The sequence below is a fragment of the Benincasa hispida genome, chromosome 9, assembly GCF_009727055.1.
Source record: "Benincasa hispida cultivar B227 chromosome 9, ASM972705v1, whole genome shotgun sequence".
In the NCBI taxonomy this organism is placed as follows: domain Eukaryota; kingdom Viridiplantae; phylum Streptophyta; class Magnoliopsida; order Cucurbitales; family Cucurbitaceae; genus Benincasa; species Benincasa hispida.
The window spans coordinates 22,627,927-22,700,015 of record NC_052357.1 but is presented as its reverse complement, the minus strand read 5'-3'; the positions used below and the strand labels follow the sequence as shown (position 1 = coordinate 22,700,015).

The window sequence follows — 72,089 nt, the reverse complement described above, 5'->3', positions numbered from 1 at the left end:
CAAATTGTCCTTCTGTTATTGTTTTGTTCCTAATAAAACCTCGTAAGATTGAAGACAATTATCCACACGGTTGTGAAATTGAAGAGCACAATGGGAACACGGATATGAAGAAAATATAATATAATATAATAATAAACTAAAATTATAAAAATTAGATAATATGAAAATTTGAGTGGAGATTTGAAGTGGACTAACTCACCAATGTGTGTGTTTTTTCAAGATCCACCAAATACCACTATTTTTAGGTAAAGTGGTAAGTATAATGTGGTCTTACATGGACATTAAGCATGAATACTACAAGGCATATGGACAACATGAAGATTGACGCATGGTTTTTAGGACACTAAGGGCTTCTATTTTTATAATATCTATAATACTCTCCCTTAGATGCCCATATATATATGAAATATGCTTCGTTAAAACCTTACTAAGAAAAAATCCAATAGAAAAAATTCTAGTGAAGGAAAAAGAGTACATATTTCATATAATTTAATAATCCTAAAAGAATACAATATTATTTTCTTCCTTTCATGGAAACATCAGTTGAGTTCAAATCTCTGAATCGCCGCACTCCAATTTTGTGCATCAATTTTTCAAAGGTTGTAGTGGTAGGTAATCCATTTGTAAATAATTCGGTCAGGTTATCCTTCGAACAAATTTGTTGTATAGTGATGTCACAATTTTCTTTGAGATCATGAGTGTAGAAAAGTTATGGTAAAATATGTTTTGTTCTATCTCCTTTAATATAGCCTCCTTTGATTTGGGCTATACATGTTGTGTTGTCTTCGTATAAATCGTTGGAAGATTTTTACTAGAAGACAAGCCACAAGTTCCATGAATATGTTGAGTCATTGATCTTAACTATACACATTCTCGACTGATCTCATGAATTGCAAGAATTTTAGTATGTTTTGAGGAAGTGACCGTTATGGTCTGTTTCACTGATCGCCATGATATAGAAATTTCTCCATATGTAAATACATAACCTGTTTGAGATCTAGTTTTGTGTGTTTCAGATAAATATCTAGAATTTGCATAACCAACTTGATCAAATTTTTGATTTATTTGAATAAAACAAACTCATATCGATCGTTCCTTGGAGATAACGAAGTATATGCTTAATTTCATTCCAATGTCTTTTTGTTGGAGAAGAACTATATCTAGCTAATAAATTTACTGAAAATGCAATATTTGGTCTTGTATTATTAGCAAGATACATAAGTGCACCAATTGCACTAAGATATAGTACTTTAGGACCAAGAAGTCTTTGTTATTATCTCGAGGTCGAAATATATCTTTCTTCACATCTACTGAACAAACTTCCATTGGAATGTTCCATGGATGTGCTTTGTCCATATAAAAAATTTTCAAAAATTTTCCTATATAAGTTAACTAATGAATAAATATCTCATTTGCTAAATGCTCAATTTGCAAATCCAGACAAGATTTTATATTTTCGAGATCTTTCATCTCAAATTCTTTCTTAAGATAAGTTCTTTAGAAGTTCTAGTTATATTTAAGTCATCAACACATACAGTTATAATGGAAAATCCTTATTGTGAACTTTATATATATATATATAAACACACGGATATATTAAATTATTTTGATATCATTCTTTCAACAAATATTCACTGAGGTAATTGTACCATATTCGTCCTAATTGTTTCAATCCATATAGTGATCTCTGTAGCTTTATTGAACACAATTCCCAGGAATTTGATCTATATGTTTAGAAACCTTAAATCCTCTTGGGATTCTCATATAAATATCACTATCAAGAGATCCATGACTACATGCATAAGATGCATATTCAAACTTTCATACATAGTCTGACCAATTAAATATCTTAGTGTAATTGCATCCACCAGAGAATATGTCTCCTTATAATCAATATCAAATCTTTGTGAAAAACCTTATGCAATTAGTCTTGCTTTATATCTTGTGACCTCATTATTTTTATTTCTTTTTCTTACAAATACTCATTTATATCCCACAGATTTGACACCTTTTAGTGTTTGAACTACTGGTCCAAAAACCCAACGTTTTGAAAATGAGTCTAACTTTGCTCAATCTTCTTTCCACAGAAGCCAATCTTTTCTATATCGAAAATTTTCAACAAACTTTGGTTCATGATACTCATTTTCAGATAAAATATCAAGAGAAACATTATACGCAAAGATGTTGTCAATAACTACATTAGTTCGATTCCATCCTTTACTTGTCATGAAGATTTTACCTTTTTCACTAGTCATGCCAATGATTTCTTCATGGGTTTTTACATCCTCAACTAAGTTTTCTTTACTATTATTTATTTTTCATTTTTAAGGATTTTTATCTTTGGAACCCATGGTCTACCACGCTTTTGGCGTGTTCCAGATTCATGAGTGATAACTTGTTGTGTTGGGATATCAATTTTTTATGGGACAATTGCAGCTGGTATATGTGACTTAGTTACTTTCTTTGCATCTAAAAATGTATCTAGTAATTGATTTGCTATATTTTACAAATGAATTATTTTTTGTATTTCAAGTTCACATTGATCTGTACGAGGATCAAAATGAGACAATAACGATGTATTCCATGTAATTTATTTTTCAACTTCTTAATTCCTCCCCCATAATATTGGAAAATGAGACAATCAACAAATCTAGCAGTAAATACATCACCGTCAAAGGTTCAAGGTATTTAATAATCAATGGGGAATCATACCCAACATATATTCTTAACCTCCTTTGAAGACCATCTTAGTGCGTTGTGGTAGGACAATTGGAACATATATTGTACATCCAAAAATTCTCAGATGAGAAATATTTAGCTCATGGCCATAGGCTAATTATAATGGTGAGAACTTGTGATAAGCTACTGGTCTAATGTGTACAAGTGATGCCGCATGCAAAATAGCATGTCCTCATACAAATGTAGAAAGCTTAGCTCTCATAAGTAATGGTTTTGCAATTAATTGCAAAAGTTTTATAAATGATTATGCTAAATCGTTTTTTGTATGAACATGAGCTATAGGATGTTCAACACTTATCCCAATTAACATGTAATAATTATCAAAAACTTGGGATGTAAATTTACCAGTATTATCAAGACGGATGGTCTTAATTATATAATCAAGAAATTGTGCTCTTAACTTAATTATTTGAGCAAGATTTCAACTTGATAATAAGCACACATATGACCATCTACTGGATGCATCTATTAATATCATAAAATATCTAAATGGTCCACTTGATGGGTTAATAGATCCATATATATCACCATGAATTCGCTTTAAAAATGCAGGTGATTCAATTTCCACTTAGCTGATGATAGTCTAATTATTAATTTGCCTTGAAAGCAAGCATCATATAATAATTCATTAGATTGAAGAATTTTATGGCTTTTCAATGGATGTCCATTTAAATTCTCAATAATTCTTCTCATCATTATAGACCTTAGATGACCTGATCTATCATGCCAAATAGCAAATATATCTAGATTCATGAACTTCAGGTTCATTGTTGCATATGTTTCAATTATCCATATTTTAGTATAATACAATCCAAAAGATAAAGCATACAACTTTTCCAATATACATTTTTCATTTGAGACAGTAGAAATAATATATAGATATTCCAAATTATTCTTACTATCAATCTCAATATGATAACCATTGCAACATATATCTTTCAAACTTAGAAGATTTCTCTTTGATTGACTAGAGAACAATGCATTATTAATTGTAAAATTTTTCCCTCTAGGCAAAATAATATTTGTTTTTCCAACTTTCAATCAAGTTTGCAGAACTTAATATTGTATTTACTTTTGTTTTCAGCATTGTCAATTTGGAAAAGTATTTTTTATTTGTAAGTATTTTGTATGTAGTTGCTCTGTCTGCTAAACATAGATCTTCTTTGCTCATTTTTTAATCACCCAACATATGAAAATGATCTATGTTTCTTCATTAAAAGAAAAGAACCATAATAAGAAAAAAAACACTTGAAATATATAAAAGTTAACACTTACAAGACAAAAATGAAGATAGATAAAAGAAAACAACAACATTAAGTCTAGATATTCTTAAAGTCAAAAGAAACACTTGATGTTTCATTATCTGCGTCAATCTTCTCTTTAGGAGATTCAAACAAGTCTGCCACATCCAAATTTGTTATATGGGATGGGTCAAATATGTCATCCTGGTATTCAAAATTTTCTTTCACATTTTTTCCTTTTTCCTTCGGGAATCCTTAATGGAGATCACCTAAGTGTTTTGACGTACAACAGGTATGTGACCAATGTCTAATCATTCCGCATCAGAAGCATTTATTTTCAACAATCTTTGAACTCTTATCTTGTGGAGCTTTTCCTTTATGATCATCATTTTGTGTGGTTCTTTTGAAATTTGAATTATTAAAACGACCACCACGAAAATTATAATTATTTCTTGTTATAAGAACATATTCGAGACATGAAATGTAGAAAATATCTTCTTTAACATATCGATATCAATAATTTTCTCTCCGCATAACAATAATTTTGAACTGATCTTAAATAATGTGGAATTGTAATAACTTACTGATTTAAAATATTGTAGCCTTAAATGCATCTATTCATAACGAGTTTTAAGAAGAATAACTATTTTTTTTATGATCATACCTTTCTTTCAAATTTTTTCACAAGATACGGGGACCTTTTATTGTAAGATACTCCATTAAAATTATAGTTTTTACTTTGTCCTGACTAGATGTCATACTTCCTTCTTTAATTGTTTCTCCCAAGTACATAGCATCCAGGTGGATTTTGGCATTGAACACCCATGACAAATAATTATTGTCATTAATATCAATAATTGCGAATTCTAATTTCATAAGATTTTTCATGTTAACACTATCACAAAACATTGTATTTATATTAGAAAATTAATATGTACTAAATATACAAATTTTAATTTATTAATTATAATAAAGAGAAAAAAATCAACATACCTTCAGCGAGAAAAGCGACGGGAACTCGTGCTGATAACGTATTGTGAAATTGAGGAGCACAATGAAAATAAGGATATGGGGAAAATATAATATAATAGTAAACTAAAATTATAAAAATTGGATAATATGAAAATTTGAGTGGAATTTTGAAGTGGATTAACTCATCGATGTATGTGTTTTTTCAAGATCCACTAAATGTAGGTAGGATGTGATCTTACATGGACACCAAACATGAATAACTACAAGACAACATAAAGATTGACATATAACTTTTGGGACATTAAACATTAGACATCTATTTTTATAATATTTATAATACAAACAACCTTCTAAATATTTTAACAATGGTATTTTTTTTTAACTGAAATATAAGTTAAAAGAAAGAAAAGACATTTAAATGATAAATTTTTATTCAGGGGTTTATTTGAGGTTTCTATTTTGATTTTTTCCAAAATATATTGAAAAGTTTGAAACATATGGATTATTTGTTGAAATGTGCTTAGACAATTAGGCAACAAGACAACAAATGTAAAGTATCTTTCATAGTAACTATTTTGCGAATTAGTCCTCGAAGTTCAAAAGGCTTCAACTCTAGTCCAAAACATATAAAAAATTTATCTTTTACCCTATGCACATCTATTGAAAAAGGTAGCATGGTTTTGATTTAGATTCAGTGTGATTCTTATGATTTTAAAATTTTTAATTTAATTCCTATAATTTAGATAAATCTTTAAATGACACCATGGGACGCTAAGTTGAGATATGATGTCTGAAATTCATAAGTCATAGAGTTTATATATCTGTGTTTGGTAGGTAAGGATATTTAATACAGTTTTTTTTTAACTCTTCATAATCAACTTATATGATTACTTTTTGAAATTTTTTTATTCGATAATTCTACCCATTTTTATTTGAATATAATATGGACGATAATTTTTTTATTTTATTTTTTTAAAGTTTTTTCTTTTTCTTCTTTCTTTCTTTTTTGTAATGAACAACAATTAACTAATTATATTTCTTGGAGGAATATGGTTAAATAAGATGGAAAACAAAAAGAAATTAGAACTTTTGATTTCTAATTCTTCTTCACGAATTTTATCATCATCATCTTCTTCCTTTTTGTTGCTATATATTTTTCCTCTATCATGAAATTGTTTTGAATTGTATATACCTCATCATCTTAGCAGGCAATAGAATGTCATCACATTTTTTTAACAATTCTACTTTCAATCCCTCCAAATTTGAAGATCATTAGAGAATAAATTTCAAGTTTTCATTAATTCTAGCCAGAAGATGTTCTATAAAACAAATTTCCATTTTATAGTTTTTCTTATTTTTGTTATTTATTTATTTATTTAACTTTTTATTCCGCCATTCAACTACATACATTCTTTTCCAAATTCTTGATACTCATTTGATATGTGAATTCAATTAAATAAAAATATATTTTACAATTTTCTACATATTAATTAACGTAGACAAAATACCATTATTTATATAGTCAATAATCCTACAACATACTTTAACAGTCGTAGAGCGTATGAGATGAGCGTGCACAAAAATAGGATTGTCATTAGGGTTTATTTATATGTTCACAATAATATGGTCTATATATATATAGTCACTACCAACAATGAGCCAATTTTATGCATCTAAACAAATATTGTTCATTAAAATAATTTAAGTTGGTCAATCCTACCAAGTAATACACAAACAATACCTATTTGTAGACTGTGGTGGGATTGTTAAGAAGCAATCAATCTTACAATAGTCAGAGGTATCTGTTGAAGTTGATTATCGAATGTGATTTTCGCCAAAGTTTGTAGCCAGGGGTGATTGTCGGAGCCTGAAGTTAGTCGCACGAAAGTGGTATTGGAGTTAGTCGTTGGAGTTTGTCGTCGGACGTGGTTGTCAGAGTCCAAAGATAGTCATCGGAGTTGGTCATGCGGAAGTAGTCGTTGAAGTTGATCATCGAAGGTGATTTTCATCAGAGTTTGTAGTTAGAGGTGATTGTCGAAGCATGGAGTTGGTTGCACGAAGGTGGTCGTCAAAGCCCAAAGTTGGTTTTCGAAGTTGGGCGTGTGAAATTGGTTGTCGGAGTTGGTTCCTAGAGTGTGATAACGGTAGTCGCCGATAGTGGCTGATGAATGGAGCCATTAAAAATATTGGAAAGAGGGAGAGTTGGGGTGAGTTGGTAAAATATATTAACTCAACTCCGCCAACATTTAAAGTTTGTGGGTCAAATGTTGCGTTGATATATTTTACCAATTTAACTCATGTGAGTGAGCCAAACACCCCCTTACACTTCTTTTAAACTAAAATTTGTTAAACAATAAGACTACCAATCTCCCCTAGCTTTAACGATATATCTAGAGATTTAAACAAAAATTCAAGGACAACATTTATTTATTTATTTTTGAAGAAATTACAACATTTAACTTAAAAATCGACCTACTTATACCATTACACAAAAATCTTAAAATAAATAAAATTATTTTTTTTAATTAAGAAATGCACAATATTCAATTTTTGGCATTGCTATGCCTCGAAGCTCTGCTACGACCTTCGTTTAGTACAATATAACATTCTATTTTTTAGTACATTTGAAGATAGAGAAATTCGAACCACATATTTCGTGGTTTCTAGCGTGACATTCTACTTTGATAACATATAAATTTTTATCAAATTATTATTGAATGTACTCAAAATTTTAAGATTATAGTTACAATAAATTTAAATATTTTATCAAATACTCCAATTTAACATTCCTACCAACCCAATACAACTTAATTAACTAAAACAAATTAAATATATCATTGATCAAAAGTAAGATGTTCAAATTTTTACTCCAACATGTTGACAAAGTTAGAGGGAAAAAAACTTAATCATCCCTAATCACACCAAGTAAATTACAAATTATTCAAGGAATTTTGAAAGACAATTTACACCTTGCCTATTGTTTCACATGTTTTTCAATTGGATTTAAGACAAATATTTAATATACTTATTTATTTCATATAATTTCAGTTTTTAAAATCTAGGATATTATTATCCAAGGAACTTCAAAACTCATTTAATGTTCTACAAAAGTGTGAGATTTTTATGCCTGTGAGATGAACAGTAAAAATATAGTTTAATTAATTAGTAAATTAATATCAATTACTCATTATTATTAATTTTAATTAACTATTAAATATCTGTCTCTTATACACATCTAGATGTGTTATAATTATATTAATTAGACTTAATAAATTTCAACTAATATCTTTAAAATCAATATTTTAAGCTATCTTAACTATTAAATATAAATTATCATTATGATGATGATTATCAATATTCTAAGAGAAATTTTTACATATAGAAAAAAAGTCAAACTATTTACAGAAATAGAAAAAAACATAGACAGACACTGATAGACTTCTATCAATATCTATTAGTGATAAACTTGTATCAGTTTCTATCACTGATAGTATTAGTGATGAACTTCTGTCAATTTCTATCGTTGATAAACATTGATAGACTTCTATCAACCTCTATTAATGATAAACTTGTATCAGTTTCTATCACTGATAGTATCAATGATATAATGCTATTAGTTTCTATCAATGATAGAAACTGATTTAGTTCTATCAGCTTCTGTCAGTGATAGACTTATATAAGTTTCTTTCACTGATAGACATTGATAGACTGTTTGTGATAGACATTGATTACAATATCTATCATAACTACCTAAACGCAACAAAATTTTCAATAACAATGTCTAATGCATTATCATAAACTATCTAAAAGCAAAAAATAAATAAAAAAAAATACTACCAACAACTAGCAATAACAAAATGGTTATCTATTAATAGACCACTATGAATGTCTATCTTGACATATAGTAATAACAATGTCTATCACAAGTATCTAAAAACAACAAAATTTTCATGTTCAATATCAACGTCTAGTGGACCATCGCGCCCTCCTACTCATCGGAGCCTAGCTCTTGCCCCGACGACCGGGTATAGGTTGAGTGCTTCGACCCCATCCATTTTTTGGGCTAGTTGATTTGACAAGTGAGTTTTGCGCCAAGGAACTTGAAATGAATTTGCCTGCCCCTTGCCCCAACCTCGGCGTGTGAGGGGCGGAGCATTCTTGTTGTATTACTCAAAACAACTCTCGGCAACGGATATCTCGGCTCTCGCATCGATGAAGAGACAGTTGTTCGAGCGTGCACGGTGTTGCATGCTCAGCCTCGCTCGATGACTCTACGTCCTTGCTTGCCTTGTTGCATGGTAGGGGTGCAGATAGTCGAGCGTTGTTTGGGGCAAAAGATTCAAACAATCCTAACATTAAAACATAGAATTCATGTTTCACGGGTGTTACATTTCATGGCATGCACTAGTTGATGGCAACAAAATCATGAACAAAATCGTATCTATTGCTAGACAATTGATAATAATCTATCACTGTTTATCACTGATAGAGAGTGATAGAAAATTATCCTTGTTTATCACAAATAGGCAGAGATAGACAACTATCAGTGTTTATCTGTGATAGAAAATGATAGTGCTCTATCACTTGGTCTATCGCTTGGCCTTCCCTTGTATGTGATTATCATTCTAATTACTATTTTGGAACTAGCAACAAAACTACCTAAAACTATTATCACTTGGGTTATAATTTGGCCTTCCATTGCTATCATTGTTTTCACACCCTCTCCTGAGCTTACTTCTCGAACCCAAAAGAAGACATGAGGACGACAGATACCACACTTTTATAATACCTATTGCCCATCTTTTACCTATTTTGCTTACTAAACACACAACTAAGGAAAATATAACAACAACTCTTGGCTTAACTTATTTTATTACAATTAATATAATGTTTATACAACTCCAGACTCTTAATTACAGAAACTCATATTCACAAACTTAAGTTCAGAAATGTGGTTGTAATGTGGCAGACCTTAACCTTAGTAGCATACTGGAACTCTTTTCTTTCGCTACCTGGGGGAATTTTTTTTTGGAAACATGAGCTGGGAAGCCTAGTGAGTGACATTTTTTAAATAAACTTTTCAATTTACTTTCCAAAATCATAACTCAAACATACAAATAACTCAAAGCATAATTTTCCTTCTAAAAAGACATATAATTTTTTAAAAGCTTAGGGTTTAGAAATGATTACGTCATAAAACATATAAATCATAAAACCCTGAAAACCATGTTCTTATTTCAAGCAAATATCATTCATCCATCAATCTTTAGTTGAGGAGAGCCCTTTTACTCGATCACTTAGCGTCGAAAGTCCTTAGTTAGTGTAGAGTAATCCCAACACAACTAATGTCAATATATCAACGTGTATATGGTTAGTCATATACCCTGGATACTGTCATACCTTAGGTATCAGATGACCCATATACCTTCTCCTAGTCCTTCAGTATTGGGTTTCCTTAATAACATCATCATTATAAAACATTTCAATAACTCAGAAATTTCATCAAAAGCATTCTACTGAAACATCTAAATAGTAAAGTCATTTAGGAAATGCTCATGCAGGGAATGCTTATTAAAACAGCTCCATAATTCTCATAAATTATGTCTTCAATGCTAAGGAAAACTTATTGTGAAGTTCATAATAGACTCTTAAAGTTTGCATAAAACCTCTTAGCATTTTAGAAACAAGCTGAATACTCATTTGCGACCAAATTTCAATATGTATTTAAATACTTTAATGCTGGTAAAACTAATCACTCACAGTTCGCCAACAATGTTTCTCCTCTTTTCTTTGTTGGGATCATGTCCTAAATCTCTCTTGCATTCTCTAGTTTGTAAACATTGTATAAACAAATTGTTTTTAATAAAATAATTGTTATTTTATGAGCATACACTCAATCCAATAAACTAAGATCCTATGTTATTTTATGTAATTTAAACAGGTATGTAGAGACAAACAAGGGTTCATGTTTAAATGATAACCTAAACGGTCTATAGTAGATGGATAAGGTTGGGTACCTTATCCTAGTGATACTACGGATACAGCCCGTTTTGTAGATGTTACAAGTGTTGTAAAGTGCTACAAATAATCAGATCCTAGTCATTCATGTGGAGACATGTGAGTAAAGGTATCCTATACAAAGAGTTTGTATAAGACTGGGCCACGAAATGATTAGTACCATTATATAACATCGTTAATAATAGAGACTTACATTTCACCAGAATGATCATAGGTGACATGACCTGAATACTGAGTGAGTTGTGAACTATCCATGAAGGCGGTCTTTTGATTTGTATAGGTGAGGTTGGCTAGATCGTCGACTCAATATGCTTACCATTTTGGGGATTCGTCTAATTAGGGAGCTGGGTACAGAGCTACACAAGACGGAATTCACTCCTTCCCTAATATCGGTGTAAGTAGATAAATTGCTCCCTTAAAGGCTGATTCTGAGGCTTGAACAATGTGACCACACCCTCTCTTGGCTTGAGAGAGATTTGGTCATAGTTAGATTATGACTTATTGTTCATTAGAGGGATCGGTGGTACTTAAGGAGTTAGATAAAACTACAGGGACAAAACGGTAATTTTTGCCCAGCTATACTTACGAGCAATTTGTGAAGGGTCATCGCACTATTTGATTGGTTATATCCAATAGACACAAAAATATATTTGTAGTGCAAAGAGTGTAGCTGTCAGTCTTTAGTGGAGTGACCAACAATTAATGGATGTTGGTTAATATAATTAAAGATTTTAATTAACTATCAAAGTATCATTGGAGCTTCATTCTATAGGTTCGTGATGTCCTTTCTATAGCTCAACAGGGATTATTGGAAATTAATTTTGGATTAATTTGCATTGTTTAAATTAATTTAGAGAATTAATTATATATGATATAATTAATTAAATTAATTATATGTGATATAATTTTTATAATATATTTGGTACATTATAATATAAAGTTTATTTTGAGAGGAATTAAATATTTATATGTGATTCAAATATTAATGATGTGAATTTGATTCATATAATTAAATTTGGTATAAATGTGATTTATATTAAATGTCATAATTGAGAGAAATTAAAAAAAAAAAACTATAGGTAATATTGTATTTGATACAACATAAAAACTATAGGTTATGTATTATATTTGATATAACATATAGTTATATATACACATAATAAGTTAGTTATTATGTGTGTGTGTATTGAATTTAATTTTTTTATAATTAGATTAATTGAGGGAGTTATGAAAATAACTCACTCTTTAGTATTTCTCTCAACCACTCCTGCTTATTCTCATTCCCAAGAGAATACAAATGGTTCTCAAGTGGGGTGGTCATTTGGGTTGCCGTATTTTTGGAGATCGAGATCCAGAATGAAGGGTTCGTGATCCGGATCGAGGAAATTTGTGAAGACTATTTGGCTTTAAGGGTAAGTTTGTTTCCTACCCTAATTTATTCTTAATAGCATGTTGTAATTTTAAATATGTGTAATGCATGTTTTTCTTGTTCTACAAAATTGGAATTCCGTGAAAAACATGAAATCTGGGACGGTCCCTTTTCGCTGAACCTTCACTGGTTCCTTCAATTAGTATCAGAACCAGGTTTTGATCCCAAATTTTTATTGTTCCAGAATTAATTTTACAGAATTGGTGGGTAGCATTCTGTATATGTTCATGTGATGAATGGTTTAAAATTGTTGGATGTTTGCGGGATTGGATTTAGATTTATCGCTTTAGGCATATTTAATGCGATCAAGTTTGTATATTTAAAGTTTTGAGTCATTTGAGGTTGTTCCAATAAAATTTTGGAGAAAACAAGGAAAAAAACGATGGAGGTTTGACAGAATTTGCAACTTTACAATGGTTATTGTACAATAGCGTTGCAATGTTGTACCTTAGTGTTGAAACGCTGCAAATAGGTGGGCGGACAAAAATTTCCGTAGTGTTGCAATGCTATGACACAATGTTCCAATGCTCCGGGAGGAAAATTTCTTTCTGGTTCGCGGGCAATTCGTGGTTCATCCAGTTCGCTTGGTTTGAGCGGTTCATGGTCGATTCGGGTGCTGGTCGGTCCTGTTCATGTGGTTCAAGGTCCGGTTCACTTGTTTCAAATTGGTTTGACTATTAATTTGTAATAGTTAGTTATATTTTATTAAATAAATTAATATAAGTATTATATTAATTTAATTAATTGTGTATGAGTCCAATTTCGGTCCATATTGTTATTAAATTATGCATTTGATGTATGATTGATTTATATTAGTATATGTCATAATGTGTAGGAGTCCACTCCAATAATTATTATTAAATTATGCATTCTGATGTTTAATTTATTTATATTAATATATGTCATAATGTATGCTATATAGTAAAAATCCCACCATAGGTTATGCATTATTCATACATCGTTTATATTATAAATTATAGTTGCATGATTTAATTTTATAGCATGTTCATGTTGTAGGGATTGGTGTCATAAATCTCTTATAATTTCGTAGTTTGTAAGCTTTGTATAAACATATTGTTGTTAATAAAATAAGTGTTATTTTATAAGCATAAACTTAATCAAATAAACTAAGATCCTAGGTTATTTTATGTGATTCTTTGATAAAAAGAAATCACAAAAAATGGTATGTTGCTGCCATTTTGAAACGATTAAAGATCACCGAAGTAATGTCTAAACCCAATGATTCAAGGCAAGGATAAAGGATCCCGGAACAAGTAAAAATCTTTTTCAATTGTCTCAATAACCTTAAAACTAGATCAGAATGAAGAATCAAATAGATTCTAAAGGTAAAGGAGACAGGCAAAAATAAAGGGGTTAGAGACCGCTCAATAAATGAAATGCTTAAGCTTAAGGGTTGTTTTCCTTTGAGTAAGAGTTATCCAACTTAAGTTATGGGGATAAGAATGAATTTTTTTTTTTAATTTTTTGGAATTACTACAGCCCCAGGTGGCGAAGAGCCGACATCGAAGTGCCAAACCTTCCCGTCGATGTGAGCTCTTGGGGAAGATCAGCCTGTTATCCCTAGAGGTAACTTTTATCCGTTGAGCGACGGTCCTTCCACTCGGCACCATCGGATCACTAAGGCCGACTTTCGTCCCTGCTCGACGGGTGGGTCTTGCAGTCAAGGCCCTTCTGCCTTTGCACTCGAGGGCCAATCTTCATCTAGCCCGAGGAAACCTTTGCACGCCTCCGTACCTTTTGGGAGGCCTACGCCCCATAGAAACTGTCTACCTGAGACTGTCCCTTGGCCCGTAGGTCCTGACACAAGGTTAGAATTCTAGCTCTTCCAGAGTGTATCTCACTGATGGCTTGGGCCCCTCTGGAAGGGGGCCTTCTTCGCCTTCCACCTAAGCTGCGCAGGAAAAGCCCAAAACCAATCCCAGGGAACAGTTGAAGCTTCATAGGGTCTTTCTATCCAGGTGCAAGTAGTCCGCATCTTCACAGACATGTCTATTTCACCGAGCCTCTCTCCGAGACAGTGCCCAAATTGTTACGCCTTTCGTGCAGGTAGGAACTTACCCGACAAGGAATTTCGCTACCTTAGGATCGTTATAGTTTAAACAAGTATGTAGAGACATACAAGTGGATCTTGTTTGAATAATTGCCTAAATGGTTTGTAGTAAATGGATAAGGCTGGGTACCTTATCCTGGTAACACTACGGATACGACCTGCTTTATTGGTGATATAAATGTTGCAAGGTGCTACAAATGATCTGATCTTGATCACTTATGTGGAGACATATGAGTGGGGGTATCCTACACAAAGAGTTTGTATAAGACCGGACCACGAAATGATTAGTCTCGTTATATAACATCGTTAATTATAGAGACTTACATTTCACTGGGATGACCATAGGTGACATGACCTAAATCCCGAGTGAGTTGTGAACCTGCTCATGAAGGCGGTCATTTGATTTGTATGGGTGAGAATGACTAGATTGCCAACTTAATAAGCCTATCATTTTGGAGATTCGTCTAATTAGGGAGCTGAGAACACAACTACACAAAACGAAATTCACTCCTTCCTCGATGATGGGGCAAGTAGTTAAATTACTCCCTTAAGGGATGATTCTGAGGCTTGAACATAGTGGTTACACCCTCTCCTAGCCTGAGAGGGACTTGGTTATAGTTGGACTATGACTTATTGTTCATTAAAGGAATCAGTGGTATTTAAGGAGTTGAATGTAACTACAAGGGACAAAACGATAATTTTGGCCCACTGTATTTACGAGCAATTTGTGAGGGTCATCACACTGTTGATTGTTTATATCCAATGGACACGGAAATTTATCTGTAGTGCGAAGAGTGCAATTGTCGGTCTTTAGTGAAATGACCAGCAGTTAATGGATGTTTGATAATTTAATTAAAGAGTTTAATTAATTATCCAAGTACTGTTGGAGCTTCAATCTATAAATCCATAAGATCCCCTCTATAGTTCAACAGGGATTTAATTGAGAATTATTTTTTGTTTAATTTGAAGTATTTAAATTAATTGAGGGAATTAGTTATATATGATATAATTAATTAAATTAATTATATATGTGATATAATTAATATAACGTATTTGATACATTATAATATAAGGTAATATGTGAGGAATTTGAATATGATTCAAATTTTAATTATATGAATGAGATTCATACAATTAAATCTAATACAAATATGATTTATATTAAATACCATAAATAAGTTGAGAGGAATTAAATATTTGAGTATGATTCAACTATTAATTATATGAATGAGATTCATATAGTTGAATTTAATATAAATGTGATTTATATTAAATGTCGTGTATTATTGAAAGAAATTAAAACTATAGGTTATGTTGTATTTGATGCAATATAAAATTATAGACTATATGTTATATTTGATATAACATATAGTGTGTGTGTGTGTATATATATATATATANTTATATTTGATATAACATATAGTGTGTGTATGTGTATGTGTATGTATATGTATGTATATATATATTATTAATTTATTTTATTTTAATTAAAGGGGGGGAGTTATAACTCACTCCCTCCGATCTCTCATCCATTACGTGATGTGGGGAAGATGAATGACTCTCATTCATCTTCCTCATGCAACACTAAAAGAATAGTTCTATCTAGAAAAAAACTCACAGAGAAGAAAATTCCCTCTCTTCTTCCTCTCCATCTCCTTCCATCTTCCAAAACCCTAAGGCAGAGCCCACACCTCCTGCCATTCTCAAACCATAAGAAGAATACAGGAGTCTCCGTTTGGTGGTATCCTTTCTGGAAGAAGAGATCCGTTTGAGGGAATTCTTGAAGAATCGTTCTTCAAAGGTAAGATCTTTCTTCTCCCTTCTATCTGATTAGAAAAGCATGTTGTAGGTTAAATTTTAATGTATAATCCTTATTTTTTAATTATGTAATTCTTGTAAATTTTGTGAAAAATGAAAACTGGGACCGATCCTCGCATTCTGCTGTGGGATCCTTAGTTGGTTTTCCCTTTACATGCATCATATAATATAAATGCTATACTATATGCTTGCATGCATTAATAACACAATCATGTGTCATTTATATGATAAGTGTTATAATATATAATTGAATGTATGTATGGATGTATGTCGTTAATTATTTCTTTACTTTAATATATAAGTGTTATGTATGTTTAGTAATGAAATGGGAATTGCATGGTACATGACTTTATTTTAGATAATCTTATGGATGTTATAATTTTATTAAGTATGTCATTCGATGCAATGATTGGTTTTAATTTGTTTCATTTCTTTTATAACTTATAATTAAATTAAATTAGAAATTTAAATCAATAATTCAGAATTGCATGCAAACTTAAGTAAAATTATTTTTTAAAATAGTTTTAAAATATGATTCACATAGACCTAAGATAAATAATTTCTAATGAGATTAGAAATTAGTTTAATCTTTTTAATCAGTTTAATAGGATTAAATTGGTTTTAATAAAAGATTAAATTTGTAACAAACGTATCTATAAGGGGCATTTTATTTAAGGCTAGTTTTGTCTAGGCTGGGGTATTTAAGTTGACGAAAATGAAACATCCCTACTTGGGAACTGACCTAGAAAGGTGAATTAGATAAATTTACTACAAGCATGCAATTGTTGATTAAAGTTTGTTAAAGTGTTCAACGAATATTAATCAAAATTGTTTTACTATCTAAAGTAAGTATTATATTTGGGCAACCTTAAACAATCACTTAGTAAAAATAATTACTCGTATTTTTCCTAAGTTAAATAAACCCTAAGTTTTTTTTTTTTTAAATACTTAGTGGGAGGAAAAAGATGTATACGACACGTCAATTTTTCACTCATGTTTCTCCGTTCATATTTACACCGTGAGACTCATGCTTGGACTTAAGGCGCCTTGGGAGCGTCCCCTTTCGGATGGTGTTTGCATGGGTCAATATCAAGGTGAATGGAGAGTGTATTTATAGTAAGTGGGAGAGGGATGTGTGTCAACATATCCTACAGTCTCCTNTGTATTTATAGTAAGTGGGAGAGGGATGTGTGTCAACATATCCTACAGTCTCCTTCATTAATTTGCACCGTGAGATCTTCTTGCACGACCTCAAGGCGCCCTGGGAGCGTCCCCTTTCAAATGGTTTGTGCATTAAGTCAATATCAAGGCGAACTCAAAAAATGGATTGGATCACTTTAGTTTTTGCCTCAATCGGTTTTTCCTTTCGATTGACTCGTTGGGGCGGAGCTCTATGATCTAATATGAAAGGTCACACTTACAAGAAATTGTTAAGTTAGATAATGATTTCTTGACCAAATCAATGATGACTGATTGTTATATAAATAAGAGTTATTTTGGTGTAATAATTGATTGAGAATGTCTCAGTTCAATGAAGGGACAACAGTGAGAGTTGAGATTGCCTCGACGTAGTGGGTGTAAGTGGATCTATAAGCAAAAGAGAGGTATAGATGGAAAGGTGCAAACCTTTAAGACTAGGCTCATGTCAAAGGGTTATACCCAGGTTGAGGGAGTTGACTATGAGGAAACTTTCTTACCTGTTGTCATGCTAAAGTCTATTAGGATTCTCCTGTCCATAGCCACATTTTATGATTATGAAATATGGAAAATGGACATCAAGACTTCCTTTCTGAATGGTAATCTTGAGGATGCCATCTATATGACTAAACCAAAGGGGTTCGTAGTTCCAGATCAAGAGCAAAAAGTTTGCAAGCTTAATAGGTTCATTTATGGGCTGAAACAAGCATCTCGATCTTGGAACATTAGATTTGACACTACTGTCAAGTCATTTGACTTTGACCAGAACATTGATGAGCCTTGTGTTTACAAAAAGATCATTAACAGCTCAGTAGCTTTCCTGGTACTCTATGTGGATGATATCCTACTCATTGGGAAGGATGTAGGATATCTGACTGATATTAAGAGTTGGCTAGCTGCCCAATTCCAAATGAAATATTTGGGTGAGGCACAATATGTTCTCGGGATTCAGATCATTCGGGATCACAAGAACAAGCGGTTAGCCCTGTCTCAGGCATCGTACATCGATCAAATATTGATCAGGTACAGGATGCAGGATTCCAAGAGGGGTTTGTTACCTTTCAGGCATGGAATCGTTCTGTCTAAGGATCAATGCCCTAAGACACCTCAATAGATTGAAGAGATGAGACAGATTCCCTATGCTTCTGTTGTAGGAAGCTTGATGTATGCAATGTTGTGTACCAGACCTAACATTTGCTAGGCAATAGGGATTGTTAGTCGGTATCAGTCTAATCTAGGATTTGATCACTGGACGGCGATCAAGACGATCCTCAAGTATCTTCAGAGAACGAGGGATTACATGCTTGTGTATGGAGATAAGGATCTGATCCTTACAGGATACATGGACTCTGACTTTCAGACCGATCGAGATTTTCGTAAATTGACATCGGGGTCAGTGTTTACTCTGAATGGAGGGGCTGTAGTTTGGCGAAGTATCAAGCAAGAATGCATCGCGGACTCCACTATGGAAGCCGAATACGTAGCAACTTGTGAAATAGCTAAAGAGGCTGTTTGGCTGAGGAAGTTTCTTACAGATTTGGAAGTTGTTCCAAATATGAATTTGCCTATCAATCTTTATTGTGATAACAGCGGGGCTGTGGCAAATTCGAAGGAGCCCTGGAGTCATCGTCAGGGTAAACATATAGAACATAAATATCACTTGATCAGGGAGATTGTGCGTCGCGGTGATGTGATAGTCGAGTAGATCGCATCGGAGCACAACGTTGCTGATCCCTTTACAAAGGCCCTCACGGCTAAAGTGTTCGAGGGTCACCTGGAGAATCTGAGTCTGCAGGACATGTGGCATCTTGTTTAGGGCAAGTGGGAGATGATATTGGGGTATGCCCTAGTTTATTATATATTGTACATTAGTCTCCCGAGTCATTAGGACAAGTGGGAGATTATTGGGATTGGTGTCCTAATTCTCCTGGGGTCTCGTTGTTTTGTAAAGATACACATTGTTCAATGAATAAAATAAGTGTTATTTAATTATGACATTTACTCATATCCAATAAACAAAGCTCATTGGTTATCTTATGTGAACTTAAGCATGTATATGTGATATACAAGTGGATCATGCCTTAAGTGATAACCTAAATCGGTCTGTAGTATAAGGATTAAGGTGGGATACCTGATCCTTGTGACACTACGGATACGGCCTACTTTGTAGAGGTTTGCAAGTGTTGTAAACTACTACAGATGGTAGATCCTGACCATTCATGTGGAGACGTGGAGCAGAGGTGTCCTATACAAAGAGTTTGTATAAGACCTGAACCACGAGATGACTAGACTCTGTATATAACGTCATTGATACTAGAGACTTGCATCTCACCTAAATGGCAATAGGTGACACGATCTCAATCCTGAGTGTTTTGTGAACTCTTACCTTTGAGTGCGGTCCTTTGATTAGTATGGGTGAGAGTGACTAGATTGCCAACTCAATATGCCTACCTTTTTGCGGACTTGTCTGATCTGGGAGCTAGGAACTCAATCCACAATATGGAATTCACTTCTTTCCCGAAACAGGGATAAGTAGAAAGATTGCTTCCTTAAGGGCTAATTCCGGGGCTTGAACATAGTGGCCACAACTTCTCTTTGGAAGAGAAGATTCAGTCATAGTAGGACTATGACTTATGTTCATTAGAGGGATCAGTGGTACTTAAGGAGACAGATGTAACTACAGGGGCATAACGATTATTGGCCCAACTATATTTACGAGCCATCTGTGAAGGGTTGTCGTACTGCTGATTGGTTAAGATGGACACATAATATATCTGTAGTGAGGAGAGTTCAGCTGTCGGTCTTTAGTAGAGTGCCTGGCAGTTAAAGTGGTGGATCTCGTGACTAAAGAGTTTTTGCAGTTATTCACGTACCATTGGAGCTTCGAATCTACAGGTCCACGAAGTCCCCTTGGTAGCTTGGATTCTATTCAGGATCAGTTCTTGGTGTTGATTTGAAATGTTCAAATTGACAAGAGGTATTTTGATTATATATGATATAATCGGTATGATGTATAAGATACATTTAGTGCAAGATTGATGTAAATGAGATTTACATTAAGTACCATGGAATAGAAAAAGAACTATGGTTTATATGTTTCATGAGATGAAATATTAAAACTATAGGTTATTAATATAGTATGATAAGTTGGTTATCATTTATATTTATTATAATATTAATTATTAGATAATTAATATTTTTTCTTTTAAATAACCAAAGTAGTGGGTGGTTATTTGATCATGGTAATCATGAGTATAAAGGAAAGTGGTTTCCTATTTTTTTGAAAAAATAAGAAGTTTTTCACAAAAGTTTGAAAAGATTTTAGTTTTCTCTCCAGCGAAAAGAAACTCAGGGAAGTCATCAAGTAAATACAGATTTACTAAACGACAGCTGACCAAGCTAAACGAACGTGCAGGTGCGAGTTAAATGATCGTGCAGTGTTTACTAAATGATCGCATAGCTTTGCTAGACAATCGCTGGCCCAAGATAAACGATTGTGTAGAGTCTGTACGCGACAGACTGAGCTAAACGATCGCATAGCTTTTGCTAGACGATCACATAGTTTTATCTAAACGATTGGGCATTGACTTATACGATAGGTCTCCGACTTCTCCCACTTGCCCAGTCGTGTATGTGATCGTTGTTTCCTCCGTTCATCTGCCTCACATCAAGTTCGAACAGAGCCCACCCTCTGAATTCTCACACCGAGAATATCAAGGTCACCTTGTTGGTGGTGTCAGGCTCAACTCGACACCATCGAGGTTTTCTAGAGGTTGTTCGTGGTGTTGCAGAGGAGTTCGTGACCAAGGAGATCATTGAGGACGAGCGCGAAGTGTTTGTGCTGTGTTCATGCGGTGTTTGCGGTCGTGTAGATCGAGTGTTTGTGGTCGCTGTTGTTCGAGCGTCACGCATCGGAGCGTGGAAGTGCTTCTGCCTTGTTAGTACAGTTTTTTCCTCTGTACATTTGATGTTTATGCTGTAATTTCTCTGTATAGTTGCATAACCATTTGTGTTGAAGTCGACTGTAAATGTATTGTTGATTCATGATTGTAATTTGGAATAGTCTTGTTTCCGCTGCTCACGAAAATATTGCTTCCAATTTCGTTCAATTGGTGACCTTGACATCGTTTTGACTGAGGATTGTCCTCAAGTCTCAACTCCTGATGCAACAAAATGTTCGTAATTCATACAAAATGTGAACAAAACCTAATGACAAGACCCGAGTTTACATTTTGGTAAGCATACCTGATACCTTAGCCAAAAGTTTTGAGAGCATGGTCATTGCACATCAGATCACGCAATTAATGCAAGAATTGTTAGAGCAAAAGTTCTCACAATTCAAGCAAAATGGAGTTGATGACGATGAAACCAGTAATGTCAACTCCCTAAATAAATTACAGTCCATATTTAATGTCAAGGGATAAAAAAAAAGAAGAAGAAGCAAATGTTGTTAAATCTAGTAAAGTTAATCGACAAGAATTGTCCTCTGAGATGAAACTTGGAATTTATGATATGGGCTATGGAGTTGATCCCACTACTCTCCAAAAAAGGAAGAACTCCGAAGAAAATAAATCTGATTTCTTTGTCTTGGAGATGTGCTTAATAGAAAATGATGATTCTACCTGGATAGTTGATTCAGGAGCTACTAATCACATATGTTATTTCTATCAGACTTTTAATTCCTGGAGACAATTGGTAGCTAGAGAGATAACTCTTAAAGTCGATATTGGTGAAGTCGTTTCAGGTGTTGTTGTAGGTAGACTTAAGTTATTTTTGGACAATAAATGATATATGTTATTGATGACGTATATGTAGTTCCTAAAAGTAAGAGGAACTTAAATTATATTTCTTGTCTGATTAAACAAAAGTATTCACTATCCTTCTCTAAAATAAAGTGTTTATTTTTAATGATGAAATGGAACTAGGCTTTGGTTCAATGGAAAGTAACTTATATGTACTAAGGTCGTTAGTTAAAAAAGTTGTGTTAAATATTGAAATGTTCAAAACGGCAACAACTGTTAAAAGACCAAGAGTTTCTCCTAAAGAAAATGCCCATCTTTGGCATCTAAGGTTAGGTTACATTAATCTCAATAGGTTTGAGAGGTTGGTGAAGTGGACTTCTAAATGGTTTAGAAGAAAACTTTTTACCTGTATGTAAGTCATGTCGTGAAGGCAAAATGACAAAACGACCTTTTACTAGAAAAGGTTATAGAGCCAAAGAAACCTTGGAGCTTATACATTCAAATCTTTGCGGTCCAGTGAATATTTCATCTCTTTCATAGATGATTATTCTAGATATGGGTATCTATACCTAATGCAACATAAGTTTGAAGCACTTGAAAAGTTCAAGGAGTATAAGACTGAGGTTGAAAATTTGTTAGGTAAAAAGATAAAAACACCATGATCTGATCGTGGTGGAGAGTATATGGACTTAAGATTCTAGAACTATATGATAAAACATGAAATTACGCCCAAACTCTCAGCCCTTGGTACACCTCAATAGAATGGTATATCGAAAAGAAGAAACATAACCCTGTTGGATATGGTTCGGTCTATGATGAGTTATGCTTAACTTCCTGACTCATTTTGGGGATATGTAGTAGAGACTGTTGTTTATATTTTGAACATCGTTCCCTCGAAGAATTTTTCTGAAACATATTTTGAGTTATAAAGAGGTCGTAAAGGTAGTTTATGCCACTTCAGAATTTGGGGATGTCCAACCCATGTACTAATGATAAACCCCAAAAAGTTGTAATCTTGTTCAAAAGTATATGCCTATTTATAGCTACCCTAAGGAAATGAGAGGTGGGTACTTCTTTGATCAAAGCCAGAATAAAGTGTTTATATTGATAAACGCTACCTTCTTGGAAGAAGACCACATGAGGGATCATAAACCATGAAGCAAAATTGTTTTAAGTGAAATTTCTAATGAATCTACTGAGACTTCAATAAGGGTTGTTCAATGAGCTAATACATTAACAAGAGTTGTTGATATCAGTTTATCTAATCATTCACACCCATCTCAAGAGTTGAGATCGCCTTGACGTAGTAGAAGGGTTACGAACCCACCTGTATGCTACATGGGTTGGACAGAAGCCCAAGACATCATAGCTGATAATGGTGTTGAGGATCCATTGTCTTATAAACAAGCAAAGGAAGATGTTGACAAAGATGAATGGATTAAAGTGATGAATCAAGAAATTGAGTCTATGTACTTCAATTATGTCTGGGAGCTTGTAGATCAACCTGATGGGATAAAGCCTATAGGTGTAAATGGATCTACAAGAGAAAAAGAGGTGTAGATAGAAAGGTACAGACTTTTAAAGCTAGACTTATGGCAAAGGGTTATACCTAGGTTGAGGGAGTGGACTATGAAGTAACTTTCTTACCTGTTGTCATGTTAAAGTCTATTAGAATTCTCTTGTCTGTAGTCACATTATGACTATGAAATATGGTAAATGGACGTAAAGACTGCCTTTTTGAATGGTAATCTTGAAGAGACCATCTACATGAACCAAACAGAAGGATTCAATGAACAAGATCAAGAGTAAAAGGTTTGCAAGCTTAATCAGTCCATTTATGGACTGAAACAAGCATCTCGATCTTGGAATATAAGATTTTATGTTGTGAGCAAATCTTATGGCTTTGATCAGAATGTTAATGAGCCTCGTGTTTACAAGAAAATCATCAACAACTAAGTAGTTTTCCTTGTGCTGTATGTGGATGACATCATATTCATTGGAAATGATGTAGGTTTTCTGACTAATGTAAAGAAATGGTTGGCCACCCAATTCCAATATGAAATATTTGGAAGAGACGTAGTTTGTTCTAGGGATCCAGATCATCAGGGATCGTAAGAACAAAAGGTTAGCCTTGTCTCAAGCATTGTATATTGATAAGATGCTTGTCATATATTCAATGCACAATTCCAAGAAGGGTTTATTACCTTTCAGGCATGAAATTGTATTGTCTAAGGAACAGTGTCCTAAGACTCCTCAAAAGGTTAAGGCAATGAGACGAATTCTCTATACATCGGCTGTTGGTAACCTTATGTATGCAATGGTATGTACCAAACCTGACATTTGCTATGTAGTAGGGGTTGTCAGTCAATATCAATCCAATCTAGGATTGATCCTTACAGGATACACGGATCATGACCTTCAGACTGATTAAATTCTCGAAAATCCACATCAGGGTCAGTGTTTACTCTGAATTGAAGAGCTATAGTTTGGCGAAGCATCAAGCAAGGATGTGTCGCAAACTCCACTATGGAAGTTGAATATGTAGCTGTTTGTGAAGCTGCTAAAGAGGCTGTTTAGCTTAAGAAGTTCCTTAGATTTGGAAGTTGTTCCAAATATATCTACCTATCACACTTTATTGTGATAACAATGGTGTTATGGAAAATTCTAAGAAACCTAAGAGTCATATAAGAGGCAAACATATAGAGCGAAAATATAATTTGATTTGGGATTGTGCATCAAGGTGACGTGATTGTCATGAAGATTACTTCAGAGCACAACATTGTTGATCCGTTTACAAAGGCTCTCACGGCTAAAGTGTTCGAGAGTCATCTAGAAAGCCCGGGTCTACGAGACATGTGAATATGGTCTAGGGCAAGTGGGAGATGTTACTAGGGTTTAGTGTAGGCCCTAATTTATTGTATTTTGTACTTTATTTGTATTGTACATTTGACTCCCTAAGTTTTAGGATAAGTAGGAGATTATTGGGATTGGTGTCCTAAATCTCTCTTATATTCTCTTAGTTTGTAAATATTGTATAAATAAATTGTTATTAATAAAATAATTGTTATTTTATGAGCATACACTGAATCTAATAAACTAAGATTCTAGGTTATTTTTTGTAATTTAAACATATATGTAGAGACATATAAGCAGATTATGTTTAAATGATAACCTAAACGGTTTGTAGTAGATGGATAAGGTTGGGTACCTTATCTTGGTGACACTAGGGATACAATCTGCTTTGTAGATGGTACAAGTGTTGTAATGTGCTATAAATATCTGATCTTGATCATTCATGTAGAGACATGTGAGCGGGAGTATCCTATACAAAGAGTTTGTATAAGATCAGACTAGGAAATGATTAGTTTCATTATATAATGTCGTCAACAATAGAAACTTACATTTCATCAGGATGATCATAGGTGACATGACTTGAATCCTGAGTAAATTGTGAACTCCTGCCCATTAAGGCGATTTGTTGATTTGTATGGGTGAGAATGACCAGATCGCTGACTCAATATGCCTACCATTTTGGGAATTCGTCTGATTGAGGAGCTGGGAACACAGCTACACAAGACGAAATTCACTTCTTCGTTGATGTTAAGGTAAGTAGATAAATTACTCCCTTAGGGTTAATTCTGGGGTTTGAACAATATGGCCAGACCCTCTCTTGGCCCGAGAAGGATTTGATCATAGTTGGACTATGATTTATTGTTTATTAGAGGGATCAGTGGTACTTAAAGATTTAGATGTAACTATAAGGGCAAAACGATAATTTTGGCCCACTTGTACTTACGAGCAATTTGTGAAGGAACATCACATTGTTTGACTGGTTATATCCAATTGACATAGAAATATATCCGTAGTGCGAAGAATGCAGCTGTCGATCTTTAGTGGAGTGACCTAATGTTAATGGATGTTAGGTAATATAGTTAAAGAGTTTAATTAATTATCCAAGTACCATTGGAGCTTCATTCTATAGGTCAATGGGGTCCTCTCTGTAGCTCAACATAGATTATTAAGAATTAAATTTGGATTAATTTGCATTGTTCAATTTAATTGAGGGGATTAATTATACATGATATAATTAATTAAATTAATTATATGTGATAGAATTAATATAATGTATTTGATGCATTATAATATAAAGTTTATTTTGAGATGAATTAAATATTTGAATGTGATTCAAATATTAATCATGTGAATTGAATTTATATATTTAAATTTATTATACATTGTGATTTGATAAATGCTATAATTGAGGAGAAAAAAATATATATATATATATATAATTTATTTATTTTTAATTAAATTAATTGAGGGAGTTATGAACAACTCCTTCCCTAGTATCTCTCTCAACCAAACATGTAGGCAAATAATAGGTTTTTAGTTTTGACGAATTCTCTTCTTCCTCATCTTTCTGAGTGTCAAAGAACGTTCTATAATTCCAAGATCACACGGAAGAAGAAAATCACTCTCTACAAACTTCTCTCCCTCTTCCCAAAAAAATAAGCAGAGCCCACCTCTTCTGCTTATTCTCATTTCTAAGAGAATATAGAGGGTTCTCAAGTGTTGGTGGCTATTTGGGTTGCCATATTTTTGGAGATCGAGATCAAGAACAAAGAGTTCGTGATTCGGATCGAAGGAATTCGTGAAGACCATTTGGCTTCAAGGGTAAGTCTGTTTTCTTCACTAATTTATTCTTAATAGCATGCTGTAATTTTAAATATGTGTAATGCATGTTTTTCTTGTTTTGTAAAATTGGGGATTCTGTGAAAAACATGAAATTTGGGATGATCCCTTTCTGTAGCGAACCTTCATTGGTTCCTTCATTCTAAGCCTTCTCGTTTTCTATCTCCTTCTAAAATCCCAGACCTGCACTAGCCCAATTTTAACTTAGAAACTCATGTTTAGGGCTAAAATAACCTTAACATGCCTTATTGCCCTAAATTTAGCTTACCAACTTCAACGAACAAGAACTAGGCTTTTAAACACTTCTGGATAACAGTTGGGCACAAGGTAGGCTTTCCCTAGGCAGTTGGGAGCATGGTAGCACTTCAAGACACCTAGATTCTCTGATCAACACATATGCATCAAGTTGGGCTCATGGTCGTCAAGATCAATACATAGCCTCTATCCTTCAATGCATAGGCTACCCTCGAAAACCCTAATTCTCACCAACTCTTTCCTTTTAAGTATCCTTTGAGAGAATTTGAGTTGTGAAATGAGATGAAACCCTCTCGGGGTATTTATAGGCCTTCAAAAATGTCCTTATCACCTTCTCGATGCCTTCAACCCATGATACCTAGTTACATTGGAAACTTATGTGTCTACACCATGAAAAGCCTAATGCAACACCCTTGACACCTACTACTTGCATGGGAATCTTAAATGTCCTCACCATGTATAGGCCAATGCATAACTACCCTTGAGGTGACATTCCAACCTTTTGCATGTCTTCCCATGTGCCCACCTCATCCTTGGCTCGACTAAGATTTTTTTGGTTGAGTCATGTATCCCATTTTGTTATTAATCCGGCCTTGTTCCCTAAGTATGCTCGAGTCAATGCATAGAACCTTATGTTGGCACATGGTTGCCTCACCAGCAACCCTATATGCATCCAACAACACCTATTATGTTTCCATATGAGGGTTCCAACACATGGTTTCTTATGTTGGGCGCATGGTTGCTTCACCAACCTCCTTCGATGCGTCCAACATCTCTCACTATGCACCCACATAGTGTTTCCAATGCATGGTTCCCTAGGTTTGGATGTATGGTTCCCTTAGTATGCTACCAACTTGTCTCCCACTCATAGCATAACTTCCTTCTTTGGCTCATACCTTGGGTATGCATCCAACTTACACTTCCCCCAGGTATGCATCTAACGTATACTTTCCTCCCTAGGTATGTGTCCAACTAGGGCAATAGGGCTTCTTTGGTGTAACTCTTTTCCAAGGGGTTGTCTTATGTTTCCATCTTGTTCCGCATAGATCCAAAATGGAATCCACAAAGTCCCCTTATGCGTCCATTTTTAACCCTATGCGTCTAACCTTCCCCTACTTCCTTCTTTCTTGATTTCTATCTCCTTCTCAAAGTATAACTTTCTCCTTCAAGCTCAAGGCATAGTCATGTGTCCTCTTTGTCTCACTTTACCTTCAAGCATGCATCCTCATGGCCATCTATGTGTCCATTCCACCATCTATGTGCCCATCACTCCAATCTTTAGGGTTTCCTCAGTTATGCTATGAATTATACTTCCTTAACTATGCTATGACTTGGTCAACTATGCTATGACCCACTTCTTAACTACACTATGAGTTGAACTTAGCCAAGATTTTTCATTCTCTCTTATGCTATGAATCCAACTCTTATTCTAGCTTAATTTGGAAATTTAGCCAAATTTTTTACCCCAAACTGCTATGCCTCTAACCCTTAGAAATTTTCCTCCCTCTAAGGTATGGTTTAGGTACTTCATTACATTTTGTCCCTCCAAGGCTTTAATTTTGAGTTATTTTCTCTACTAAAGGAATCCTGTGAGGGTTCGGTGTTACAATTATCATTCTAATTAACATTTTTGAACTAGCAACAAAACTATAAATAGAGGAGAAGGAGGAGGAAGAGGAGGATTGCTATTTGTGTAAATATTCTTTCTTATTTTTCTATTTTTGAAAATTCCCATATTCTAATTAGTTTATAATAATTTAATTATTTTTATTATTTAATTTAAATTATTTAATCATGTTTAATAAATGTTTAATATAAAAGTATTCATTTTTTTTAATTTTATTTTTATCGATTAAATAATGTTAAACTAATTTGATAACTATGATAATTGGTCTATTGTATTTAATTAAATAATTATTTAATTGTAGTTTCTATATACAAAATTGGTAAAATGAACACACATATTTAACTCCTAGACGTTAATTATACTGCTGCATATTCAAACACACACATTAATTATCCCAAACATTTAAATCCAGACATTCAAATTTCAGAAAGAAATAAAAGAAACGAAATTTCAAAATCACACTAAGCAATACTCGAGTATATTGTAAGTTCACTCATCTTTTTGCAACCCAGTACAATCACAATAGAATTTTTAGTTTAAACAACTGGAGTACCATATTCCTTTTATACGCACTAGACATCTGCTTTCACAAATAATTATTTAACGTTAGTAGATTTCACACGATTTTTAAAAGCCCGTGACATAGCAAACAATAAAGAGAGGTAGTACATAGAGTTTGTAATGATTGCAAAACCAAGATATGCTTATTCTTATTGATTTTTTTTTTTAATTTTTTGAAAGAGTCCGTAACTGTTTGGTTAAAAAACATTATTGGTCCTTAAATTTTTATGAAAGCAAGAATTTAATCTATAAACTTAAGTTGGCAACAACTTAGTGTTTATCGTAAAAAATTCATAAAAATTAAGTGTCAAATTTTATTATCTAACAACTTAGTATTTATAGTTTATAAATAAATTTGATTTTTATTTAGTTTATTAATCTATACGTATAAGAAATTTTAATAAATCATATAGTTTATAAATAAATTCAATTCTTATTTAGTTTATTAATTTATACGTATAAGAAATTTCATTAAAACATATTAATATTTTTTACTATAGAGACTAAATCGTTATAAATTGTAAAATATACAAGACCAAACCATTACTTATTAAAATTGAGGACTAAAGTATATTTAAAAATATAGAAACTAAATAACTGGATTTAAAAGGAACTGTTTTCAAAGGTAGTCCTCTAAGTAGGAAAGGTTTGAACTGTAGTCCCTAATGAAACGAAAAATTTTACTTTAACCCCAAACAAACATGAGGAGCGGAAGAGGTCGACACGCAGAAATTCCGAGGGAGAAAATCAGAGTCATCCCCGTGAAAGCGACAGAACGAAAGGAAAACGATCGCATTTTGGAGCTATAATTGCCATCAGCGTTGTTGAATCATAGACAGAGCTTGGTCTAGTCAAATTTCCGATAAAAGAGAAATCGTGTTCTCGAATTCTGTGCTGAGTTTCTTTGCGTTTTTTTCAATTACTCTGTAGTTTTCGAATGAGATATCCGATCGTCGGCGGCGATCGGAGATGTTCTTCGGTTGTGGTACTGGAGACGGATTTGCTAGCAGGGGAGATTGGTGGTGAGACTGATGGTTCTGATGGTGTTTTGGACGGTTGGTCGAGTGAGTCAGTAGAAGAGATAGTGCTGTGTTGGTTGCTACAGTGGTACTTGTGGACAAAGCTTGTAAGGAGGTTTTGCGAGGCGTAATGAAGAAGGGGAAGGGTAGGAACCTCGGGATTTTGCCTAATTCTCTGAAAATTATCTCGTCGTGCTTGAAGACGGTGTCTACTAATGCCAGCACCGTTGCTTCCACTGTCCGCTCTGCCGGTGCCTCGGTTGCTGCTTCGATCTCCGCAGCTTCTTCCGAGGACGAGAAAGATCAGGTGTTCATTTTATGTTGCAACTTCTTACGGCTTTTTTCTTTTAGCGTATCGTTGAAGTCTTGCTTGCTATTGTCAGTGATTACCTGGCAATAAACTGGAACATGATTTCATGGTTTTCTGTGGATATGTTTATATATTTCCATGAATAGCATCTAAATAAATAGGAAACCGCCTGCTTGTTACAAATTTTGAATAAAACGTCGACACTTGTTGATTTCCTTTTGACCAGGAGTATGGAGGAGAGTCTAGTAGCAAATAAAGGGCCGATAAGCCGGAAAACGTCAAGGGGGTGGGTGGAGGCCTGAGAAAAATGGGAAATTATACTTTTTATCCACCCCTCAGGCTCTCACTAAAAATAGAGTGTTGGGTTCTTTTTTTTTTTTTGTGTGAAAAATTACATCTGTAACTATTACTCTCTCTTCCTTTGGTTAGAAACAACCATTTCATTGATGAAAGTGAAATCTTCTGTGAAATCTTCTACTTCTATTGAGATTACAAAAGGACACTATTTGTGGAAATAGAATAAGGGGGATAATTGTAGATTTCTGCAAAACAAAGAATTCCAAAGAGCAACAAAAATTGTATATCCCAAAAATTTCACTTCTAGGCTTACAAAATTCCTCATAGGGTGAGCTTCGAAGGATGACCTTATTTGAAGAGGATATCTCATAGGTGGTACAACTATTTTCACATGAGCTTTAGATGATTTTTTAGGAGGATAAAAAATGCTGTTACCCCAATAAAACGACGTTTCAAAATTTTCATTTTGTTCCGTTGTATAATTAGAAATAATTTTGAAAAATCTAAATCTATTTAAAAAAGCAGTTCACGAGTCATAATACTATTTAGCAATACGTCAGTAGCCTTCTTTTTGTGATGAACCTCAGAGGCAAGAAACAGTAACATCCTCTGCGGCTCTGCCAGAGAAGATCATGTGCCACCATAGCTGTTAAAAACGTCATGTTCTAATCAAATAACGGAAGTATTGAAAGACAAGTGTCTGGCATCTTGTACAAAGAGAGCACAGACAGTGGTTCTTCCACCTCCTTATCTTATATAAAGCAAGTTTAGGAACTGGAAGGCCAACTACCCACCACTCCACCTCGTCTGGTGCATTAGACAAAGAGATTCATTCCCACGTTCCATTAAAGTAAGTGGTTCTTCCACATCTTTATCAATTTAAGTTCTTACTAAAATCAAAGGCATGTGATTCAGGACTCTGACATCGCTGGACAGAGAAGTTTTCAAAACCTGCTAATCTGAAAAGGCAAGGAGAATTTGAAGCCACAGATATTTCATAATTCATGGATCAAACCAAAAGTTTACTCTAATTCAATCTTCGGCCTGAAAAGTAGTGTACAGGGCCTATGAGTGGAGGCTTTAAAATAAGTTTTGTGCCCCAATTGCAACTGTCCAGCATAAACTTGCTAGCAACTAAGAGGATGTCGGGAATTGTCCTGGCATGGAATGAAATATGATGTGAAGAAGTATGTTGAGCAGTGCGAGATATGCCAAAGGAATAAAACTGAAGCTCTGAACCCTGCCGGATTACTACATCCATTGCCGATTTCGGAGCAGATATGGGAGGATTTAACAATGGACTTCATTGAGGGATTGCCCAAATCTAAGGGATACAACTCCATTATGGTGGTGGTGGATCGCCTGAGTAAATACGCCCATTTTATCCAACTCAAACATCCCTTTTCTGCAAAACAAGTAGCTGAGATATTCACTCAGGAAGTAATAAGGCATCATGGAGTCCCTAAATCAATCATCACAGAGCGGGACAAGATCTTCCTTAATAATTTCTGGAAGGAACTTTTCTCCATGATGAGTACACTTTTGAAGAGGAGCACAACATTCCATCCACAGATGGATGGCCAAACGAAAAGAGTTAATAGGTGTCTTGAGACTTATTTACGTTGTTTTGTAATGAACAACCCTCAAAATGGAGCAAGTGGATCCCAGGGGCGGAACTATGGTACACCACCACCTTCCATACATCAATCAACACTACCCCTTATCAGGCAGTATTTGGAAGGAAGGAACCACCGTTATTATCCTATGGAGAGAAAAAAACTTCCAATGACTTGGTGGAAGAAAAATTAATGGCTCGTGATGCAGCATTGACAGCCTTGAAGGAACACTTGGAGATGGCCCCAAATCACATGAAAAAACAAGTCGATCTCCATCGAAGGGAATTACAGTTTGATATCGGCAATGAAGTCTTTTTGAAGTTAAGGCCCTATCGGCAGAAATCCTTGGCATGAAAAAGGTGTGAAAAGCTAGCTCCAAAATATTATGGGAGTCAAGATTGGATTGGTAACTTATCGACTCGACCTTCCACCAGAGGCAAACATACATAGCGTCTTTCATGTCCCTCAACTAAAGAAAAAGTTAGGACAAAACACTCAAGTTCAACACCATGCCCCGGCTTTAACTGAGGAATTCGAGTTACAACTGTCTCCCGAAGTGATCCTTGGGGTTCGTTGGAATGGGGAGTTAGCTTTGGAGGAATGGTTAGTCTTTGGCAAGGGTTGCCAGAGAGTGATGCTACTTGGGAACCAGTGCAAGCTATAATGGAACAATTTCCTGATTTCCACTTTGAGGACAAGGTGCACTCCGAGGCAGGCAGTATTGTTAGACCCCAAATCATCAGTACTTATAAAAGGAGTGAAAAGGGGATATTACCTAGGATAGTGGGTGAGGGAAAAGAATATATGGGTGAAAAAGAGGCATAATCAGGAAAGGGACTCATAACCGTTTAGGAAGGCAGAGGGGAGACCACCTAAATAGCAGGGCAGCAAAGGGCAGTGAGGATGGGTTTTTGGAATGTCCTGAAGGAGCTTCTGAAATGGGAGAGAACGCAGCCCTCTCGAATTGGCTGGTTATGTTTCTATTCTTGGTTATTTCCTTGTTGACTTCTTATTCTTGAGCATCATCTTTTATTGTATCTTCTTCTTTTTCCCCGAAGTAAATAAATAAACGTATCTGAGAGCATTGCTCTATTTCTTGGGAGATTGTCTTGTTGGGTATTTGTCTTCTTTCTATTTGCAGATTTGGATACCTAACAGTAACATATCTTGTCTCCCTAGTCCTTGCTTCTTCCTTTTGATGTACTGTGGTTCTCTCTCTTTTTTCTTTTTGGTTAATACCATCTTGGTCCCATGCTTTGAGATTTGTTCAATTTTAGTCCGTGTACTTTTAATTGTCCACTTTTAGTCTTTGTACTATCAATAAATCTTAAATTTAGTCCCTCAAAGTTGATTTTTATTGAAATTGGTTAAATAATAACAACAATTTCCATGTAAGAAAATACAATATGTGTATATGTTTTCAAAATTTATAGTAAAATTGCTAATATATAACAAAAAGTTTTATGAAAAAATCAATAATAAACTAGGATTGTGGACTAAATTTAAGATTTATTGAAAGTATAGGGACTAAAATTGGACAACTGAAAGTACAAGGACTATAATTGAACAACCTTCAAAGTAGAGGGAACAAAATGGTATATTAACCTTTTTAAAAAAAGATTTCTATATATAGACACCTCAAAATTCTTATTTTAAGCTATTTCTAGTAGTTTTTTCCCCCCTTGAAAAAAGCCTTTTTTCTAGTAGTTTCTGTTGCCTTGTAAATTATTTATGTATTTTGTTCTGACTTTGAGCAGGTAACTTGGGCTGGTTTTGACATTCTGGAAGTTGAACCATATGTCATAAGGCACGTTCTCTTACTTGGTTATCTGAATGGATTTCAAGTACTTGACGTGGAGGATGCTTCTAACTTCAAAGAACTAGTTTCAAAGCGTGGTGGCCCTGTTTCCTTCTTACAGATTCATCCTTCTCCAGCAAAGCCTGATACTCCTCCAGCAAAGACGGATGGTCATGATGTGCTCAGAAGATCACACCCTTTATTGTTGATTGTTGCAGGAGAAGAAAGCAAAGATGTAGCTGTGGGACAAAACCATAATCCTACGGGTGTCCACCCAGGAAGTTGTGCCAACTCTCACAATGCTGTTCAGTTTTACTCCCTTAAGTCTCAATCTTATGTGCATGTTTTGAGATTCAGATCTGCCGTTTGTATGGTTAGATGCAGTTCTCAGATAGTAGCTGTGGGCCTGGCTACACAAGTAAGGACCAAAATGAATGACAACTATGGATATAGAATTGATTTGATGGTAACATCTTCTTGAAGAGTATGTACTAACATAGGGAAAATGCACTTACAAATACAAGTTATGATGATCTGCATTTCTATTCAAGTATTGTTCAAATGATGCACTCCCCGGAACATTTTCTCCCCCTTGTGAAATGGTAATCTGAATTAGTTTTGTAGTTTGTAAGTATGATATGAATTATATATCAGTCAGTTGTAGGAACTATCTCATATAACTTCTTAGATTATAAATGCAATATTTCAGCATGTTGTCATGAGAGAAACTTTCTAACTGACTTGATGTTTGGTGGCAGATATATTGCTTCGATGCAATCACCCTTGAGGTTGTATTTAGTGTTTTGACCTCTCCAGTTCCTGAGATATCAGGACATGGAACCACTGGAATTAATGTTGGTTATGGTCCCATGGCTGTGGGTCCAAGGTGGCTAGCATATCCTGCTGTTGGCCCACTACCATCGACCACTGTTCCATTAAGTTCACAAAGCCCATGCCTCTCTCCAGGTGTTAATCCCTCATCATTGCCAGGCAGTGATAGGACAAAGGCTCATTTTGCAGTGAAGTCTGGTAAACAACTGGCGCTGGAATTTTCAATTTGGGTGGTATGGGATATAAACCATCGTCCAAGTACTGTCAAGATCTGAACCCTAACAAGTCTAATTTATTGTTTGAATCAAATTCAGGATGGAAAGCTGGAAGTCATTCAGGAATGGGAGCAGATTATCCTGGGATGGTTAGTGTTTACTTTTGTGAGTCCAATGCAACATTGTTACTTGAAATTCATGAATTATAGTTTTCCTTTCATTTCAGGAATGTGAACATCATGTTCTGCATCATTTAAAAGACTATTTTTTCAATTATTTATGTTTGCTTATGCTTGAACAGTGAATGCTATCTATGGTTTTGTTTGTGTTTGTAATGTTTGAGTTACCCATTTAGTACTTCTGACATTTCTTTTCAAGGTTGATTTGCATTGTAAAGAAATGGAGTTCATCTTCTTGCTACAAATTACTCCTTTAGTTTAATCTGTTCCATACAATAGAAATCCAAGAGGGGAAAGCATTTGAAATCAAATCATCATGATGTTCATCAAAGTTTCTCTTTATTTCTTAACATGGGGTGAGAACCTGGAAAATCGAACGTGTGAATTGTTGAATTTTATCTCTTTGATTGGTTGGACCAAAATGGTTATTGTAGGTTGCTGTTAAAGATTTTGTTACCCGGGCTATTATAACTCAGTTTAGAGCTCACACCAGCCCATTGTCTGCACTATGTTTTGATCCTAGTGGGACACTTCTAGTGACTGCATCAATATATGGGAATAACATCAATATCTTCCGAATCATACCGAATTCACGCAGTGGATCAAGTGGTCTAAGCTTTGACTGCAGCTCTTCTCATGTCCATCTTTACAAACTGCACCGTGGAATAACATCAGCTGTTAGTACTAATGTGGTTTTCTGATGGTAGTATACTTGGTCTTCATCTTCCTGTGTTTTCAAAGTTTCTTATCTTTTCTATTTTCCTGTCTACTTATCACAGATGATCCAGGATATTTGCTTTAGTAACTACAGTCAATGGGTGGCAATTGTTTCATCCAAGGGGACGTGTCATGTTTTTCTCTTATCCCCTTTTGGCGGTGAAGCTGGATTCAGAATCCTTAATTCTCAGGGTGGAGAACCCCGTCTGCTTCCAGTTCTAACTTTACCCTGGTGGTCCACGTCATCACTCATGATAAATCAGCAATCTTTTCCACCCCCACCACCTGTTACTCTTTCTGTCGTGAGCAGAATTAAATACAGTAGCTTTGGATGGCTAAATACTGTAAACAATTCAGCTGGTTCAGGAAAAGGTTTTGTGCCTTCTGGTGCTGTTGCTGCTATTTTTCATAATACGCTCTCTCACAATATTCAGCATGTAAACTCAAAGCCCAATTCCCTGGAGCATCTGTTGGTTTATACTCCTTCAGGTCATGTAGTTCAGCATGAACTTCTGCCTTCTTTTGGTGCTGAACCAAGTCTCCACAGTTCTAGAACCGAATCAAGTTCTTTTTTACATATGCAGGAAGATGATCTTAAATTAAAAGTTGAGCCTATTCAGTGGTGGGATGCGTGTAGAAGATCTGATTATTCAGAAAGAGGAGAGTGCATCTATGACTCCACCTTTGATGGGCAAGATGTAGCCAAAACCAAAACCAAAACCATTCAGAATGAAAGAATAGATACCGAGGAAACATATGATTTGGATTTCCAGGAAATGAATGATGGTTCTAGTGCAGAAAAGGTTCTTAGAGTCCAAGGTCAATATGGTATATCTCATGAGCAATCCCACTGGTTTCTATCGAATGCAGAAGTACAAATGAGCTCCGGAAGGCTACCAATTTGGCAGAACTCCAAGGTACTTCATTTGTGGAAGTATTATATCGATATGTTGACACATTAATAATTTGATTTGTTCTGTTGTAGATTTATGTTATGAGTTCTCCAAGAATCAATAGTATAGCTGGTGGAGAGTTTGAAATCGAAAAAGTCCCTGTTCAAGAAATTGAAGTTAGGGAGAAGGAACTGTTACCTTGTTTTGACCACTGCCTCAACCTCGATTCTGGCTGCAATGACAGGCGAGTACAAGTTCTTGGTTCTAATAATTTACAGAAAAAATTTTGTAGGGAAGTATTGATGTTTGGGAGGGGATCATTTGGGTACCATAAATCTTTGTAAAATATAGGTTTGGCAACATGGAATCTTGAGATGATTGAAACGCTTTACGATTTACTTTTCAAAAATGAATTTTTAAAAACTGTATATTTCAAATTTCATTTTCATCCCAGTTTTTACTTTTTGATGTTCTAATCAAGTTTGATAAAACAAATAAGTTCAAATTCTATTTTGGTTTATGGATTTGTTTTCTATTTCTATTTTGGTTTATGTGTAAGCTTTAAGCATTCTATCTTAGTTCTTCAATATGGCATAAAAAGTCATTATAGTCTTTGACATTGATTTTTTTTCATTAATGATTTATTGTTTAAGATGTCTATATATAAACAAGCATTTGAAGTCATGTGTTGGGTCAGGTGTTAACTTTTGAAACGGATTCAGATTTGTGGTAAGTAATTTTTGAAGTTAAGGATTAAAATAATTTTAAAATGTATAGTTTATGGTTTAAACCAAATATATGAAAGTTGATGATTTAAAACATTACTTACCTTAACTTCAAAAATTACTTACCTCCAGCCCCCTTTTGAAACGGATTCAGATTTGTGGTAAGTAATTTTTGAAGTCAAGGATTAAAATAATTTTAAAATGTATAGTTTATGGTTTAAACTCCATTATATGCTATTTGTGGGGCTTTTGGCGTGTGAGGAATAATGGAGTTTTTAGAGGGATTGAGTGTTGTGCGAGTGACATTTGGTCCCTTATTAGATTTAGTGCTTCATCGCAGGCATCAATGACAAAGCTTTTTTGTAATCATCCGTTAGGTCTTATTGTGCTTGATTGGAAACTCTTTTTTTGGTTGCTCTCCTCTTTTTGTGGGCGTTCCTTGTTGTTCACATTTATATTCTTTCATTTTTTTCTCGTATTTATGATTTTAAAAAACACACAATACACACATACTATGCGTACTATTGTTTGGAGGAATGTGGTCACGTTTATTTAGTATATATCATCATGTGACTTTGTTAAGAGGAATATGGATTTATGTGTGTATGTGTAGGAACTTGTAATTTTTCACCCAAAATTCTTTTTACAGGGGGCAACGAGATGAGCTCAAATAAGTGTTTATTGTGATTGGTTTATAACATTCAGCAGTTCCTATTTTATTCTAGCAATGGTACCATTCTTGGCTTTACTGGATGCTTTTACAACTTTTTACCTGTGTTAATTTGTAATCATGAGCCGTATTTAGCAACATACGCTCAAATATCTTTAGTTATCTGCTCTGGATTTACTGGCTTGACATTGTATGAGAACTGTAATAAAGAAACTTTCTTATTAGCAACCAAGAATTTTTCTTTTATCATGATCTGTGCAGGCGTGCGCAATTTTGGTACTATTATCGTTTCTTCATAGTGAACTTTTGTTAATGGAAGGTTTCTTTTTAGAAAATATATTATTGGCTGTGTGCTTGTTTTTGTGGATTCAGAGGCCTTCTTTTGGGAAGATGCATCAGTCCTACTTCTTCCGAGACGTACCAGTCTGAGGTCAAAGTCGCTGAAGAAATTGTTGTTATTTGTCACTCCAAACCGGCATCACTTAGCTCCACAGAGAGCTCAGATGGGGGTAAGAAATAAAAATCTTCTTTAACTTATTAATGGCTTTCGACTGTTTAAAATTGATAATGCTACCATTTGTTGGTTTGGTTTTCTTCCCCCCTTTTAGTTTATTGAAGGGTGTTAAAATGTTGATATAATTATATTTATCATAGTCTATGTAAACTTTTGGGTCAATCAATGATTTAATATGGTATTAGAGCAAGAGATCCTATGTCTTAAGAGTTTTTTGTACGGATGACCCATTCACAAGCGTCTTTATGATTAATGACCTGCTACTCACAAATGTACGAAATCTATCATTTTGCTTATGTCAAAGGGCACTACCACATTTTATAACATATCACGCTAGAGATGACTAGGCCAGCCCTAATGCGATAAAACTTTTCTGTTGTGTTTTTGGGTGAGGAAAATGAAGATCGCAATGGAGATGACCATCGCGTTAAGGCTATACATGGTCATCCCTAACGCAACAAAAAATGCCTAAAGTTTGGGTTTTCCCATTTTTCTCATAATTTGTTGTGTTTTCCCATGAATATTGGGTGAAATTTTTTTATCACAATGGAAATGGCCCTCGTGTTAGGCTACGATAAACATGATCATCCCTAACGTGATAGGTTATAAAATGCGTTAGTGCGCTTTGATGTTAGCAAAAGGTTATGATGAAAATAAAAGAAGAAGATGAAAAGAACACACGAATAATTTACGTAGAAAACCCTAGACCAGGGAGAAAAAACCACGATCTAGTTTTTATTATTCAAGTAATACAGAAATACAGAAAAACTGCTCAAATAAATAGACAAACAGAAAGCCCTAGGCCCATAAGAGAATTACAAATAAGCCCTTAGGGCAAACCAACCCTTTTTTGACACTCCCCCTCAAGTTGGGGCGTAAATATCAATCAAATCCAACTTGTTGATACAGTAATCAAAACTCTGTCTTAACAACCCCTTTGTAAGGACATCTGCAATCTGCTGATTAGAAGGGATATAGGGAATACATTGTCCAGTCTTTCTTTAATGAAATGTCTGTCAATCTCGACATGTTTGGTCCTATTGTACTGGACCAGATTGTTGGCAATACTTATTGCTGCTTTATTGTCACAGAACAATTTCATTGGAAGCTCACTGTCTTGTCGAAGATCTGTCAATACTTTCTTCAACCAGATTTCTTCATATATCCCCTAACTCATGGCCCTGTACTCGGCTTCTGCACTACTTCTAGCAACCACTCCCTGTTTTTTACTTCTCCAAGTGACCAGATTGCCCCAGACAAAAGTGCAATACCTAGACATAGACTTTCTATCAATAGTAGACCCAACCCAGTCCGAATCAGTATATGCTTCTATACCATGTTTACTAGACTTCCTGAACAGAAGACCTTTACCAGGAGTGCCCTTTAGATACCGTAGAATGCATTCGACGGCTGTCATATGTTCCTCATAGGGAACTTGCATGAACTGACTAACAACACTCACGGCATACGATATATCAGGTCTCGTGTGAGATAAATATATCAACTTCCCGACTAATTGCTGATATCTCTCTTTACTAACAGGGGCTCCATTATTAACATTACGCAGTTTGGCATCATACTCCGCAGAGGTGTCTACAGGTTTACACCCAGTCATTCATGTTTCTTTGAGGAGATCTAGAGTATACTTTCGTTGTGAGATAGAGATACCCTCTTTCGATCGAGCCACCTCCATCCCAAGGAAGTATCACAATTTTCTCAGATCTTTAATTTCAAATTCTTCAGCCATCTTTGTTTTAAGTCTCATAATTTCATCAGTATCATCACCGGTCAGAAAATGTCATCTACAACACAATAAGTACTAAGATCTTTCATGAACCAGACCTTTTTGTAAACAATGTATGGTCTGAGTGCCCCTAATCATACCCCTGTGCTTTAACAAATGTGGTGAATCTGTCAAATCAGGCTCTTGGAGACTGTTTCAACCCATACAGTGACTTCTTCAATCTACAAATCCGATGATTAAACTGGTTTTCGAAGCCGGTTGGAGGGCTCATATAGACTTCTTCTTCGAGTTCTCCATTAAGAAACGCATTCTTCACATCCAATTGGTGCAAAGGTCAATCTTTATTAACAACAACAGATAATAGCACCCGGATCGTATTGAGTTTGGCCACAGGAGAGAATGTCTCAGAGTAATCAATATCAAAGGTCTGGGTAAAGCCTTTGGCTACCAGTCTCGCCTTGTATCTGTCAATCGAGCCATCGGATTTGTACTTGACTGTAAAAACCCATTTACATCCAACCGTTATGTGCCCCTTAGGAAGAGCAACCTGTTCCCATGTCTCATTTTTCTTTAGAGTTATCATTTCTTCCATGATTGTAGCCTTCCACTAGGGAGTTTCCATGGCAACTTGTATATTACTTGGGACCATTACCGTATCTAGATTGGTAGTAAGAGCCTTGAACTTAGGAGATAGGTTACTATATGTCATGTAACTATGCATAGGGAACTTTGTACATAACGTAGTCCCTTTTCTCAAGGCAATTGGAAAATCGAGAGACGCATCACGGTTTTCCTCTTCTCCAAATTTCTTACTGCAGCTAGCCGTCTGATCTATGGATCTTTCTTTAGAAGGACTTCTCACACAATCACCTTCCTTCCACTGTTCTCGTTTGCTGGAGTTATTTCCTCAGTGTTGTCTTTTCCATCAGTTTCTTCATCCTCCTCAATTCCCTCTATTTTCTCATCATTTTCACCCATCTCTATATCTCTGTCCACTCTACAATTATTAGTCTCAACACAATCATTAGTATCACAAACAAGGGATATTCATACCTGGAACTGAGATCGAGACAGACTCATGAACTGGAGCCGGAGAAGTGACAGGCGACACTGTTTCCTTCCTGAGATTCTTCCTGTAGTAAGTTATCCAAGGGACTTGATTAGTGGGAAGAACAGGACTAGGGAGAACAGGGCTAGGATGTTCAGGTTCAGCCGGCACCTCTAGGGGAATGGAATATGTGGACCAGTTAGTCTCTTCACTAAAACTCTCCCCCTGAAGAGGATTAATGGGAAATAAAGGCTGATCCTCGAGAAAGGTGACATCCATAAACACAAAGTACTTCCGAGACGAGGGATGATAACACTTGTACCCACGTTGATGGAGAGGGTACCCAACAAAGACACATTTCTGGGCACGAGAAGTGAATTTTGTACGATCGGGACCATGGATATGGACAAAGATAACACATCCAAACACCCGCAGAGGTACGTCAGGAATTAATCGGGTGTTGGGATACGATTCTTTGAAACAGTCAAAGGGAGTATGAAAGGTTAAGACACGGGAAGGCATGCGGTTGATAAGGTGGGCTGCAGTGAGGATAGCATCGCCCCACAGATAGAAAGGAAGAGAGGTAGATATCATAAGGGAACGAGCGACCTCTACTAGATGCCTATTTTTTCTCTCGGCTACTCCGTTTTGCTGGGGAGTATAGGCACACGAGCTTTGATGGATAATTTCTTTAGAGACCAGAAAGTCCCTAAACGAGTTATTAACAAATTCACATCCATTGTCACTTCGTAAAATGACAATTTTTGTGTTGAACTGGGTTTCTACGGTCGCATAGAATTGTTGGAAAACAGAGGACACCCCAGACTCATCGGTCAAAAGAAAGACTCAGGTCAGTCTGGTGTGATCATCAATAAAGGTGACGAACCACCGTTTTCCTGTAGAGGTAGTGGTTGGTAAGGGACCTCAAACATCACTGTGGATAAGACTGAACGGTTTGGACGGTTGAGAGTGAAAAGAAACACGACTTTGTTTAGTCCGGATACACACATTGCACTGTAAGGATGATATATTAATATTATGAAATAAATGCGAAAAAAGATACTTCATATATTGAAAATTGGGATGTCCCAGATGGTAATGCCATAACATAAAATCGGTTTCAACAATAGAGAAATTCAAAGAAATAAAACTAGTCCTATAACCATCCTTAAAGGAAGTTTCATCAGTCAGGAAATAAAGCCCCTTATCATGCCGGGCAGTGCCAATCGTCGTCCCCGAGCTCAAATCCTGAAACAAAACAATATCGGGTGAGAAAACAGTCTGACAGTTCAGGTCCCTTGTAATTTTACTGACTGATAGTAAGTTATACGAAATTTTAGGAACATGCAACACATCACGCAATATTAGACCCTCAAATGGAGAAATATGTCCTTTCCCTGCGACAGGGGCAAAGGACCCATATGCGATTCTAATCTTTTCATTTTCGGCACTCGGGTGATATGATATAAAATGACCAGAAGACCCGGTCAGGTGATCTGTTGCTCTAGAATCCACAATCTAGGGTCGTGTTCCATTAATGCTAATAAATCCAAATGACTGAGTCATACCTGAGTGTGCAATTGCATTGACCCCAACAACACTTAAGTTAATTTGACCGTCAGCTTGAAGCGGAGTCGAGGTCTTGTCATTCGCCGAGTCGTTGACCAGAGCCAGTCCAGGATCAGTCTTGTCCTGTGACTGACGTCGTTTGTAATTTGGAGGTTTTCCATGTAGCTTCCAGCACTGGTCTTTCGTGTGCCATGGTTTTTTGCAATGCTCACAGACAGGTGGAGGTTTCTTGTCACCGTTAGATCCAGAGGACTTGGTGGCAAAAGCAGTAGCCTCAGTAGATGTAACTACTGAAATATTCATGGCACTAGACCTGTCTTCTTCGAGGCGTATTTCAAGAGCACACCTCCATCAGTGACGGTGTAGGACGTTGGCCCAAGAGCCTGTTGCGAACACCGTCAAACTTCGGATTTAACCTAGCCAGAAAATCATCCACTCGATCAGCTTCCTCCAATTTTGGAAATACTGCGTCCTCATATGTGTACATTTCCAGATAATCTCATGGCATAAGTCCATTTTCTTGCCATAACAAGGATAATTTGTTGAAGTATGACGTTACGTCCATAGCCCCTTGCTTACATTCATGGACTTGTTTGCGTAAGGTATAAAGGCGGGATGCATTCTGCTTCTTCGAATACAACTACTGTACTGCATCCCAAATGTTCTTTGGTTGTCGTATAAAGTAACAGTCTGCCAATTTGAGGTTCCATGCTACTCACCAGAACTGACGTAGCAATGAATCTTCTGCTCTCCAGATACGTTCGTGGGGCCAACGGCTTCAGGTTTGGGTATCTCCCCAGTTAGATAGCCAAATTTCTGTCTTCCTTCCAGAGTCATTCTGATGGATTGCAACCAGGAGAAATAATTTTGGCCATTCAACTTTTCTCCAATAATAATTCTTGCAGAGTGTCCCATTGATCCAGATAATAAATTTGTAGCAGGTAAAGAATGGAAAGAGTTTTGCCGAGTTCTCGGGGCATAGCTGTAAATTGGACGACTCCGGTTGAGCACTTTGCAAGTTTGTACCAAGAACTGACCCAAAATCCGCAAGTTGTTGCTGAAGGAAAAGAAATCCGCTTTTAATCTCATCAGAACACACCCCATTCATACCTGCCGGAGAGTTCGCCGGAAACGTGACCGGATCGGTGTCACTGCAGTCAGAGTGGACTGGTCGATCTATCGCTGCTGGTCAGAGAACCCACCGACGAAGCTGCGACTAGTCGAGCCAAAGAAGTCGCCGCTGCTTCGAACCCTAGGGCTGTCGAGTTTGGACGCTGTGAAGGCTGCTTGGATTCGCCGGTGAAGGCTCGTCAAGTTTGGACGCCGTCGACCGATCTGGTGTGCACAGAAGGTTGAGCTGCGATCGGATCTACTCGCCGAACGTCGTCTGCATCTGGGAGATCGATGGATCCTGCGGCTGAAGTGTGGCTGGGCATCGTTCAGATCTGGATGCAAATCCTTCTGCACCCGATACGTCGACGACTTCGATAGGGTTCTTGTGTCCTCCATGGCCGGCCGCGACTCAGTCTGTCTGCGATTCTCCTTGGCTGGGCGCGACCCGATCTGTCCATCGATGGATTGGGTCGTTCCGGCGGCACTCATTTGTTGAAGAAGGCAAGGTAAGGCAGTCTTTAGGTACTGTTGGACAGCTTCCTTAATCGTGTTAACTATCTCAAAATTGGTTGTCGAAGGAGACTCATCAATGGTGGCTAGGGTTTCGTGGCCTTGCTTTGATACCATGATGAAAATAAAAGAAGAAGAAAAAAAGAACACACGAATAATTTACGTGGAAAACTCTAGGTCAGGGAGAAAAAACCACGATCTAGTTTTTATTATTCAAGTAATACAGAAATGTAGAAAGACTGCTCAAATAAATAGACAGACAGAAAGCCCTAGGGCCCATAAGAGAATTACAAATAAGCCCTTAAGGCAAACCAACCCTTTTTCGACAGGTTAGATTTCATACATTTGTGGGGGTGGGTCATTAATCATAAAGGTGTTTGTGAATAGGTCGTTCGTACAAAAAAACTCTGTCTAAACCCCTATAATGTCATTTCTTCTCCAGTTAATAATGATTTCCATTTGTTGGGTCTTCTACAAATTTCCAAACCCACGAGTGAGAGAGAGTGTTAAAGTGTTGATATAATTAAATTATATTATAGCCTACTTAAGCTTTTGGGTCACTCGGTGATTTAACAAAGATAATTGTGCAAATCCATTTGTAATTGCCTAATCTGTATTGATGATATTGCAAATCCCTTTTATGTACATATTTTGGTTAATCTAAAATGTTGCTTATATGCCTTCGAGTATGGTTACCCATACTATCTTTTTAATCATGAAGGTTCATCAAGAAGGATGGAAAATTTTATTGATTTTGATCAAGCAAGCTGCGAGAAGGCTTGTACTCTTTGTCAGCATCTAAATGAAATGTATTGGGAAAAAAGAGCTAGCGAGTCTTGCACAACACCAAGATCCTCAAATATTCTATCTACTAAAGTCGAATGTTCGAGGATCGATGGTTCCCCTTGTGATTTACACTTCTCAAACAGCGATTTTGATTTCCCTTCCATCGAACAAGTTTCTTCCAAAAGACCGCCTTTCAACAAAGGTGCAACTAAGTCTCCATTTTAAGCCATGTGAAATTGAATCATGCACTCATGTTGCCAATAGTGCTAACTTTGAAATTGTAGTTACTTTTGAACACATTTGCCAGGAGGAACCCTGCAAGGCATTGGATGGTACTGATGGTTGCCACGATATAAATGATATTTCGACTGATCATGCCCGATCCCAACCGTAATAGCGATGTCGAGTATGAAAACGTATGTAGCGATGAGAATGACAAAATATTTGGTGACATGTTCACATCTTCTAAAGAAGGTTGAACCCTGAAACCTTTGCCTTACCTTTTGATTCACTTATCATGAACCCTTTCCAGATTTATCAGTACTTGATTTCTTTTTGGCAGGCTGATATAATGATAAAACTTGTAGATCTTATTGTGGTCAAAGGGTGCTAAATAAAATATCATACCCAGCCACATCTACTAAAGTATGTGAATCTCTCTCTCTCTCTTGTATAGATCTTTGTGAATAAAATTTCTGAAATATGTGAAAGGTTTCATCCTTTAATGGTGGTTTTTATAACTGTTTTTGGTGAAATAATATGAAAATATGTACATACTTGTAAAGTGTTTGGCTTGGAAAATTACACTGTAAACTATTTGTAAGAGAATTCCCAAAGGTGTATAAAAGTTGCTTCTATCCTTGGAAAGGAATGTATTTTAATAAGATTTTTATGAGTGGTTTCTTTTTTTCTTGCATTTTTTGTTTTTTCCAAATAAAATGTGCTTTAGGATTTTGGGGGCGTTTGTGTTTTTGAGAATGTAGATAATTGGAATCTTATATACAAAAAATTATAGATATTAAGAATTATAGATATCCGACATCTTTAGATTACCGTATTTGTTTTGTAGGAATACTTTTGTAGATATCTGTAAATATTTTGATAACTGTGTTTGTTTCGTAGGATTTTTAGTCAGGAGTGTCTTAAATTTACATAATGTTACAAGGCCTTTACAATATTTATTAATTTATAATTAATTTGATGTAATTTAAAACTTTAATAATATATATAATACTATATATTTTTATCATTTTGAATTTCTTTTAAAATTAACACAATTTATATTATTTTATATGTTATTTTTCTCAACAAAATGATATATCATAATTTAAGATTTTTTTATAAAATAAATATTCACTTAAATTTAAATATAAATATATTACTAAAAATAATAAGAATTACGATATAACTAAAAATATATGATATGGTTGATAGTATTTATTTTAATTATTAGTGTAAATGAAGATACACACACACACACACATATATATATATCCTCTCAACTTGGGAATTTGGAAAACTCATCTTTCGGACATCTAAAACTCTTCAAATGCCCTCTATCCTGGCATAAAAAATAATAAAATTACGATATAACTAAAAATATATGATATGGTTGATAATATTTATTTTAATTATATAGTGCAAATTTATACATCTCCACAACTTGGGAATTTGGAAAACTCATCTTTTAGGAGGGCATCCAAAACTCTTACAATATTGTAAAACAAATGAAACAAATGGTCCCTTAGGGTTAAGAAAGATGTTTAGGGCTTGTTTGATAACATTCTTATTTCCTGCTTTTGTTTTTCATTTTTCTAGAAATAGATTTTTTTTATAACTTTTCTTGTTTCTTGTTTCTAAAATTTGAGAAATGTTCCTAAAAAATGGACAAGTTTTGAGAAATTACAAAAAGTAGTTCTCCTTGTTCCGATTCGGTCTTATATTAGACTGGTTCTTTTATTTAACAAAATGCGTCTTGGCCTTTTATTTTGTCCATAATTTTCTTCGGCCTCTTGGTGCTGTGTTCAAGTCTTAAGATGGACACTTTTATTTTGTTTTATATTTATTTCCATCTTTCACCTTTTATTGATTAATTTAATATTTACAAAAAGAATCTGCTATATTTATATTATATTTTAATTTTAAAATTTAAAATTCTCCGATATTTAGATTTATATATTAATTTTCAATATGTATGTTAATTTTTTTATATTTCAAATTTCAATTCTGAAAGGCACTTTTATTTATTCTTTATTTTTTTATATCTATTTCCATCTTTTATATTTTCTTTATTTTCTTTATTAATTTTGCTATTTACAAAAATAATTTTATTATATCAATATTTTATTTTAATTTTGAATTTTAAAATTCTCCAATCTTTAAATTTATATATTACTTTAATTTTCAATATGTATATTATTTTTTTATATTTCAACTTTTGATTATTAAATTTTATTTATATATTATCTTAATTCTAATATTTTAGTATATCTGAAATTGAGTAGACTTTTACAATATATATAAATTTTATTGATTAAGACATTCATTTAGCTTAACTTTATTATTTTACAATCACGACATTTACATAATAATATATTAAGTTAGATTTAACTTGACATCAATTTAAGACAAATGGCTCGAGCTAGAGATGACACTTTAGGTAACATATGAAGATCATGATATAATTTGTTATTATATTTAATTTTCATTGGGACTGACTTGTATTAGATGACATACACTTTTGATTTTTTTTTTTTTTTTTTTTATGTTTAATATATGACATATATTTTTCTTTTTCCTATTATATTGTTAAAAAATAGAAAAAAAATAAGAAAAAAACAAGAAACAAGACATAGTTATCAAATAAGTTTCTATTTTTATGTGTGTTCTTTTTAGGAAACAAGAATAGTTATCAAACATATTTTTATTTTTTGTTCTAAAAAAATAAAAAAATAAATAAAAAATAGGAAAGAAGAACGTTATCAAATGGGTCATTTGTAGTCATATTTATAACTTGTAATCTGAAAAGGCCTATCAATTCCTTGTATGGGATAGATAATTACCTTGGATAGATAATTACCTTTTGAGGCAGAGCAAAAATTATAGTTGTTGTGGCTACTTTTGTAGTTGGTATCTAATGTGATGATTGTATAATTCAAATTTTATGGTGCCCAATTATTTATGATATTAAAATTCTATAAATTTCTAGTCAATTAAGTGGGTTTCATGTGAGATTATTATTTTTGCTACTACTTTTGCATTTAGTGGTTGCTATTCATTTGTCATATTAAAATTCTTCAGGTTTCTGGTGAGATTAATCAAAATAGGCCTCATTGTTAATCATTCCATTTTTTGTTTTTGATTTTTAAAATTAAATTTATTTTTTTTTAATTTTTTTTATAATGATTTGTAACTTTTTTAAGTGCCAGAGTTGAATTCTTAACCAAATTCTAAAAATTAAAATAACTTTTAAAAATAATTTTTTAATTTTTAAAAGTTGACTAGATTTTTTTAAAAAAAATATTGGTTAAAAGTAGGTAATAAAACACTAAAATTTAGAGGTGAAAGAAGTGTGTATATTTAATTTTCAAACATCAAAAATAAAAAATAAAATGGTTATTAAACGGGATGAAAAAAAAATTAAATTGAATAAAATATAATTAGCAATATTGTGATTAGAAATACTTCATAAAAAAAATTTGGCTATTGAACTTCGATCGGACAATTGTCTCATAGTTGTAAATAGAGATGTCCATTTACTCTTTTTATTTGGTTGAGAATAAATTTAAAAAATGTTAAAAATTTGATACATTGAAAAAAAAAAACAAATAAACAATAAAACAAACGGGATTTTTTTGGCAGGAAATCTCTATCCCGTGTACATCTCTAGTTGTCAAGTTATTTCCTAGAAAATGAAATTCTACGTAGTTGGCCAATGACTTAATTTCTTTTAAAGAAGGTTTGTATAACTAATTGTGATTAAATATTGCTATGGCTAAGTGTGATTGAAGTATTGTTTTGTATTTTAAAGATTTTATCATATCATAGAGACTATTTATGTAGTTTTATCAAACTATAAGGACTAAAATCAAATTTTTAACACTACAGAAACTATATTCTAACCTTCTCTACACCATAGGGACTAAGATTGTAATTTAACCATATTAAAATTAACAAATATGGAAAAAAAAACACACACACAATATTTATCATTTTCATACTTGTCAAAGACTAATGTTGTTTTCGGTTAAAATATAAATTAAAAGAAGTCTTCTCAAATAAGCTGATAAGAACTTAACTTAATTCATCCTGATAAAATATTACTTCTACAAAGAATATTGACTAAAATGTATACTTTTTCTATTGAACAATTATTAAATATTTCAATGTTGGAATATCGACCAAAAAAGATTATTTTTTCTATCGAACTATTATTAAATATTTCAATATTCGGACTATTGACTAAAAGGTAAAATTTTTCTATTGAACTATTAGTAAATATTTCAAAATTTCAATATTGGAATATGGACGGAAAAAAGTATATTTCTTTTCTATTAAAATAGATATCTCAATGTTGGTTGAAAATTCGTTGTCCTAAGATAACAAAGCTATTGAAGAAGCTCAAATTGTGTTAAAGTGGAAAAAAAGTTGGTAGAATTTTGTCATATCTTAAATAGTTAGGAATATATTTAAATTGTTCGAATAACAAAACCTCTTTTTGAATATTAGAATTGTGATAGACATGAAACTCAAAATACTAGTGTACTAAGGATAAGTATGTTGGAGGATGATGGGTCAAGTAGATGTAGAATCTTTAATTGATGGTTATTGATTTAAACGATTCGTAGGTAAGACTTAAAATATTGATATTGATTGAAATGTCGAAGTCTCAATTTTACAGGAATGTTGATATCGATAATAATTCTAGAAAAATTATAAGAACAAAAGAATTCGAAAAAATATTAGAATCAATAAATAAAAATGAATTCGAAAAAATATTAGAATCAATAAATAAAAATTTTTACGCTTTTTGAACAAGTTAATATACATTTTATTACTTATGTTTTATATTTGACGATTTCTTTTTACGATATAGTAGAAATATCAATTCATCGTTGATGAGTCATGTCGATGTCGGACCTATGAAAATCTAAAAAATCGATAAAAATATTTACGTGCCAAACTTATGAAGAAGCTAGTTAGGCAATTGTCAACTAAAAATGGTCTCTGTCTTATCCCAACAGCTGAAATGGAGAAAAAGAAAAAGAAAAACAAAAAAACAGAACATCTTCTACCGAGCTTAAGCCAAAGCGACCATTAAAACATTTATTCATAGTTTCACAAATCGAATTAGCCTCTTGTAAAGAAGATGGCTTGAGAATTAAATTTTGAAGATTTTTTTTTTTTTTTGGGAGAAGGTGAAGAAGTTGGTCTATTATTTCTCTAAAAAGTTTTGATAATATACCTATATTAATAAACTTAGTAGGTTAAATAACATTTATGTTCCTAAATTTTTATGGAAATAATAATTTAATTCTTAAACTTTAAATAATGGTTAGTTCTATAATTTGAAATAACATAATTCATATCCTCAAAACTTTTGTAGGATTTAATAAAAAAAAAAAAAAAAATACATGTAGATGAGCAGATCTAATTAGAAATTAAATTGTTTTATAATCTATAAATAATAGGTTATTATGTAATAAAAAGTGAAATTTGATTCCAATGAGAATTTTCATGATAGAGACTAAATTGTAAAATTTCAAAATATAAAGACTAAATTGTTATTTATTAAAGTTTAGAGATTAAATTATTACATATTTAAAAGTATATGGATTAAATAATTACCAACTAAATTATTACTTCTATCAAAGTTCTATGACCAAAAAAAATCCGGAATCTAATGGCTCATTTGATAATGTTTTCATTTCTTGTTTCTTATTTCCTATTATTTGTTTCTTGTTTTCTGTTTTCTCTTTTTTTAGAATAAGAAACAGAAATATGTTTGATAACTATTAACAAACCCGATGACCCAAAAAAAACCAGTCAACCCAACCCAACCCAACCTATGCGGTTTGGGTTGGGTTATCGATTTATTTGGGTTGAGTTGGTTCAAATAAATAAAAATTTTATGGATTGGATTGGTACATAACCCGAACCAAGCCAATAAATTGATACGTGAAAACTAACATAAATAGAAAATAAAATTTCATTAAATGTTTTTTCAAATTGAAAAATAAAAAATTATAATAAATGTATTTTCTCATTCAAATTGATTAATAAGAAAATTTATATTAAATACATTTTTTCACTCTATAATAAAATATATTTTCTCTCCTTATCATAAAGTAACTTCAAAAATAGAAAAAAATATATAAAATCAGTTATAAATAAATGAAAAAGGTATAATTGTCTAAAATTAACCACAAAAGTTCTTTGAAAAAAATTCAAATTTGAAGACATTATGAAACATGGGATTTTCTTCCAGCCTCTACCTAGAAACCAAAAAAAAAAATCACTAAAACCCTAGTCCCGAACAAAAAAGGGAAAACTCGTCTACGGCCGTTTACAGCGTACAACTTACTCAAACAATCGACGTGGCAGATCCTATTGGGCTTACAACTGTCACTGTCACATTCCAAAGTGCATTTTCGCGTGACTATTATAACTTAACGCCGTCAAGTCCACGTCAACTAAAAGTTCACGACCGTCACGCTTTTTTACCTCTCTGTCTCTTCTTCCCCAACCAAACCACCCTCCCGAGCACGTGACCACTGTCTCAAAAGGCAATAACCCCTCATCCAAGCCTCCCGCCTCGGACTCCACAAGTAGGTTCGGACAACCGTTTGACTCCGAACCTAAAACCCTCAAACAAAAACAAAAAGATATATATAAAATTAATAAACAAACAAATAAATAAATATTCCGCCATTAAAGAAAAGAAGAAGAGAAAGCGTTTCTTGGTTCGTTTGTTGTAGAAACTGAGAGAGGCTGTGGCTGTAGTAATTGAATCTTCTCTAAGAAGCCTTCAAAATTCTTCCAAAAGAAAATCCAGTACATTGATTAGAGATTTTAATCCTTTTTTTTTTATTTTTAATTTTATTGTTTGAAGATTCTGTGATCTTTTCTCTGTTTGCGTCTCTTTGAAGGTAATCGATCTCGCGGTCTGGGAGTTTTTTTCGTTTTTGATCTTTCTTTTTTGCAGGTCTCCGCCATTAATTTAGAGGTTTCTCACGAGATATCTTCCTTTCTTTTTCAACCTCTTGTTTTGTTTCTCACGGGAAAGAGTTCTTAAAGTATTCAGTTGGTTGCACTATATAATTGTATTGTGTTTGTGTTTGTGTTGTTCATATCTGTCAGAGCTTGCTGCTGCTGCTGCTCTAATGGCGGAGGAGAATATGCACAGGGATTTGAGGATGAGGATGAGGAGTTTTGTTGTGATTTTATGGTGTTTGGTGCAATGCTGCTGGTTTTCGGATGCGATTTTGGATCCGATTGATTTTTTGGCTCTGCAATCGATACGGAAGGGTTTGGAGGATTTGCCTGGCTCTAATTTCTTCGCGTCTTGGGATTTCACGGGTGATCCTTGTAATTTCGCTGGTGTTTTCTGTGATTCTTATAAAGTTGTTGCCCTAAACCTAGGGGATCCGCGTGCTGGTTCGCCTGGTCTGGTTGGCCGGATTGATTCTGGCATTGGTAAGCTCTCAGCACTCACGGAGTTCACCATTGTTCCTGGTCGAGTCTTTGGAGCTTTGCCGCAGTCTCTCTTCCAACTGAAGAATCTTTGTTTTCTAGCTATCAGCCGGAACTTCATCGCTGGTACTCTTCCGGCGAATCTCGGTGAGCTTCGGAGCTTGAGGACATTGGACCTCAGTTACAATCAACTCACTGGAGAAATTCCTCGCTCCATCGGAACGATTACGGAGTTATCCAATGTCATCCTCTGCCATAATCGTCTCACAGGTTCAGTTCCTATGTTTCCATTCCGTAGCCTTAATCGTCTTGATCTGAAGCACAATAATCTTACCGGACCTCTTAGCCCTGACTCTCTTCCTCCGTCTCTCCAATACCTCTCTCTCTCATGGAACCGCCTCAACGGTCCTGTCTTCCGCCTTCTCAGCCGCCTTAACCAGTTGAACTACCTCGACCTCAGCCTGAACCAGTTCACCGGAACGATTCCAACTTGCATCTTCAGTTTCCCGATTGTCAACCTCCAGTTGCAACGGAACTTCTTTACCGGTCCGATCCTACCGGTTGATCAGGTGGTGATCCCGACCGTCGATCTCAGCTACAACCGTCTCTCGGGTCCGGTTTCTCCAATGTTCTCCACCGTGCAGAATCTGTACCTGAACAACAACCGCTTCACCGGCGAAGTTCCAAACAGCCTTGTGGATCGATTGTTAGCTGCGAATATTCAAACTCTGTATTTGCAGCACAATTTTCTGACCGGAATCGCGATCAATCCGACGGCGGAGATTCCTCTAAGTAGCTCATTGTGTTTGCAGTACAACTGTATGGTGCCGCCGATACAGACGCCGTGCCCGGAGAAGGCCGGCAACCAGAAGACGAGGCCGATGGAGCAGTGCGGCGAGTGGAGAGGGTGAAATGTGGAAATTCACATAGATCAGGGGCATAAGTGAAAGAAAGTAATTAAAAGTGAAAAAAAGGAAAATGATTTTTTAATTTAATTTAATTTTTTAAATATAGTTTTGGATAATTAATTGATCAATATATACAAAACGGGGGGAATGTTATTATTTAAAATATTCGTTTATTTGTTTTGTGTTTAGTATTTTGGGGATAAAAAAATATGAATACTCTTATTTATGTAATTGCTTTGGGGGAAACCTCTGGATGTTTCTTCAATAATATGTACAAGCTTGGTTATCTCACTCCCTTGATAACAATTTTATTTTTATTATAAATATCATAGCATATATCTATTTTTAGGCTTCGTTTGAGATTGTACAACTAAAAAAAATGATTATAGAAAAATCTTTAACTGTCTAACTTGTTTGATAAAATGAATTATTTATTAATTTAACAAAATCATTTTATAATTTTAACTAACGTGTAAAACTCATAGATACCAACTTTTAGATTTAGCTTTTTAACTAAATCTATTGTAATAAAATCCTTTTATATTAATGCATTTTGTTATATATATTTTTAAATGTTAATTAATTCATTTTTTATAAGAATTATTTTTTATTTATTTGCCCAATAAGATATATTTTTTAAATTTTTATCAAATTATTTAGATTAAATAAAATTAGTTGGAATTTAAATCATAGACATTTTAAAATAAATTATAAATTGATTATCTAGATAAAAATAATTGAAATAATAATTCTAGCTTGATTCATATTACCAAATTATATAAATTTAGTATTAGTTTACCAAACACCATAGCTAATTTTGTTTAATTTAAATTAAAATTTACCAAAAATTATTTTACTCCATTTCACAATTGATTCTTCTAAAAGCATAGTTATCAGCAATTATTTTAACAGCTACAACAAAATCCCAAATGGAGCTTTAGTGTCAAAGGACCAAGTGGCATTTGCCCATTACTCTAGATGTTGTTCATGTGTCTCAAGATTACACACTATTATTATCTATGTAATCCATTCTCTATTTGCCAAATTGCTTATAAATAGTGGCATTTTGTGAGTTTTGGAAGACACATATATTGATGAGAAATCGAAATTATTTGGAGCCAATTTTTTCTTTTAATTTCCTATTTCTATATTTTGTTAGTTTATTTTATTTTATTATTTTATTTATTCTATTTTATTATTATATTAAAAAGAATTTTCATATCTAGTTCCTGTTGTGCTCCTCAATTTTACAACGTTATCAGCAAGAATTTCTTTCATTTCCCTCGCTGAAGGTGGGTCCTAAAGGTATGTCGTCTTTCTCCTCTTCGTTATAATTAACAAATTAAATGTTATTTTGCATATTAAGTACATATTGAATTTCTAATATAAATACAATGTTTTGTGATAGTGTTGTCATGATAAACCTTAGAAATTAGAATTTGTAGCCTTTGACATTAATGACAATAATTATTTGGCATGGGTGCTCGATATCGAAATCCACCTGGATGTCATCAACCTTGTGGAAATAATTAAAGAAGAAAATATGACATCCAATCAGGACAAAGGAAAAGTTATGATTTTTCTTTGTCATCGTCTCCACGATGGATTAAAAATGGAGTATCTTACAATAAAAGAACTCTGTATCTTGTGGAAAAATTTGAAAAAAAAGTATAATCATAAAAAAAACAGTTATTCGTCCTAAAGCTCGTTATGAGTGAATGCATTTGAGGCTACAAGATGTTAAATTAGTAAGTGATTTCAATTCCACATCATTTAAAATCAGTTCGAAATTGTTGTTATGTGGAAAGAAAATTACTGATGTTGATATGTTAGAGAAGACATTTTCTACATTTCACATCTCGAATATGCTCATTTAGCAGCAATATCAAGAGAAGATTTTTAAACAGTATTTTGAACTAATTTCATGTCTTCTTGTAGCCGAGCAAAATAACGAATTATTGATGAAAAACCATGAATCTCAACCAACCAGAACGACACCATTCCCTAAAGTGAATGATGTGACTTTTAATAATAATTATGATCGAGGTTGAGGTCGTGACCACATTAGAGGATGAAATAATTTTTCTTTTCGTGATGGACGTTATAATCATCCAAATTTCAAGAGAATCACATGAAATGACATAAAAGAAGGACTCCAAAAGATAATCAAAAGTTGATGAACAAAAATGCTTCCAATGTGGTTTGATTGGGCAATGGTCACGTATTTGTCGTACATCAGAACACTTAGTTGATCTGTATTAAGCTTTCCCAAACGAAAAAGGAAAAAATATAGAACCAAATTTTACCTACCAAGATAATGATATAGTCGATCCATCCCATATGATAAATTTGGATGTGGCGGATTTCTTTGAATCTCTTGAAGAGAATATCAACACAGTTGATGGAACATCAAGTGTTTCTTTTAACTTTGAAAATAGAATTAATGTTGTTGTTTTTTTGTCCATCTTCATTTTTTTTTCTCTTAGTAAATGTTAACTTTTGTATATTCCAAATATTGTTTTCCATATAGTAATTGTTTTCTTTTGATGAAGAAACTTGGATTATTTTCATATGTTAGGTTATTAAAAAATGAGCAAAGATATATGTCTAACAGATAGTTTCTAAATTGACAATGCTAGAAGCAAAAGTAAATACTTTTCCAAATTGACAATGCTAGAAGCAAAAGTAAATACAATATCAGGATTTGGAAAAACAAATATTATTTTGTCTAGAGGAAAAAAATTTACAGTTGACAATGTATTGTTCTTTAGTCAATTAAAGAGAAATCTAATAAGTTTTAAAAATATACATTGCAATGGTTATCACATTGAGATTGATGGTAAGAGTAATGTGGAATATCTATATATTATCTCTACTGTCTCAAATGAAAAACTATATTGGAAAAGTTGCATGCTTTATCTTTTGGATTATATTATACTCATATACGAGTAATTGAAACATATGCAACAATGAACCTAAAGTTCATGGATCTAAATATATTTGCTATTTGGCATGACAAATTAGGTCATCCAGAGTCTATAATGATGAGAAGAATTATTGAGAATTCAAAGGGCATCCATTAAAGAGCCAAAAGATTCTTCAATCTAATGAATTATCATGTGATGTTTGCTTTCAAGGCAAATTAAAAATTAAACCATGACTAGCCAAAGTGGGAATTGAACCACCTGCATTTTTAGAACAAATTCATGGAGATATACGTGGACCTATTAACCCACAAAGTGGACCATTTAAGTATTTTATGGTATTAATAGACACTCCAACAGATGCTTATTATCAACTTGAAATCTTGCATTTGCAAGATTACTTGCTCAAATAATTAATTTAAGAGCACAATTTCCTAATTATACAATTAAAATCATTCGTCTTGATAATGCTAGTGAACTTACATCCCAAACTTTTGATAATTATTATATGTTAATTGGGATAAGTGCTGAACATCTTATAGCTCATGTTCATACATAAGATGGTTTAGCAGAATCATTTATAAAACGTTTGTAGTTAATTTTTAAATCATTGCTTATGAGAGCTAAGTTTCTTACATTTGTATGGAAATATGTTATTTTACATCTATATGGAAACATCACTTGTATGCATTAGGCCAGTAGTTTATCATAAGTACTCACCATTACAATTAGCTTATGATCATGAGCCAAATATTTTTCATATAAGAATTTTTGAATGTGCAGAAGATGTTCCAATTGACCACAAAACACTAAGATGGTCCTTACAGGAGGTTAGGAATATATATTAGATATGATTCTCCATCAATCATTAAATATCTTGAACCCCTGAGATGTGATGTATTTATTACACAATTTACTGATTATCATTATAATGAGATAAATTTTTCAACATTAGATGGAGAAATTCAAAAGTTGGAAAAAGAAATTACATGGAATATTATTGTCTCATTTAGATCCCCGTACAGATCAATACGAACTTGAAGTTAAGAAAATAATTCATTTGCAAAATATAGCAAATTAATTGCCAGATGCCTTTATAGATGCTAAGAAAGTAACTAAATTATATATAGCAGCTACAAAATGTTCCATAAAAAATTGATATCCTGAAGGAACGATGAAGTTCGAATGCGGAAACGAGATCGTCCCAATTTTAGTTATTCACAGAATTGAAGTTTACATAATAATAAATATTATGCATCATCAGAAAATTATAGCATGCAATAAAGCAAGAGGAAAAGTTTGGATCAACTTATCCTTGAAGCCAAAACCTTCTTCAGAAAGCCTCCTCCCCAATGACGATCAATCATGAATCAAAAGGCCGTCAATGAGGACACCACCACAAAAGCAACCTACATATCTCTACAGGGGAAGAGAGTTCCCAGGAGTATGTGGGCTCAGAGTTTTGAGAGAGGGAGAATAGTAATTTGAGAGAAGAAAATTCTACTGAGAGATTTTTCAGATCAATTTTTTTAGATCTTGTTCTTTCCAAAACGATGAAGAAGCGTTAAAACTCTCACACCCACTAGCACGATCACTTTGAGAGAAAAGAGGGGGGAGGAGTTACAACTCCCTCCTCAATTAATTTTCAAAACAAAATTAATTAAATTTAAAATAATTTAATAAATAACAATTATTTAATAAATTTTATACATACATACAAACATACATATACACACACATATATAATAACCAGCTTATCATATAGTATATTATGTTATATCAAATTAACACATAACCTATAGTTTGTTTCTCTCTCAATAATGCATGACATTTAATATAAATCACATTTATGCTAAATTTAATTATATGAATCTCATCCATATAATTAATATTTGAATCATATTCAAATATTTAATTCCTCTCAAATAAACTTTATATTATAATGTATCAAATACATTGTATTAATTATATCATATATGATTAAATTAAATTGATTATATCACATATAATTAATTCCCTCAATTAATTTGAACAATTTAAATTAATCCAAAATTAATTCTCAATAATCTCTGTTGAGCTATGAGGGGACCTTATGGACCTGTAGATTGAAGCTCCAATGGTACTTGAATAATTAATTAAACTCCTTTAATTAAAATATTCAACATCTATTAACTGCCGATCACTTCACTAAAGACCGATAGTTGCACTCTTCGCACTACAGATATATTTCTGTATCCATTGGATATAACCGGTCAACAGTGTGATGACCCTTCATAAATTGCTTATAGCTGAGACAAAATTACCGTTTTGCCCCTGTAGTTACATCTAACTTCTTAAGTACCACATATGAAGCATAGATATTTCATGTGAAGCAAAGAATCCGTACTAGACACGTATCAGATACCGATACTTCCAGATACTTCCTAGATACATATCTGACATGCGATTTGACGTATTTATTTTTACGCGTACTTTTTTTTAAAGAAAAAAGACAAGCAACTCATCTGATCTTTCCCAATCTAAAACTAGGCAACCTATCTAAAAAGCTCATTATTCGAGTCCAAAACTAAAAGGAAAAGATAAATAAATAACAAATCAAACCTTAGACCAAAATCAACTAATCTTCATCTTCACATTTGAGTCCCCACAAAGTCCACCAAAATATAACCATTTGGATATCTTCAACAATTCAATAAAGAAGTTCTTCGTTTACCTTCATACTTCTCCCTCTAATCTTCTTCTTCTTCTTTGCAATATAAGTCACTTTTCTATTGCATTTTATTAACTATTGTACTTCAACATTTTAGATGTTGTTTTTTTTTGTATTGTATTTCAGTGTTTGTATTCTATTTTGTGTTATTGTTATTAACTTATATGTTAAAATTATCTATATCTAAATTTTTTTAAAGAAAAAAAATGTATCTTTAAAGTATCAGTACCCACGTTTTTTTAGAAATATATATATATTAAAAAATATATAAAAAAATGACGCATCTTTAGACGCATTCGTATCTTAGTTTTTTAAAAATTGACGAATCGCCGTATCCGATCGTATCCGTATCGTGTAACCGAATCTATGTCTGTGCTTCATAGAGTACCACTGATTTCTCTATTGAACGATAAGTCATAATCCAACTATGACCAAACCCCTCTCAGGCCAAGGGAGGGTGTGACGCCATGTTGTTCAAGCCCTGGGAGCAATTTATCTATTTACCCCAAAATTAGGTAAGGAGTAAATTCCGTCTTGTGTAGCTGTGTTCCCAGCTCCCCAATCAGACGAATCCCAAAAAGGTAGACTTATTGAGTCGGTGATCTGACGACTCTCACCCATGCAAATCAAAGAACTGCTTTCATAGCCAGGACTTCACAACTAACTAAAGATTCAGATCATGTCACCTATGGTTATCCTAGTGAAATGTAAGTCTTTATTATTAACGACGTTATGTAAAGAGACTATTCATTTTGTGGTCCGATTTTATACAAATTCTTTTGTATAGAACACCTCCGTTCACATGTCTCCACATGAATGATCAGGATCAGATCATTTGTAGCACTTTACAACAATTGTAGCATCTACAAAGCGGGTCGTATTTGTAGTGTCACTAGGATAAGGTATCCAACCTCATCCATCTACTACAGACAATTTAGATTACCACTTAAACATGATCCACTTGTATGTCTCTATATACATTTTTAAGCTACAAAAGATAACCTTGGATGTTAGTTTATTTGTTTTGTGGGTTAATGCTACTAAATTTCGAATAAAATATCGCATATTTGATTAAATAAATAAATCATTTGTATATTACAATTACAAACTACAGGACCCATGAGATTTAGGGCATTAACCCAACAATCCCAACACAGTAAGATATCATTAATGAGTTTGAGACACGCCAGAAGTGTGGTAGACCGATGAGTTCCAAAAATAAAAATCATTGAAAAAGAAAAATAATTAATAGTAAAAAAAACATTTAGTTGAGGGTGTAAATACCCATTAAAAATTCATGACATGACTAGTAAGGAAGGTGAAATACCTAAAGATAATAATGTGATTTTAATAAACTATGTCATGACAGAAAAAAGATGGAACCGAACTAATGTAGTTATTGACAATATTTTTACATATAATGTTGCTTTTGATATTATACTTGAAAGGGAGGATCCTGAACCAAATTCTATTGAAGAATATCGACATAGAAATAAATGGCTTCAGTGGAAAGAAGCAATCGAAGCAGAATTAAACTCACTTTCAAATCATCAGGTTTTTAGACCAGTAATTCAAATATCAAAAGGTGTCAAACCCGTGGGATACAAATAAGTATTTCTGAGAAAAAAAAATGAAAATAATGAGGTCATAAGATATAAAGCAAGATTATGCACAAGGTTTTTCACAAAGACCTGGTATTAATCATGAGGAGACATATTCTTCATGCACTTACAATAAGATATTTAAATGGCCTAACTGTATATTAAAGTTTGGATATGCATCTTATGGATGTAGTCACAACATATTTATATGGATCTCTTGATAATGATATTTATATAATAATCTCATAAGGATTTAAGGTACCTCAAACATATAAATCAAATTTCCAGGTTGTATTCAATAAATTTACAAAGATCACTATATGGATTGAAACAATAATGATGAATGTGTTACAATCGCCTAAGTGGATATTTGTTGAAAGAATGATATCAAAATAATTCAATATGTCTGTGCGTTTTCATAAAGAAATCACAGTTAGGATTTACTATTATAACTGTATATTTTGTTGATTTAAATATAATTGGAACTCCCGAAAAGCTTTCAAAAGCAATAGAAAATCTTAAGAAAAGATTTGAGATAAAAGATCTTAGAAAAACAAAATTTTACCTTGGCTTGTAAATTGAGCATTTAGTAGATGAGATAAGTTGTTCATTAGTCAACTTATACAGGAATTTTTTTTAAAAAGATTTTATACGGACAAAACACATCTATTGAACATTTCAATGGAAGTTCGTTCACTAGATGTGAAGAAATATATATTTTGACCTCGAGATAATAACAAAGAACTTCTTATTCTTGAAGTACTATATCTTAGTGCAATTGGTGCACTTATGTATCTTACTAATAATACAAGATTAGATATTGCATTTTTAGTAAATTTATTATTTAGATATAATTCTTCTCCAACAAAAGACATTGGAGTTGAATTAAGCATATACTGCGTTATCTCCAAGGAACGACTGATATAAAATTGTTTTATTCAAATAAATCAAATTTGGATCTAGTTGGTTATACAGATTCTGGATATATATTTAATCCACATAAAGCTAGAACTCAAAAAGGTTATCTATTCACACATGAAAGAATTGCTATATTGGCGATTAGTGAAATAGACCATAACGACCACTTCTTCAAATTATGCTGAAATCCTTGTAATCCACGAGGTTAGTCAAGAATGTGTACGGCTAAGATCAATGACTCAACACATTCGTAGAACGTGTGACTTATCTTCTTATAAAAGTCTTCCAACAATATTATACAAAAACAACACACCTTGCATAGTCCAAATCAAAAGAGGATATATTAAAGGAGATAGAACAAAGCATATTTCACCCAAACATTTCTACACTTATGATCTTGAATAAAATTGTGACATTACTGTACACAAATTTGTTCGAAGGATAACCTGACAGACTTATTGATAAAATCATTACCAATCACAATCTTTGAAAAATCGGGGAAGAACATTGGAATACGATAACTCAGAGATATCAAGGGATACTTCCATGAAAGGGAGCAAATAGATTGTATTCTTTTAGAAGTATAAATTATATGAAATATGTTTTTTTTTTTTTCCTTCACTAGGATTTTTTTTTCTAGTAAGGTCTTAAGAAGCAAATATATATAATGGATATCTAAGGGGAAGTATTATAAATATTATTATATATGTATAAAGTATATACTCATTCTTTGTGTCAAAAAATCAAGTAATATTTGCACATTACTTCATGTGTTATCCATGTGTCTTAAAGTTACACATTATTAGTGGCCATGTAATTCAACTTCTACTTGCCAACTTGCCTATAGATAGTGATATTTTGTGGGTTTTAGAAGACACATATTGGTGAGAAATTCAAATTATTTGGAGTCAATTTCTTCTTTCAATTTCCTATTTTTATATTTTGTTATTTTATTGCGCTTTATTATTATATTATATTTTTTTCCATATCCGGGTCCTGTTGTGCTCCTCAATTTTACAATAATTTTAAGTTTTTTGTTTTTGCAATTTATGTTGGTTTATTTTCAAAATTTCTAATTATGGTTTGTTAAAAAAAAATAATTTCTACATTTCAAATCAAATTTCTAAATTTGTATATTTTCAAATCTTTGTTTGATTTTTTTAAAAACATTAATAAAAAATGTATAACAAAACATAGAGTTGAAACCCCGACTTTTTTTTTGGTATTCTAAATCAATCAGCTATAGTTCCTCCTTGCATGTTGGTATGGTACAAATCGATTAGGAATAAGCATAAACCAAATATCATTAAATGAGATCTAAATAATTTTGATCTCATTGTATTTTAATGAAGTAGTGATTTAGGGTTTTTAGTACGACGGCGGGATGGAGAATCAAATCTCCTCTGGAAAGTAATGATTTAGTTACTTGAACTATACTTTGTAACGATTTAATGTTTTTATTTTTAAATTTGTAATCATGTAGTTTATGAATTATTGTATGTAATGATTTTATCTCTATACTTTAAAACTTAAAAGGATTTATTTTTTACCATATTAAATTGTGTTTAGGTATAGTGATTTTTTTTTTTTTTTTAAGAATTGGAATATGTAAGCACGATTGAGATTTCATTTGGAAATATATCAAAATCGAAAAAATAATAAGATTTTTGGCAAATCACGTGTGAGTTATTTTTTGCATTCTTGTTTTATCCTTAGTGGGGTCGCTGGTTTTGTTGTTCATGTTATTATAATTATGCTGTAATTGTTGAAGTTGAAGTAAAGATGCAGGATACAATATAATTGTTGAGACATCTTTATCAAAATGCAGTCTAACTGCAATAAAATAATAGTTAATTGCTTCTCCTGAGATTTTTCTCACCATATTTGAATTCAAAATTTATTTTATATTAGTAACTTAGATTCTATATAACTACTTTTCGAATTAATAATAATTAACGATACCATGATTAACGATACCAACTTATTTATTTTTCTTCAAGATAGAAATTTAAATTCTAATATCGTATTTGATTTGTTCAAACTAATTTTCAATTTCACCTTTTTAAAAAATATTCTTTACATTTTTAAATATTTGTTACCAGATTTGATTCTATCTAATTTTTTTCATTATTTTCTACATATTTTTGTCAAATTAATTTTTATCTTTTTCATATTTTTGAAATTTTCAATTTTTTTTACTAATTTCGAATTTTATGCCTATTCTTATCAAATTCAAATCAATCTAAATCTTTCTTAATCAATATTTAAAAAAAGTGTTTGTTATTAACACATAAGTTTAGAATTCAATTTTGGTTTGTCTTGCTTTCTTCTCCAGTATTTAATTAGGTTTCATTTTTATGGTACATGAGATAAAAATTCTCATTTTTGGTTGTTGAGGCCTACACTCCGTCAAACTCATCCTTTCACAATTTGTGGAACATATCCAAAGTAAGCTTTTTCCTTCTCTGGCAATCTAACTATATCTCGGTTGACAATATACCGAGATGGTTCTAACAATTCTAATCTCATTAATATTTTTGAAGATAAAAATATTTTGTAGTTGATGTCGATTTTATTGGACTGCCCCCCAAAATGATATATATGTGTAGTTGTGAGCATGTCTCTCATGTTGGTTTGGTTCGAATTCTAGAAATATATTGTATTTCAATAATGAGTTAGCAAGAACATATCCTCCACTCCAACCTTTTGAGTGCAATACATTGTATTTGAATAATGAGTTAGTAGAAACGAAGTGATTGCCCTTTGTTTACTTTTTTTCCCTAGTTATTCTAGCAATTCTCAATCTTTCACTGACTCCTGTTCTATGCCTTTGAATGGCGGATTAATTTTTAAATTTATGAGTTAAAAGTTGGTTATAAATAGATATATAATCCTTTTATATTTTGAAATCCTAAAATATAGGGGATAATATTTTATATATAAAAGATTTATTTAATTTCCCTAAAGATTATAATTAGTTTAAAAACACAATCTTATTTCTATATTTTAAATAACGAGTAAGTAAGTCTTTATTTATATTTGAAAAAAATAAATAAAATCTTTATATATCATATCTAAAGATTGTGGTGAAAAGGAAGATTGAGGAAGGTTTTAGGTTTGTTTATCGGTGAAAAAGTGTTAGGTTTGTTTCCTTGTCGGAAACAGATCAATAAAGAAGTGCTTTGAATGGGAAAATGAGCTGCGTTTCTCTACTATTTCTGGTGGATTCTGGGGCAGCGAAATGGAAGAAAAAGTCTTTTTAATCTTGATTTTGTGTTGCAGTCACTGGAAAAAATGGATTTTTTGTCACATTGATGGTTGATTGGATTGCCGGATGGGAGGGATAGACCAAATATACTAAGATTATAAAGACAAAATTGTTACATTTAATTAACAAAAAAAAAATTGTTATGAGTATTGCTTATGTCTTCTAATCATTGAGATTCAAAATATAAAGACTAAAATCATTAATCCAAAGAAAGTATAAGAATCAAAATCCTTAATAAAAAATAAGCTACGATTATTTAAAAGAAAAATAAACTCTTAAACTAATATTTTTTAGTTCAAAAAATAAGGAAGTGAATATTTGAATCTCCAACTTTAGATATCTAATGCCTCAATTTATATATGTGTGTGTCTTGACTAGTCAATAATTATATAATTTCTTCAATTATGTAAAGTCAGGTATCCAATTTTTAACACTTGTATAAATTTGAGGGCTCAATTTTTACAATTGATTGAGGGTCCAATTTTAACAACGATATAAGTTTGAAGACTCAATTTTTACAATTGAGGGTTTGAGGATATAATTGCAACGACTACCGCCATACTTTAGTAGTGGTTTTGCAATTTGCTCAATAATTTAAGACTTGGTACCCTTAACTTCAAGAAATTTGAATGATTGATGAAAATTTAGAACTAATTTGGTTTGATTTTCATATTTGAACAAACAGACCTTATAATTCCATTGTAAAGATGAAGCCATGTAATTAACAACTTATACAAGAAGAGATTGGGTAGGGATAATTAAACCACATGGGGAATTATATAAAGAAATCACAAAGTGTAAGATATAAGTCATCAACAACAAACTAAGTAAAATGTGTTTGCATTGTCTCACACTTTTTATTTTACTTCATTTAATGTCTTTTGTTTTCTCCCTATAACTTTACAACCAAAAAATTTGAATAAACTAAACCTTGTTCCCATCAATCCCAAAACTTTAGTTACTTTTCCTAAAATGAAATCTTAATTTAATTCTTAGTAATTTGAAGGAGACAAACTTTGCTAAGAAACTTGGGAACTCTTAATTCTTAGCCCTTTATGGGAGACAACTTTCAATTACTTCTCTCCAAAATGAATTCTTATTTTACTTCATCTTAGTGAATTAAATTTGTGTATCAATCATGATTATGCAACAAGTTGGCTCATAAAGAGTGGCAAAGATCTCTATGGATGAGGAAACCAAAGGATTTTCCAAATGAAATTAAGGTGCTAGAGAGATAAATAATATAATTAGGGTTTTTGTCCTAGTGCTTTCTTATTTTAGTTGGTTTCTGTAAAATTACAAATTTAGTCTTAAAATTTTAGGTTTGTGTTTGATAGATTATTGAATTTTCAATTTTATGTCTAATAGATACTAAGATTCTATAGTATATAATAGATCCTTACACTTACAATTATGTGAATGTGTGAATGACCTATAAGACACAAAAATAGAAAAATAAAAAATTTATTAACCACAAGATTGAAAGTTTAGGGACATATTAAACATTTTTTAAAGTTCATGGATCTATATTAAACAAAAACAAAAAATTTAGAGACTGAATTGCAATTTAATAAAAAAAAAATATTCTCTTAGCAAATCATGGAAGAAGACATTTTTTTTTTCTTGATGTTCACTTCACTTATAGGTTTGAGAATGGAAACTTAATCTTCTTCTCCTTGGTAGAATTATGACCATCTAAAAAGAAGGTTAAGGGAGGAAAAGGCTTGAAGTTCAACAAGAGGCATAATTATTAAGGGAAGATTCATAATCACTTAGAAAGTAAAAATTACTTTGTCCTTTATGTTCTTGTATGTTCAATTATTATTCAAAGGGTTGTTAATAATTTACCAAAGTTTCTTCCACAAGTAGGATTAGTGGGCCATATTTTATTATTAAATAAATAGCTTCAATTTTCACTAAAAAAAATATGTTATCCAAGTAGGGGCCCTTGTAGTTTTATGTTTCCTCTCTTTCTTCAATGCTTCCTCCAAAAGTTCTCCTCTCAACCCATCATTATCATCTCCATGAATTTAAAAATGGTCACTTTGCATTTAGGTTATGTTGGAAATTGGGGTTTAAAAGCAAAAGTTAGACTTGAAGAAATCCTCCCTTTCATTTTGAACTACTCAAGCCTTGTTTGACTGCAACTTCAAAGATGGTTCTAAATATAGTTTCTATTTCTTGAAATTACAATTTGTATTTGTTCTTCTCGTGGGCTTATCCTTCGGCTCGCTTTTCCCAACCTGACTTTACTTTTCTAGATGATCTGCATAAAGATCCTCATACTGATGTGGTGCGAAGCTTACCACACTCTAGTTCCTAAGTTAGTATAGAGAGAGAATGTATAGTTAAGCTAAGTATACAAGAAGTCAAGTTAGGACTTTTCTTTAGAGATTACTTACTATTCATTTTGGGTCGTTGAATGAGGCTATTTTGTAGGCCCTTGCTCTGACATTCGCCTCTAGTTATATGTAACGGCAACGATGTCAAGGTTGTTTTCGATGCTCGAAGTTGCAAGGTGTCATACCGAGCACAATTCAATTAGTTTTCCGTTGGTAAGAACGATTTCAACATCAACTTTTGTGTTTACTTTCAAAAGTATAAATGAATGGACTTATTTTCTAAAAGAAACATGAAACCAAAAAATAAAATAGTCTATTGTATTATTGAATCCAAATTTGTTACATTGTTGTAGTCTATTTTTGTTATTTCTTTCCTATCTTTGGGATAAATATTTCTTAACTATAAAACATGAAGATGGGAATATAAATAATGCATTCATGAAAGTTTTGAGCCCCAAAAAAGGTGCAACAGTAATGAGTATTACTTTGCTTCACAAGAAATTGAAAGCAAATGCAAATAATTGCTTGGTGAGTTTGGTATGCTCAGTCATTAGATTATAGATTTCATATTTTCAAGTAGGACTTGGACCAACTGCTATCAATTATTTTTCTGATTCAAGAATAAATAGAGTCAGCACACTCAATAATTTGTGACTCTTTTTTAGCATGAAAAGACTATCTTTCTTCATTACATTCTCCTCTACCTGTTGCACAAAACTCTCTCTCTTGAATTCAACTTTGAGTACCTTTGATGGAAAGTTAAGAACGAGTGTCCCACGTACATCTTACGTGATAGGAGGCCTAGCTAGATTGACATTTGAGGCTCGGGACCCTACTCGATTGACGTATAAAAAGTAATAGTGGTTGTCACACGAGTTCATTTCCTGTCAAAAACTTGACTACCTTGAATGACCTTAGACCCCTAGGACTCTATCTAGCAGTAAAACACTGAATTTTGGGGACTACATTGAATCCTAAGTTTAAATAGACATTATTTAGCTGTTAGGTTGTTTTGGACAGGGGAAAAATGTAAGTTTCTATTTTAAAATAATTGTGAAACTAAAGTAAATTGGGTCTTACTAAAAACTGTCCCTAAGGATGATATTTGGTAAACTTCCTCTTGGAAATCAACAAATTTCTTAAAATCTTAAAAGTACTATATTTTAATGAGAAATTGATAAATTTACATTATTATACAATCCAGTTATGTTTTTATACATCTTTCTTTTGAACAAATCATTCAGGTCCCTTTATATCACCTCCATTTTCTCATCCATACAAGATTAAGAATTCAACTTCTTAGTAAAATGTAACAGCATCTCACAGAAAATCTGACTTAAGGAGGTGGCACTGGCAGAATTAAGAGCAATAGTAAGTTTTTTTCCCTACTTAAGAGTGGAAAAAGGGATAGAATTAAGAAGAAACACTGATGCTATGCACTTTGCACATTTTGTTGACCATTATTCAACAAATTTATACACTATATATATGCATCATATTATTTACATAGACTACAGACAGAAACATTATATCAAAGATTCGTTCAAGTAGGACCGACAAAATATTGCAACGGTGAAATATAAAACGCATACTAATTGCATCTTATTTTTGACAGAAAGGATGCATGATCACACTGCAAGATATACCGCATTTGCCAAGCTATAATAGACAGGAAAGAGCTTGGCTTACAATTTTCTTCAGTAGTCTTCAATAGAAATGTCGCCTGCGGACCCTCTTCTTGTTCGGAGGAGTCGGGGCTTCACCACTGCCTGGAAATTCCCATTTGACAACATCCCCATCCCATGAAGAGCTTACAAGCATTGGATATTGAGGGTGCCAGCTACAGTCTCTTACTGGTGATTTATGATGCTTGAGTGTTGCAACTAGAACTCCAGTCAACTGCAAAGGATATACAAACAGGAGAGATCATACAAATTAAGAATAATAAGACACATGGAATACAATTTTTCTAGGACCAGAAATACCCAATTTCTGCCCATGAGTGCATTTTTCTATGACCAGGATTCCCCAATTTCTGCCTATTTAGTGGGTAATAAATGATAGCCACTGCCTAATTTTACATATCTGATGACTGATGGTTTGATAATATTGTAATCGGGGATATATCAGGTAAATAGCCTAAGGTATTTCAAACTGGTTTATGTTAACCACTAAATTAAGTTCTAAATGGACAGGTTAGTGTATGTATAATCTTTTATACATATTGTTAACACTCCTTCCCATATGTGGGTTTTGGAAATTTATGCAATATTTAACGGAAAAAACTATTGATACTAGTTGAGGAGAAAATAATATTCCAAGAATTTGAACACATGATCATTGCTCCAATACGGGGGTAAACGAATACTGAACTCAACAGCTTACCTAATATTTAAATTAATGGTGAATTTAATATTTCCAACATTTGCTCAACACTCTCCTCACTTGTGTTCAGCACAATAAACATAAGTGAGCTAAGTAACTCCCTCACTTGGGTTCAGCATAATAACCAACAAGTGAGCTAACTAGCAAAGAGTTACGTAAACTTTTAGCTTAACTAGTGATTCAGCCATGACCCGTGCCCTAGAAAATCAGCTAGAGATTTCAATGAAGGCAATAGACTCAGTCCATAAGCCAAGAAAGTTTTGAACTGCAAATGAAAATATTGTTGGAATTGAAACCAAAAGAGATAAAGCAGTACAACAATTTCCAATATCCGAGATAACGCGGAAACTAATAGGAATGCTGTTAGGAATATTCTTGGGATATTAAGGAAATGTTAGTAGTTAGCCATAGAGTTTGTTAAGAGAGTTTTGTTAAAAATAGGGTGGATTAGAAGGATGAAGGACGGTAATTATTCCGTTGAATCAGAGCTTGAGTGATATCAAGAGAGGAGGGTCCAAGTACCTCAAATTACATGGTTTATCTTTTATATTCCAACATACGTTGCATTATATCATAGCCTTCTGTTGATGATCCCATATTAGAAAGATGGAGAGATATCACAATCTTTATAAGATGTGATGTAAGAACAATGAAGGTTAATGGGAGTAATTGGATAATATTCTAGGTTAATTCCCTTTTTACCTCTACTTGTATTAAAACTCAATAAATAGAAATCTTCTCCCTCATGTATGAAAACAACAAATGAATAGTACTTTTCCTTCAAGAATTCTACCAGATTCTTAGTCTACACCAAATAAGTATCAGAGTAGCCACAAAGTTTGGACCTGATGACCGGCAAAAACACCAGCAAACTTACTGACCCTTCCATCCCTTCTGATGCGGGAGCATCCTTCTCCACATCTCCTCAAACCGTGAATTAAAGACACGGCAATTTGGGAACCTCTGTAAGTGGTTTATTGGATGAGATGAATGCAATGCAAACTTCAATGGCTGTTATAAAATAATCAATTGAGAAATTGACTTTTGAAGTAAGAAAGATAGCCAATAATCAACCAAGAATCCAGGATAATCCAATCTACAATCAAGAAAACCTTAAAAAACAGAGGGCAGATTCTTCAAGAACGTCAAGGCATTCAACCTCATGTCCAAGAACGTGTGGGCAGTTTGCAAGATCTCCAAGATGCGGCAGCCCAGACAGCAAAGATTCCTGGGATTCATCCTATTAATGCGGCAGGAAACCAAGAAGTTGGGCATTTCCGTCCAAGAGTAGCCAATTTTGATCCAAGAAGCTCCCCACATGAACTTCAACAAAGCTACAGGGGTCAAAATCAACTTCCAGCCCATCCCATATGGCAACAATGAAACTTTCCTCTCAATTTTTTGGGATTTTATTCAACTTGTTGA

General features: G+C 33.4%; 3 protein-coding genes across 10 annotated transcripts in view; 2 read left to right on the top strand and 1 right to left on the bottom strand.

Annotated features, from left to right (window-relative positions):
• The first annotated feature begins 30,057 nt into the window (after positions 1 to 30,057).
• On the top strand, positions 30,058 to 46,800 carry LOC120087342 (autophagy-related protein 18g-like). Of its 4 annotated transcripts, XM_039044331.1 has the most exons (13): positions 30,550 to 30,688; positions 31,576 to 31,838; positions 31,904 to 33,575; positions 34,362 to 34,820; positions 35,161 to 35,431; positions 35,548 to 35,597; positions 36,062 to 36,304; positions 36,407 to 37,261; positions 37,330 to 37,481; positions 39,005 to 39,141; positions 45,852 to 46,118; positions 46,201 to 46,390; positions 46,479 to 46,800. In XM_039044331.1, the coding sequence occupies exons 3-12, from the start codon at positions 33,543 to 33,545 to the stop codon at positions 46,308 to 46,310; spliced, it is 2,577 nt and encodes an 858-aa protein (XP_038900259.1). In that variant the 5' UTR covers positions 30,550 to 30,688; positions 31,576 to 31,838; positions 31,904 to 33,542; the 3' UTR covers positions 46,311 to 46,390; positions 46,479 to 46,800. The 4 variants fall into 4 exon arrangements, with proteins under 4 accessions (XP_038900260.1, XP_038900257.1, XP_038900259.1 ...); XM_039044330.1 differs by having other exon boundaries at positions 31,576 to 33,575; XM_039044329.1 differs by lacking the exons at positions 31,576 to 31,838; positions 31,904 to 33,575 and having other exon boundaries at positions 30,059 to 30,688.
• Positions 46,801 to 52,830: 6,030 nt separating this feature from the next.
• LOC120087311 (LRR receptor-like serine/threonine-protein kinase ERL2) lies at positions 52,831 to 54,822 on the top strand. Of its 3 annotated transcripts, XM_039044278.1 has the most exons (3): positions 52,857 to 52,969; positions 53,065 to 53,141; positions 53,276 to 54,822. In XM_039044278.1, exon 3 carries the CDS (start codon positions 53,299 to 53,301, stop codon positions 54,517 to 54,519), a length of 1,221 nt encoding a protein of 406 aa, XP_038900206.1. In that variant the 5' UTR covers positions 52,857 to 52,969; positions 53,065 to 53,141; positions 53,276 to 53,298; the 3' UTR covers positions 54,520 to 54,822. The 3 variants fall into 3 exon arrangements, with proteins under 3 accessions (XP_038900204.1, XP_038900203.1, XP_038900206.1); XM_039044276.1 differs by lacking the exon at positions 53,065 to 53,141 and having other exon boundaries at positions 52,831 to 53,064; XM_039044275.1 differs by having other exon boundaries at positions 52,831 to 53,141.
• A 14,870-nt stretch (positions 54,823 to 69,692) lies between these two features.
• Positions 69,693 to 72,089, bottom strand: part of LOC120085563 (LEC14B homolog) — a 27,210-nt gene continuing 24,813 nt past the window's right edge. For all 3 annotated transcript variants that reach the window (XM_039041599.1, XM_039041601.1, XM_039041598.1), the window contains exon 10: positions 69,693 to 70,178. In XM_039041599.1, coding sequence (XP_038897527.1) covers positions 69,987 to 70,178 — 192 coding nt within the window. In that variant the 3' untranslated portion in view covers positions 69,693 to 69,986. The remainder of the gene's footprint in view (positions 70,179 to 72,089) is intronic.

Bases quoted from the DNA above. Each gene is read 5' to 3' on its own strand.
- LOC120087342 (XM_039044329.1), top strand. From the start codon at position 30,512: ATGAAGAAGGGGAAGGGTAGGAACCTCGGGATTTTGCCTAATTCTCTG. The intron at 36,305-36,406 runs GTTAGTACTAAT...TACTTATCACAG, and splicing joins ACCGTGGAATAACATCAGCT to ATGATCCAGGATATTTGCTT. The intron at 39,142-45,851 runs GTAAGAAATAAA...TTAATCATGAAG, and splicing joins CACAGAGAGCTCAGATGGGG to GTTCATCAAGAAGGATGGAA.
- LOC120087311 (XM_039044276.1), top strand. From the start codon at position 53,299: ATGGCGGAGGAGAATATGCACAGGGATTTGAGGATGAGGATGAGGAGT.